Here is a 66,880-nt window from a genome sequence, read left to right as displayed (position 1 = left end):
GTACCCTTTGCCAAGGATGGAAGACCTGGTCGACCAACTTCGAGGAGCCGGAGTGTTTTCTAAGATGGATCTAAAGTCCGGATACCACCAGCTGAAAGTGCGAAAGGAGGATATACCTAAGACCGCATTCCATACTAGATATGGTCACTATGAGTTCGTCGTGATGCCGTTTGGACTGACCAACGCCCCAGCCGTATTTATGGACTTGATGAACCGAGTTTTCCACCCGTACCTAGATACGTTCGTCCTAGTGTTCATAGATGACATCTTAGTCTACTCGAAGGACGAGAAGGAGCACGCGGAGCACCTACGAATCACGCTGGAGACGCTAAGGAAGAAAAAGCTGACCACCGTACCAGTGTTAGTTGTGCCAGAGCTTGAAGTGAACTACGTAGTTTACACCGACGCCTCGAAGGTCGGATTAGGATGCGTGTGAATGCAGAACAACAAGGTGATCGCCTACGCGTCACGACAATTGAAACCGCACGAGTTGAACTACCCCACCCACGATTTAGAGTTAGCCGCGGTAGTGCATGTCCTAAAGATTTGGAGGCACCATCTCTACGGAGTTAGGTGTGAAATCTTTACGGACCATAAGAGTTTGAAGTACTTTTCCGAGCAGAAGGACCTGAACATGCGACAACGGAGATGGCTCGATCTAGTGAAGGACTACGATTGTGGCATCAACTATCACCCCGGCAAGGCAAACGTAGTGGCAGGTGCTTTAAGCCGTAGAGACCATCCGCAACTCGCTACTTTTCTGACGGAAGAAGAAAGCTTAGTACGTGAGTTGAGTAAGTTGCGAATAGAAGTATTAGGGACACCCGAAATCGTGAAAGGCCAAATCGCCGCGTTAGTAGTAGAACCTGATCTAAGAACGAGGATCGTTGCAGCACAACGACTAGATGTGAGATTAGAGGAGATTCGAGTCGAAGTGAGAACTGGTGAATCCGGAAATTTTAGCGAGGCTTCCGACAACGCTCTCACCTTTGGAGGGAGACTGTGTGTGCCGAACGACGAGGGACTTAGGAACGAGATCATGAGCGAAGCCCACGAAACCCCATACACTGCTCACCCCGGGAGCACAAAGATGTACCAGGATCTGGAGAAGTCCTTTTGGTGGAACGGCATGAAGAGAGATGTCGCAACTTTCGTGGAGCGCTGCTTAGCCTGCCAACAGGTGAAAGCCTTACACCAACGACCGTACGGGAAGCTACAACCGCTTGCGATACCCGAGTGGAAATGAGAGCACGTCGCTATGGATTTCGTGACGGCATTGCCGAAGACCCTCAAAGGGAACACCGCGATCTGGGTGATCATAGACCGACTTACCAAGAGTGCGCATTTCATACCAATCCCCATAACCCATGGATCGGATAGACTAGCTCGGATCTACATTCAAGAGATCGTGCGATTACATTGAGTCCCGGTAACGATTACGTCTGATCGTGTCCAGAAGTTTACCTCGAAATTTTGGATTAGTTTACAGCGCGAGCTTGGAACACGCTTAAACTTTAGCACCGCTTTTCACCCCCAGTCCGATGGACAATCCGAAAGAATGATACAAACTCTCGAGGATATGCTGAGAGCCGTGGTGCTCGACCGAGGCGGAAGTTGGGAGACCGCACTCCCACTGATCGAGTTCGCTTACAACAACAACTTTCAGGAAACGATCAACATGGCGCCGTACGAAGCACTATATGACAGAAAGTGTAGATCACCGCTATACTAGGATGAGGTTGGCGAACGAAGGGTACTCGGACCCGATGCCATTGAAGAGATGGTCGAAATCGTTCGACAAATCCGCGCGAAAATGAAGGAAGCCCAGGACAGACAAAAGTCATACGCCGACGTCCGACGGACCGACTTACAATTTCAAACCGATGATAAAGTTTTTCTCAAGGTATCCCCGTCGAAAGGGATAATACGTTTCGGTGTTAAGGGAAAGTTGAAGCCACGATTTATCGAACCTTACGAAATCTTAGAAAGAGTAGGACCCGTTGCGTACCGATTGGCGCTACCCCCAAGCCTTGGGAGCATGCACAACGTTTTCCATGTGTCGCAGTTGCGGAAGTACGTGTTCGACCCGAAGTACGTGATTCACTTTAAAGAAATTGCGTTGAACCCGGACTTGAGCTACGAGGAGAGACCCCAGATGATCCTAAACCACAAGGTTCAAACCCTAAGATACAAATCTGCCTTCGTGAAAATTCAATGGAGAAACCACGGGCCCGAGGAAGCCACGTGGGAGCGTGAGGATGAAATGATAGATCTGTACCCGGAACTCTTTCCATAAAGGTACCAAATTTCGGGACGAAATTTCTTTTAAGTGTGGTAGGATGTAACACCCCGAATTTTAGAACCCTAATTTTTAGAGCCCTAGAATTAATTATTGATGACGTGGAAGATGTGAATTATTTGATAAGTGAATTTATTGCATGAGTTTCTTTGACCGGGAAGTTTGAAAAGTCAAATTTGTTGACTATGTGATGTGGCATGTGATTTATTAAATTATGAGATGAATTAATTGTTTAAGGGTGAGTGAGAATATTACAGAAAAATTCCATAAATACTAGCCACTATATTCTTGAGATTTTCGACCCCCTTGACTTTTGAAGAAGGAATTCTATTTTTCCGGATTTAATTTAATTCTTGAGATATTTATCCAAATTAAATCCAAGACCCAATTTATTCCTTATTTTTATTGAGAAAAATCGAGCCCTATTATCTCTAAGGTGATTTTCGAAAATCACATAATGTTGGGAAGGAAGAATTTATTTTATTCTAATTGATCCCTTATTTGATTTCCTTCCATACCTAGAATTTAAATATTCTACCAAATCTTTCCATACCTCAAGAGATCTTGCCTTATCTTAATTTACTTAATATTCAAATATATTCTTTATGGGAGAACCCCAAAATACACGCCTAATTCATCTTCCAAGGGGAGACTTTTATTATTTTATCCTTATTTTTATTTTGCTCCGTGATATTTTATTATACTCCGTAAAATATATTCAACACAAAATCTTGGCTAAATAAATAGCCTAATTTTCGAAACCTATGGGATTTGCCCTAGGATCTATTTTTGTTAATTTTTCTTCCCTACTTCACAATATTTATTTATTTTATTGTGGAGAATAAAATCTTACCAAATATTTTATTCTATTTACCTAAAGATCTTATTGAGCACTATAAATAAGAGGAACCCCTAACCCTAGCCCCATAATTTTCGCCTCCCTCCCTTCTTCACTCTCTCCAAATTTTTCTTCTTCCATTCTCCATTATTTTGTCATCTTTTGAAGAAGAATTGAAGTTTGATCCAAGAATCTTGAAGAACCAAGCCTAATACTTAATTTCTACCGTTCATTTTTTCTCATAAGGTATTTTTATATCCATCTTCTTGTTTCCACTTGATTCCTCTTCTCTCTAACCGATTAATCGGTCTTCTTGAACCCTCATGCATCTTGGTTGAGTGAAAGTTGGATATAAAGGGATGTGGGAATATGTGTCATGTGTGTGTGTGTGTGTGTCGTGTGTGAGTGTGTGTGTGTCATGTGTGTGTTGTGTTTGTGTAGAGTGTATTTGATGGCTAAATATTATGGTACGATAGACATGATTTTTATTGATTAGTAATGATAAGATAAATTGGGAAGAGGGAAAAACATCGAGACATGCATAAGTAAGAGTGGTGTTGAACCTAATTTGTGATATGTGTGCCTATGTGATTAAAAAGGTGAAACCTCAGTTGCGAAGCCGGATAACAAAGGAAAGAACATACTTGAAACCTAAGCAGTCGAGGTGGGCTTTATTCTTAAACTCTTTTACTTCTTGCAAAAATATCTATTGGTGTTATAAGGGTGGTTTAACTGTTATGCCATGCTTATGTTTGTTTTGTTGTGATATTGTGCGCCTGATGCCTAGTTTGTGAGTTCACTCCATTGGGCTAGGGCTGTGGATATGTTATACGAATTCGGGTCTGAGTACGGGCCGCAAACCCTACCAGGCTGTGTACACGAGGGGATCGGGAGCCGTCCTTGCTAGTCGGCCGGACTCGTGGGCGAAAAGTGTGGCCACACTTTCGTCGCACTATGGAAAGATTGTGATTTATGAATTGATGAGAAAATGGGGAGTTGTTTGATTGGCCAATCTATCTTAAATATTTTTGTGATACTCGTGAAATTCTCTTTAAATTGCTTAAAACTCGAGTTCACTTGGTAAGGGTGGCATAACTTATAAAATGTTTTGGCAACGAGTTCACTGAGTATTTCAAAATACTCAGCCCTGCATGTGTTTTCCTTATGTGCAGGTTGAACGATGACGAGCGGTGGCGGGTGTTGAGCATGATAATTAATTAAGATGGATATTTGAAACTTCAAGCGTAGTTGTGTCTTCATACATAGCTATTCTTTCTCTTGGTCGTTTTCCGCTGAGTTTTGATACACTTATGTTATTTCGAATATTTCGCACTCTCCTTTCGAGTTAGAGGCTTTAGACTATCTTGTGGTTTTTATCTTGGAAAACTATGCCATACTCTTGACATTGTTGAACGTCATTTATTACACCTTCGTTTTTCTTATTCGAGTTTCGAGGTTAAGTTATTGCTTTAAACACTCTGATAGTTTCTTTCTAATCTTTTGGTCAACACTCTTTAATTGAATCCCTAGCCTTCGTTCATTTCTTTGAATCCGTTTTGGTAGCAGTCGCCGCATTTATTGTACCCTAGGAGGGCGGGCTGTTACATAGACTGTTAGACACACCTATATGCATATATCAATGGGTTCAATATGTACATTTTAGTGTTTCCAGAATAATGTTTTCAATATACATACATTTTCTCTGTAAAAATCTGTAACTTTGAAAAAGTTTAATTTATATCTTCTTGATAAAATATGGTTATAGAATGATGAGTCGGGTTTGCAAATAAGCATTGTATACCATATTAGAAATGAGTCACTCACCCCTTAAAAGGCCTCATAAGGGGGAGGGTTATCCACACTTATATAGAGAAGCTAGGATCATCACCAAGCCAATGTGGGACAAAGATTTGGAGAATTTAACATTCCTCGTATAGTCGAGGCGCTTTTGCTTTGTCGAATATCGTGAAAAATTGAACAACCACTACAATTGTGAGACGCCGATGAACTGACTCATCGGATCATGTCTTGGTTATGTTAACCCTACATTTAACTATACAATCTCAATTCTTACCAATTAATATGTGAGTAGACATATATCCATGCAATAGCTCATTTCAAAAAATTTGAGCCGTACGTGTAACCAATTAAAACTTTGAGCAATTCTTGCAGGATGCAGGTTCATGTTTCTTCACGTGGGAAAAAGGATATCTTGTCTGACTTTTGTGCCCATTGTTTTGAATAATAATAATAATAATAATAATAATAATAATAATAATAATAATAATAATAATAATAATAATAATAATAATAATAATAATAATAATAATAATAATAATAATAGAATTTCTCCTAGACATAACAGTTTTCTGAGCTAGTAATAATACTAATGAAACAAAATATATATCCAGTTTAGTAGTAAACTACATATATCTACAGTTAGTTTTTCCTACCTTCTTAAAAGCTAAGATCATTTTAAAAGTTCCATCCCTTCCTGCGACATAAATCTTTGAAATTTTCATTATTCCAATTGTCGATATGTGTTCTCCACTTTCTACATCTTCAGATTGATGTGCTTCATGGAAAAAGTCATGCAAGTAGGAAAATTTTGACGCCGTAGGTTACATTTACGATCCAAATTATAGTGAACTTTCCGTAGTATGTATTCATTCTTAATATACACATGTTGTAGGATCATGATGATCTCCTAAAAATAAGAACTAAGAATTAATATTATCCATTAGATTTTATAATCTACTAATTGTAATCATTCATGTAGCAGAATGATTTTTAATTATTTTAATGCAAAAAGAATATAGGTATCCACTAAATTAAATATAGTTATGGTATACCTTAAAATTATAGAATAAAATTGTCAAGTAAGTATATAATACTGATATTGTATGTGACATAAGCAGATATTATACATGTGCCGTTTCTTCAATTTGGGAGATTAATTAGATTTTCTGATTGAAAATATTCGGTTCATATGATTGAAATTCACAACATAACATTAGATGAATAATGACATGATAAGGAATCAGCCTGCCTATCTCTACAAAATTAATCGAGCTTGAGATTAATGTTTCGTACATTTTTATCGTTTATTTTTCAAAAGAATTAAAGCTCTTCACATTGAAGAGTTGTAAAGATTAGAGTATTTAAGTAAATCAGTTAAGTATGTGTAATGTACCCAATCTGTCATTCCAATCAAATAAATACTTTTGCCATGATTCAATATTTACTTATTTCACATATTGTATCTCCCTATAAAATTGTCAAAACAACCTAATGACGCTATATAAAACCTACTCCATATAATGATGTACTACTATATGTTGTGTGACACATAAACATTACAACAAAAAAACTAGTTAAGGAAGTTTTTAATGCAATTAAAGATATTAATTTGTGTTTCTAAATATACCACCAATACTTCAAAAATTGTCCTTAATGTTAGTGTCTCAATTAAAATTAGAGAATGCAAATGTAAGCGTCTAAAAAAAAACAAAAGATTAAGGTAATATATCCTTAATTTAATTAGAAACACTTTCTTTTTCCTCCTAAATTGTTGTTATTTTTTTAAAAAAAATTAACGCAAATAATTGCATTCCGATTTTTGTATCCTTAAAAGTTATGTAAGTTTTTTTAAGTGAAAGTTGCTATATATGGCGTATACGGAGACATTGTGTGTGGTATAGACTGATATTATACGTGTATAAAACAGTATACATAGATATGTTGGTATTTATTGATTTTTTAAAAATGTCAAATTTTTTTTTTCTGAACACAAAAATCAAAACCGAATATCGTTAGATTTATTATAAAATTACCTTTTATTTGTCATATAAGCTCTGAAGTTATTAATTAGTCACCCTTTTTTTCTAAAGGTTTATACCATTCCACGTATTTAAGATTATGAATTTTTTTAAGGAGACTGGTTCTTTGAATCATTCCACAATCTTATCGTTCTTTGATTAAAATTATTTTCTAGATTAGACATGACTTCTCTTTTAATATATGTTTCTCCGTTTGTCGGAAAAAGAGATCAAGGTAAATTAATATTGTAGTTAAATTTAATCCATCGTAAAATAGATAATTAATCCTTCTATATCGTCAAATAATCCTACGATCTCGCCTCATACATAATGCATATATACAACTCCTACACTAGCTAGTACAATCGTTAATTGTAAGAAAAAGGTGACATATTAGTGGATGCGTTTGTTTTCGGTGTGATTTAAGAAAAATTGTGTGAAGTGAGTTAAGTAAAGGAAGAGTAAAGTATGAAATGAAATATGAATAGAGAATAAAGTAAAAGAGATTAAAATAAGTGAGAATAAATATTTTGACTTTTACTACAACGAGAAATTACTTCACTACTATGGAACGTACCAAAATGACAAAATGACTCTACTACTATGGAACAGAGATAGTATAAGATTAAAACTGAAACACATAATACACCATATACACACTTTAGTAATTACCAAAGCATAGTCAATTTTTTGCATACATATAGTTGATGTATCATTTCATCATATACACAACACACTTTAGTAATTACCAAAGCATAGTCAATTCTTTACATGCATATATGCATTTTCATATACACACATAGTGATAGTATACTAGTTGCCTCCATCATTCTTGACCTTTCCCAGTCCAATAATCCGTACTATTCGGGTCAGGATAACCCGACCCGCTTCCTCTCAGATCATCCGCAGGGGCTCCGGCTCCGCTAGCGAAGCGCATGATGTCAGCATTGGTGGCGTCGAGCTCTCTCTGAAGGGTGAAAACCTGGCGCTGGAGAATGGTGATGGCGCCCACGCAGCCGTACACGGGGTCTTTCAGCCGAGCCTCGGCTTCGTAAGTCAGCGAGTTGACCGCGTCCTCGCGCTGGTGAGCCGGGATCTCGTTCAGCAGCTTGCTCACGTTGCTGGCGCCGAAGATTTTGTGCACGTTCACGAACTTCGTAGGCTCCTCTGGCGGGAAATATGGCGCGAAGATGCACCCGGAGAGGCATCTCCGCCGCAGGAATTTGCAGCCGGCACACGGAGGGTTTGAGTAGCTGCTGCTAGGAGAAGAAGCCGCCATAACTCTACACCATAAACGGGGAACATTTTTTTTGGTCCACACATTATTTAAATAAAAATAACAACAAACATTATTATATGGTCTTATGAAGCGAACATGATTATAAATTTAAATTTATAAATAAAAAAATTCAAAAATAATAGCATCACGAAGAAATTGAAAACCAATATATTTAATAAAAAAAAGCATGATCCAAACCAATTGTAATAATAACAAATGCATGTGTAATTCAGTGAAATGTGCTAAGTTGATGTTGTATAAACTCGACCAAATTTAATTTCAAGATGATGTTTGTGTATTTATGTTGAGATTTTGTGAAGTGTTAGGTTTTTTTTGAACGAATTCTTTATAAAAAGTAGAATTTGACAGCTTGAATTTTTTATGAAATAAAATTATTTTTTAATTATTTTTTAGAGGAAAAAAAGAAAGTAATAATTCCCCAGCCGCCATACTTTCTTCTATTGGAAAAATAGTAGTGACTGATGAATGCAGTATTTGTTTATGATGCGATCAAATTGTGTGTACATGGCTAAAATATTCAGAATATAAATATTTATTGATCGGTTAATTACTATACTTTCTTCCGTTGATTAAGTACATAATTTAACAATACGATTGAAGTAGGATGCGTCTGGCTATAATATATAAGCCCCATATATGTGAATTTTCTTTTAATTATAATTACCAGGAATAATACAGAGAAATAGTTTAGAGCTTTCTGATCAGCATATAAAAAACACTTCAGAAAGGAAAATTTTCAACAAATTTGTATTTGAGAATCTGAAAACTGCAATGAAAGAAAACGTTTTCAAATATATAAAAACTCATCCACGATTCTAATCAGTCTTTGTAATTTAACTTTAATTCTAGTGAAAAAAGTTATTAAGAAAATTATCCAAATGGGATAAACATAAATTGTGTGCATAGGAATTTTCAATGATTTCATCTCATATTTTTCCTAAAATTCCAAAGAAAAATCGAATGATGAGGATTAAGATATCAAACTAAATCTAACCACCAAAATAGAAAGAAATAAATGGATCTAAAAGTAAATTTGAAATTAATTAAGATTAAGCTAGAACCTGCCGGCTGGCTGGTATACACCTCCTTAGTTGGATCTCTCTCTCTTCTGATCTTGAAAAACCTATTCTTTTTTGTGAAAACAGCAGCTAGTTTATGTAGATCTTCGATCACCGAGCTGATATTTCAAATGAATATTCATTCCTAATTAATGTCTCAAATGCAAACTGTGTGCGTGTGCGTTTATGTGAAGGTGAAGAGAAAATATTACAAAGTGGGAAAACCCTAAAGGCGAATTGGAGACATATGGTTAAATATTTAAATATATGTATACCAATTATCTAAAGCTGAGGATCGTGTACATACATATATACATACAGAGAGTGTAAGGTATGAAGGAATCGATGCAAAAGCAAAAGCTTCAAATATTAATAGTAATTAAACAACATAATGTTGAGGCTGACTCAATTCTCTTAATTAATAAATTAAGCCAATGAATAGCTAAATGAATGGGGACAAATTTATAAAAAAAATTAAAAAAAACGGTCGGTGAGTGTGAGATTGTTTAACAAATTTTTGAATCTGAATGGTTATAAAGTAGTAATAATTTTTTTGTATAAAAGTATTCTTGCCATAAAAACAAATTGTGTATACAAAGACTGAAAATAGTTTTATGTTCTCACAATATTAATTTAGAGGGTTTCATTATAACTCGCCCATTATTAACTAGACATTGAAAAGTTAATTAATCACGAGATGTTGTGATGAATTCACCTGATGCAAACTTTTTTTTACTTGGATCTTACATATTGTTAGTAGTATATCTTTTAACTAGCTAGCTTATTTCATTACAAATTGTGAACAGAGATAATATATGATAATTATTCGTAATTTAAAATAATGTTTTGGAATGTATATGCATATTTTCAGATTTAATATTATTTTAAAATAATTCTTTTATTTGAGAGAAAAATGGATTATAGTATATGTTCTTTCTAACTATTTATTTGTCCTTATTAATTTATTTAATATAGTAACATTAGATATAACTATAGTGCATATAGCTCTCTCTATTTCAATTCTGTTTCAACTTTTTATTCTTATCCGTCAGTTGAACACGACAAAATATATGGAAAAATGCATTTTTTAATGTCTGATTAAATTAGATGGGACTTGGGAGCGTCAAAATATGACAAATGGAGTATTAGCTTAGCCCCTCCCTACTCTATGAGGTCACATGGGATTTTCTATTTTTATGTTTTAACCATCCATATATTTGCAATGATAATTTTTAATGTTGCTTATATAAAGCCACACATGTTCGTGATAATAATTCACAGTTGTTTGTGATTACAATTAATGGGTTCATTTTACCAGAACATTAGTGCATAACAAAGACCATTTAATGACGTGCATAATAAAGATCAAGTAACATTCATTAGATTAAAAATAAGTACTAGCAATCACATTTGTTAATAGAAACAATATATAATATCAATATAATGTTTTAATTGCATATAATCAGATAAAAAATTTGATAATTTTTTTTTAATGTTCATAGTATTTTAAAAATTGTTACAATATAAACACATCTATTATATCAGTATCAATATCAATATACTAATAAAAGTCAAATATCAATATAACCATGCATATATAGATTTATATATTATATAAGTGGTTAGGATGGAGTGTAAAAAGTTTGTCAATATATCAATACGTTAATAATGATATAATAATACATACCAAATGATGTATTTATGAATTGGTGCTCTTTGTTGAGATACTGGCACAGTTATATTGATATTGTATAGTACTACTTCTTAATTACCATAAGAATACGTATTTTGGATTAGTCATGAATTATATATAAAATTGATAAAATAAGAGAGAGGTAAAAGAGAAAAAGTAATTAAAGTATTATTAGTGGAGAAAGGGTCTCACCTTATTAAAATAAAAAGAATTTCCAAAATTAGAAAGTACATATTCTTATCAAATGTACTCCCTCCGTCCCATTGAAGATGACACACTTTCCTTTTTGGTTTGTCCCAACTAAGATGACCCATTACTTAAAATAAAAATACCTTTATCTCTACTTTATTCCCTCTTTCTTACTTTACTCTCTCCTCTTAACACACAAAATATAACTGCATAAAATCTCGTGCCGCCCAAGAAAGGAGTCATCTTCCTTGGAATGGAGGGAGTACTAAATAAGAAAGAACGTATATTTTTATGGGACAAAGAGAGTATATGATGATAGATTGACATAGCGTCAGTGTATGGTTATTTGATTGCTCGAGTTTGGTACTATTCTAGATCAAATTGTGAAATCATTTATATGGTTTATGCATCAGTCGACACCACTGCAACAAAAACATTAGACTTAAAATACTTTTTAATGTTATTAAGGATGCTAATTTGTGTATTTAACTATACCACCAACGCTTTATAAAGTGTCTTTATTGTTAGTGTCTCAATTAAAATTAAGGGACATAAATAGAGCGTCCTAAAATGATAAAAGATTAAGACAATTTGCTCTCAATTTCAGAATGTTTTGTTTTGCATCATAAATTATGATTGTTCTTAAAAAAATTCAAACGCTAATAATTGCGTCTCAATTTTTGGGTCTCTAAAAGATACATAGTACTATATGTATAAATACATCTATCATATTATGTTAGTACAATTCGTGTACCGATAGAATTATAAACATGCATTCATAGGGATTTGATCTATGCAAAACTAGATCTTAATGTCAAAACACAAAACAAAATCATACGAAGGGTTTTGATATAAATATGCATATATATCAGTTGATCACGCAAAACATCAACAACACGGACGTATATATCATCTTAAATCTTTATAAAATGTACAAATGATAATTCATCTAGGATTAAACAGTGAAATTATTTTAGTTGGAGGGAGTGATTATGACTAATTATTACATGATTATTCATCTAAAATTAAATCGTAGAATTCAATCTTACAAACCAAATATAATTCATATCAATCATAAAGTATAATCTTGCAAACCGAACGAGTCCTTAGTATAACAAAGATAAAAAAATGATTGATTGGAACAAAATTTGAGTGGTCAAGAGTATATCATTGTGCATGCCATTATATTCTGCAATTCATAAGATTAAATGGTAAAGTAGTTATGGTGTAAATAGTATCAATGATTGTATTTGAAAAGGCCAAAAAAATATGAATGCTAGCATCGAATTAAATTTTTTCCTTATCAGTTATTTTACAAGTTTAAAAATACATTTCATCATAAAATTAAATTTAAATCAGCATAGCATTGAATTTATTTCATCATAACAATGAATGCATTTCATCATATTACAAGTATATTAACTCTGATAATCAAGGTAGAGTGATAACTCTCATTTGCACTATTACAAAATTCGAGAATATATTTTATCTTAACATTAATTTTATATCATTATAATGACATTTGAAATAAATACTTACATACTTTGGTTTTTTATGGGACGTGTTAAGATCGTCGACTACAACATTAGTTTGATATTGTCAGCTTTGGGTCAAGTCCGCACGAATTTGATTTTGGGTCATTCCCAAAAGGTCTCAAACTAATTGGGATTGGACAAGAATTATATACCCCTTTCAACTTTCCTCACTCATCCGATGTGAAATGGGTTTGTAAAACAAGGACTATGGAGATCGATTAACATTAAATGTGTACGGAAATTATGTTAATTTGGCTAAAACTTGCAATTGAAAAACGAATTATCATAAGATTCATAACTTGTTATATTAATTGATAAAATTATCCTTAAACGTTATAATTAATGAAATTGGATTGTCATGAATCAATTGCAACCGTATAATATCAAATTCTAAAATTGATATTTATTATTTATAAGACGTAGTTTGATTTTAATTATAATTCTCTCTGTATATATCATACTCTACTGTGAACGTAACGTTATAATTAATTAAATTGGATTGTCGTGTGGAACCAATTACAGCCGTTTGGTATAACGCAATTCTAAAATTGATATTTAGTCTTCTTTATAAGATGCAATTTTGATTATAATTCTCTCTGTATATATCATAACGCAATATGAACATAATGGTAACAACTTTTTCATTTAGCAAAAAGTGAAGAGAATGTCGGCAGCATGGGGTTTAGATAAGGTAGTTAAGGGTATAGTATAAATTATGGTCAAAAGTCATGCATTTTCATCAATGTTATTTTTGGCCCATCTGATTGTATGCATGCATCTGAAATTGAAACCATACAGTACTATTTTGTCCAAATATTGATCACTTTAATTTTCATCATATGTACTTCTTAATTTACTTTTATTTATTTTTTTACTTTTGCCGACATGTACCTAGAAAGAAAAGAACGTTCACCAATATCCAGATACATAGCATTACTGTACTCCATGATACTCCCTCTATCCCCGATTAAGAATCACACTTTGACCAGACACGAGTTTTAAGAAATATAAATAAAAGTTGGTTGAAAAAGTTAGTGGAATGTGAGATCCATTTTTTTATATTAGTTTTATAATAAAATGTGAGTGAATTGAGTTAGTGGAATGTGAGACTTACTTACTATTTATGGTAAAAATGAAGTGTGACTCTTAATTGGGGACGGACCGAAATGGAAAAGTGTGACTCTTAATCGGAGACGGAAGAAGTATAACGACACACCCTAAGTGATGAGAGGCTTAACCTCATGTCCATTGGGGAACTAGGTGGGGCCAGGGGCCCAAGGGTCCCTCAACCATTCGACTATTACCTACTTTTTCTGTCTGACATTAGAAGTCTCATTTATGGACGACACGAGTTTTAAGAAATGTTAAGAAATGTGGGTGGAAAAAAGTTAGTGGAATAGGGGTTCACTTGTATATATTAGTTTTAAATGAAATGCGAGTGAAATGAGTTAGTGGAAGGTGGAACCCTCTTACCATTTATGATAAAAGAGAACCGAGACTCCTATTTATAGACGGACTAAAATAAAAAATGGGACTTCTATTTGCAGACAGAGGGAGTATATATCACTCCACATGACCGCAACATTTTGCGTATGTTTTGGTAGCGTAGTTGGTATAGATATTGATTTTGGAAACCATTGATCCCGGGTTTACGCCCCGGCATCCCCATTATGTTTGTATTTGTTCATGTCTCCTTAGGTTTCATTTAAATATTTTATCTTCTACTTACTAATTACATTTTACTAGTTAGATTTTTTAATGTTAGTAATTTTGTTTATTTTCTCTAGTAATTTTATATAATCTTATAGCTACTAATATTGTATAAATAATTTTATTTTGTATTTACAGGGAATAATATTATTACTCCCATAGATGTAAAAATATGTCATAGTATAATACTCCCTCCGTCCCGTATTACTCGCAATTTTCATTTTAGATCACTAATTGGAGATTGATTTTTTAATGTAATTAAATTAATATTTTAAGTATAATGAGAGATCACTTATTAATGAAATACTTAATTAACTCTAATGTATTAATTAAATATCCTAATTCATAATTCTTAAAATATAAATAGTATAAGTAGTTTGGGACGAGTTAAAATAGAAAAGTGCGAGTAACATGTTACACAAGGAGTATTATTTAAATCAATTTCACTCTATTATTCATGTCGGGTTCTTTCTGTGTTATAGACATCAAAACAACTCAACAAATTTTAACAGTAATTTAGGGCCCACGATTAGAATCCCGGCTCTGCTAATGCTCCTATCACATAATTTTGTATTCATTCTTTCTCTTGTTATTTTGGTTCAAATTAGCCGAAATGAGAGGCTTAACCTCCTATCAAATAACTTTGTATACATTCTTTCTCTTGTTATTTTGGTTCAAATTATCCGAAATCAATTCTAATCCTCTGGGACTTAACCTCCTATCACATAATTTTGTTCATTCCTTCTCTTGTTATTTTGGTTCAAACTATTCGAAATCATTTCTAATCCTCTGGGACTGTTCAATTTGCAAAATTGTGTTTCGGGATTAAATATGTAGTGTGTTTAGTTCATGAGATTGAATCTCGTAACTCAATACTAGATGGATAATCATATAATAATTAGTCATAGTCAACCCCCTTCAAATAAAATAATCTCACAACTCAATCGTAGATGCTACTATTTTATCTGGTAAACCGAACACCATCCTACTAAATTAACATAAATCAAGCCTAATGTTAGAGATTGAATACCTACTAAGACTTGAAATTAGAAAAATATTAGATGAAAATTTTGGGAAAAAAAATTAGTTTGAGGAAAAAAGAAGAAGAAAATGTCAAATTGATAAATTAAATAGAAAGTATAAGAAAAAGTTTAAAAATAGTCTCACATAAACATAATTTAAATTAAATTAATGTACTGTACAAATTCTAAAATATAGTATTATTTCATTCTCTTGTAGTTGAGTTATTTTTCATTTTGAGAAGTTTCCTCATAGTTGAGTCATTTTCATATATAGTACTATAATTAACATTTTTCCTCACTCTTATTTTACTCTCTCTTGATTTATTCTATCTACTTTATTCACTTTCTATTCTATTTTCTATACTTTTTCTTATCACGTACTTTTTTTTATCTATCTACTTAACATACGAAATATCTTTTTCTAAAATTTCATGCCGAAAAGTTTTACCTAAGCTATGAGAGAACGAAGAACGTACTAAATACATTATTATCACGACCACACTTTGCTAAGAATAACAAAATCCAGAAAACCACAACTAGGACAAGAACATAAAAAGAAGAAAATAGAAATAGGAGTTTGCAAGAATCAAACATTCATTTATACGATAACAAAACAGAATTCATAATAATTATACTTAGTACTCTCATTGTCCCTGAAAATTTGTCACTTATTTTCATTTTCGTCCGTTTCTAAAAATTTGTCACCTTTCACTTTTTCCATTTTTGGTAGTGGATCTCTCATTCTACTGACTTATTTTCACTCATATTTTATTATAAAACTAATATATAAAAGTAGAACCCATATTCCACTAACTTTTTCACATTTCTTAAAACCCGTGTTGGGTCAAATGGAGACAAATTATAACGGATGGAGGGAGTAACAAGGATCTGAATAGAACATTTGAAGCATCGATTTTCTAAAGACTCATCAAAGTACGGAACAGAATAAATGTTAAACACAGTGACATGTTTAAAGACATGCACCTACGAGAATCTTACTTTAAACAATGATCAACTGGCAAAACTCCGCTCAACTCCTTTCCCATTACAACTCAATCTGCACATTTAGAAATACTAGTGTTAACAACCGTGCTATGCACAGGCCAAATGATTTTCGAAAAATAATGTTGAATAATAAGGAAAATAAAATAAAAATTAAGAGAATAACCGTGGTGTTTATTCTTACTGTATCGAAATACACCTTGAAGAGTAGTAACATTATCACTTATAATTATGAGACATTGAATAGATCCACCAACGTCAACTACACAAAGAAAATTTATAATTAGTAGAATCAAAGAAAATTAAACATATTAATTTTATAAATTAATAAAACCTTAATAAACTTTCGCGATTTAGGAAGAAATTATAAAATTTGCACAACTATTATAAAAATGCGAAAACAATAGAATTTACAATTATAATGGTAGAGAGAATCCTATCAACTATAATTTATAATTATAATAGTAGAGAGAATTTACGATAATAATGATCCAAATTAAAAATTGATCCTCTAGGCCCAACCTAATCAAATTCTTCAGGATAGCCCACACAAAAAACAAATAACAACCCAATTCCTTGTATCTGAAAAGGGCCCAATACAAAGACTGATTTTTCTTTAAAAGCCCAATTTCGAAAAAAGGAAGGAGCCCAATCAATATTCATTAAACTTATCCACTTAACAATAACTACAATTAATCAATATAATTAATAAACATTATGATTTAATAACATATTATAATGAAAATATAAATAGCATTTTTCATTCTCAGCGCCGACATTACAAACCCGAGAAGATCATCCTCCTCGCCGACTTCGAAGTTAACCGCGACAAACGTCACCGGCCAAGGTACGAAATTCTCTATATATGCTCTAATGAGTGCAGATTAATTAATGTACCTACTTGTAAACGTTGCTATCCTCAATCATGGAATTAGAGACTTGAAGATGAATGAAGTGTTAATCAAGTCTGTCATGAATGAAAGTCCTTTCAGCTACACCAAGGAAGGAACAAATAAGAAATAATCTGGGAGCATTTAACTATGACTTTATTCCAGTCAGTTACATCTTTTGATCTTCTCTTTGTTCTAGATCATTCTCTCTTTCCTATATATGTAATAGCTTTTGCACGAACTGTGTGATATCAAAAAGTTGTCCTACAATCTTTATCAAATACTGCAGTTATCTTATTTCATTAGCCATGCCTTCAATGGCTTCCACTTTAGCTCTCTGTTTCATTATCTATCATGGTATCAGAGCCTAGGTTTCGTACCAAGGCTTTGACCTCTTTTCCCTTTCTTTTTTTTTAAACCCATAAAATGACAGAAAGCGATAGTTCGAGTTTCACGCAACTCACACCTGAAAATCAGATTCCTTCTATTCCGATTTTGCCTCAAAACCACCCTATTTCCACAAAATTATCTGAAGAAAACTATTTAATATGGAGGCAGCAAATTTTAGCTACTGTTCGAGGATACGGTCTGGAGCCGTACCTCATGGGTGAACAAGAAGTTCCACCGCAGATGATTGCTGTTACCGGATCAACAACAATGGTACCCAATCCCAGCTTTCTCGATTGGTATCGTCAAGACCAACGCTTAGCGGCGTGGCTACAGTCATCCCTCGCTGATAGTGCAATGGTTATAGTGGTTGGATTAACTACAAGCAGAGAGATATGGTCAGCTCTTGAGACAAACTTTGCAAGCCAGTCCAAGGCGAAAATCATGAACTACAAGCTTCAACTCCAGACAGCGAAAAAGGATTCCCTTACTATGAGCGAATACTTGAATAAAATCAAAACTCTATGTGACATGCTTGGTTCAGCAGGATGTCGAGTCATGGAAGTTGATCACATTCTTCACATCTTGAGTGGTCTTGGTGCCGAATACAACCCAGTCATGGTGGTCATAACTTCTAAAGGTGAAACTTGGTCTGTTCAGGAAGTTGCAGCTCTTCTTCTGAACTTCGAATCGAGACTCGAGGCTACCAAAAGTTCCATCATCAACATGGATGGCTCTCAGCCATCTGCCCATCTCTCTCATGCTCCAGCTGAGAAATAGGAAATTCATCCCAACCGTAATGGAAGCAACTACAATCGAGGGGAAGGTAGCAGAGGAGGTGGCCATTTTCGAGGTCGTGGTGGCCGTGGAGGATACAAAGGTCGTGGAAATAGAGTGACCTGCCAGCTCTGTCAGAAACCTGGTCACATGGCGAATAAATGCTGGTACAGGTACCAACAAAACTTTTCGCCGGCTATTTCGCAGCCTCATCAGCCAAACTTTAATGCTCACTATGGAAACTCCTCTGCAACTCCTTCGGCAAATATGGCACAAAGTCGAGGCAATCAGAACATTTATTCTCAGTCTAACTATGGTGCATTTAATATTGTTGAAAAGGCTTTGCTAAGTTGTAACATTCCCTACTTGCCAATAAAATCAAATTCTCTTTTTCATCCTTGTTGTGTTGCTAAGAGTCATCGTCTTCCTTATATTTCTTCATCCTCTCCTGCACCCTTATGCTCAAGGAATGGTTTCAAATACTATGTTAATTTCATTGATCAGTTCAGTCAATACACATGGCTTTATCTCCTAAAATCAAAATCTGATGTTATTACTGCATTCAAACATTTCATGGCTTTAGCAGAAAATCAATTCAATACCAAAATAAAAGGCCTCCAAACTGAAGGGGGAGGTGAGTACAAGGGGCTAGTCCCTCTCCTTCAGTCTTGTGGAATCCAACATCGTGTCTCCTGCCCATACACTCCCCAACAAAACGGAATGGCCGAACGTAAGCATCGCCATATCACCGAAATGGGCTAAACCCTTCTTGCTCAGTCCGGACTTTCGACATCCTTTTGGGATGATGCTTTCTCCACTGCCGTCCATATAATCAACCGCCTACCCTCATCCACTCTAAATTTCCTTTCCCCTTATGAGAAAATTCATCGCAAGAAACCTGACTACACGTCTCTTAAAGCCTTCGGTTGCCTGTGTTACCCGCACATCCGTCCCACCAATCACCACAAGCTTGAATTTCGCTCAGAAGCTGCTATCTTTCTTGGTTACAGCCCATTCCACAAAGGCTATAAAGCTCTTCTTCCAAGTGGGAAAGTAGTCATCACCAGAGACATTCTCTTTGACGAAAACACTTTTCCCCGTAAGCTCTCCAGTTCATACTCAAGTTCCTCTTCATTTCCTTCCCTAGTGCCCAATCTATCATCCTCACCCATTATTTCATCATCACCTCCACCTTTTCCTTCTCTGCCACCTGCTCCTCAGCTCTCACCCATCCCAACATGTTCTTCCTATCCGAGTACTCCTTCTCCAGAAGATCTCTCCCCTACCGATGCTCACGTCGATCCCACTCCTGCTGCAGATACTTCCTCATCCACTCCTACTGCAGATACTTCCCTGCCATCTTCATCTCATTCTCCAAATTCTCAGCCATCTACTACTGATCTATCATCTGACCCTCCTCCCCTCGTAGCAAAGTCAACTTCTTCTCATCACATGGTGACTAGATCTAAGGCGGGAGTTTTCAAACCAAAAACCCTCTACCTCGTCGCACTTGACCCCTCATCCACCGTTCCTCGCTCAATATCTATAGCCCTCACAATCCCTGTTTGGAAAGCTGCCATGACTACGGAATTTTTGGCTCTCCTCCGCAATAAGACTTGGATACTCACTCTATTACCTCCCGGCAAAAACCTTATTGGGTGTACTTGGATTTTTCGAATTAAACAACATGTCTCTGGATTGATTGCCCATCACAAGGCTCGCCTAGTGGCCCAGGGATTTTCTCAAGAACCTGGCTTTGATTTCACCGACACCTTCAGCCCCGTGGTCAAACCAAGCACCATCCGCCTTATTCTTAGCATTGCTGTGTCATCGGGCTGGTCTATCACTCACCTTGATGTGAACAATGCTTTTCTAAATGGGTCCATGGAGGAGGAGATCTATATGCGCCAACCTCCTGGCTTCGAGCAAGGTGGTCCCAACATGGTTTGTAAGCTCAATAAAGCCTTATATGGCTTGAAGCAAGCTTCTCGAGCTTGGTTTCTCACCATACAGTCAGTGCTTATGGGTCTTGGCTTCTCACAGTCGAAGGCAGACACTTCTCTATTTTTTCGCAAGAAGGGAGCGGAGGTCATTTACCTTCTTCTTTATGTCGACGATATGTTAATAACAGGGTCTTCTCTCTCTACAGTACAGCTTGTTATCAAACAACTGAACAGTAAGTTCTCACTGAAAGATCTCGGAGAAGTTTCACATTTTTTAGGTGTCGAGGTTTCCAAAACCACTCATGGGATTCATCTCTGTCAGGCTGCCTATATAAAAGAATTATTGCTTAAAGTCAAGATGGATGGCGCCAAAGCTTCCCCCACACCTATGATCTCTGATTTGAAATTGAGCAAAGATGAGGGTGATCCTACCATTGATGGAAAACTTTACAGAAGTGTGGTTGGAGCTTTGCAATATGCAACGATCACACGGCCGGAAATCAGTTTTTCAGTGAACAAGGTTAGTCAGTTTATGGCATGCCCTCTCGATCAACACTGGAAGGCCGTAAAAAGGATTCTTCGTTATCTTGCTGGTACTATTGATTATGGGATTCATATTCGTGCTTCAAATTCTGAGCTCACTGGATTTTCTGACTCGGATTGGGCATCGGATCCTGATGATCGTCGTTCTGTTTCTGGTTATTGCACTTATTTTGGGGGCAATCTTATTTCTTGGTGCTCCAAAAAGCAGAAAGTTGTATCTCGTTCTAGTACTGAAGCAGAATATCGAAGTCTTTCCCTCGTTGTTTCTGAGATAACTTGGCTAAGCTCACTTCTTGCTGAATTAGGCTTGAAACCTTCACATTGTCCCACAGTCTGGGTGGACAACCTCAGCACTATAGCTCTTGCATCAAACCCAGTGCTCCATGCTCGATCCAAGCACATCGAGCTCGACATTCATTTCGTCAGAGATAAGATTGCTGAGAAGAAGATTGATCTCCGACATGTTCCCACAGCTGACCAGACAGCAGACATCTTCACCAAACCTCTTAGCCAACAATTCTTCTCTCGTCTACGGAACAAGCTCGGAGTATGTTCACGATCCTCGATCGAATTGAGGGGAAGTGTAAACGTTGTTATCCTCAATCATGGAATTAGAGACTTGAAGATGAATGAAGTGTTAATCAAGTCTGTCATGAATGAAAGTCCTTTCAGCTACACCAAGGAAGGAACAAATAAGAAATAATCTGGGAGCATTTAACTATGACTTTATTCCAGTCGGTTACATCTTTTGATCTTCTCTTTGTTCTAGATCATTCTCTCTTTCCTATATATGTAATAGCTTTTGCACGAACTGTGTGATATCAAAAAGTTGTCCTACAATCTTTATCAAATACTGCAGTTATCTTATTTCATTAGCCATGCCTTCAATGGCTTCCACTTTAGCTCTCTGTTTCATTATCTATCACTACTAAGATTTCTATCATCTATTTCCTGAATTTTCAAACAATAGATCTCAGAAACTTGCTACCAATGCTCCAATCTATATCTATAATTTTCAAAACTTTCTTTAATTAGTTAGTATCTGATACTTTTAAAAATTAGTCATTCTATCATAGGTTTCAAATTTTATGTAATAGGTGTACATTGATTACTACACCTGCTATCATTTCTATCATAAATGTGTTTATTTTGCATAACCTATTTCTGCACACAGTAAGCATAATGTACATTACAAATAATGAGAACTGCTTTGAAGATGTTAAGCTTATCATATTTATAATGATTCACACATTCTGCAATTATATGTACAGCAAAAAATTATACAATTATTTTTTCACATTCTTTTAAATTTAAAATAGCTAGATTTCAATTAATTACTGTCCTCTTTCTCTATTTTCTTTAGAGAAGCGAATTTTAGGGTTCAGTATGGTGTCCCCTTTCTGTCACTTTCTGCATCTGAATATTATGTTCACACATCTTGACTATATACATATGTTTTTTCAGGGACAAATTGCAAAGTATGTAAATAATGGATCACAACGAGTATTATTTCAAAACTGCATTATTATATTTAATTTTCCGTAAAAAACATGAATTGCATATATATTTATAAGTTGATATTTATGAAAGGTTTTAAATATGTATTTAACATATGAAATACTATTTCTTTTTCAGAGACAAAATGCATTGGAAACTGGAGTGAATCAGACAACTTTGGGAGAATGGAATAAATAGATACTATATTGTAAGGGTGTGTCTGGTAGGCTTGAAACACCTTGGAACACCACTGTTCACACCCATTTTCCACCGTTTGGTAGCTCATATACAAATCGCACGACCCGGTAAAATCAGTCGAGTTTCCGATGTGTACATACTACTATCAGCGGTTTCATGTTAACTCAATCTCGGCAGTGAGCAAGTATTAGAGATCAGGTTTTCAGGATTTGGCTGAAACGGTGGTGTATACCCATTTTTACCCTCCGAATTTCTCCAATCGAAGCAACCATCACCCCCTTCCGTGCACAATTGAACTGGTAAAGTGCACTTATCCGACAGACGCAATTTCAGAGCGGCTGCGTTGTGGAATCCAAATCCGACTCAGGTGTGTTTTGAATGTTCAATCTGTGGAGTTTTACCTCGATAAGGGTCCGATCTGTTTGGGATTACTCCGTCGGGGTGGACGATGTCTTCGGATTTGATGAGTTTGGCGGTGCTCATGGTTTTGTCGCCGTTGAGCGGAATCTTCTAGCGGCAGAGGATGGTGTGGTTGGAGGGCTTGGCGGGGGGATTTTCTGGTAATGCGGAGGCTAGGGTGAGAAGGAAGACGATGCCATAGATCTGACAATCCATGGCGTCCGGTGAATTTTGGGCTCTGTTGAGAAGAAAGAAGGAGGGTAGTATAGGCATGACATAATTATTTTCAAGGGTTCTCAAGTTGAACCAAACGACTGAATTGGGCTTAATAATATGGGTGGACTGAACCAAACAGATGATAATTGTGCCCATCAACTCTGGAAAAGTCCATTTCCAACAAATCCCTGAAAATAATTGTGGGAGCTACCATCCGAGCCCTAATAGAATAATGGTATTTTTTTTTATAAAGCCTATGCAAAGCTAACATGAATAGGTTGCAGCCATACCCTTAAATTCTCGGTCCATACAAACTAATCAGACATAAGATCAATATTAAACAAACTGCAGTTTACAATAAGATAATAAAATTTAAGATAAGACGGTGCCCAAATTTCATAATGTTTCCCGCCCAAATGTGGGCCCAGTGGCACTTTTGTAACTTTTCCAAACAAGTCTCCCTTTATATGAGTATAGATATATGTATGAATTAGTACTTAACACTTGCCAAAACATACATACGTGGATTTTTCTTAAAAACCCAAGCTTACTAAATTTATTTACATGAATTTCATCTGATCAAACTAAGTTTATTCCATCATTCCGCCATATCTGAACACGTCTTTTGTGCCACGCAGTTGACCACCTTCCGCATACACTTGACCGACCAATCCTCTCCATAACACTCGGTTCATTCCTTTATGTACACTAACTCGAATAATATTTGCAGTCCTATCGGAGGCCGAATTCGTTTCATCCAATCATCTATGGCGTAACGAACAGATAGACCTCACATAAAACAAATTATTTATGACAACATAATAACTTGAAAAAAATCATAAATGCGAGTTCAAAAAAAAACACATGGAAATGATACTCCATCCGTCCCAAAGAGTATGAATTATTTCCTTTTTCGTCTGCCCCTAAAGAGTTTGAACTTTCTTCAAATAACATACTACCCCTACACATCATTTTATTTACAACTTATACCATTATCATTAACACTTACATCATTATAATAATGTAGACCTCATTTTCCACTAACATTATTTCCATTACTCTCTCTCTCTCTTACTTTTTCCCTTATTTATTAAAACTCATGCTGAACTTCAAGTTCATACTCTTTGGGGACGGAGAGAGTTCAATTTTTTTGTAATTTATACTCCCTCCGTCCCCCCAAAATTCGTCACTATTTGATCCAATCGGATTTTAAGAAATGTAATAGAAAGTGGGTTTAAAAAGTTAGTGGCACGTGTGTTCTACTTTTATATATTAGTTTTAAAATAAAATGTGAGTGAGAATGAGTTAGTGGAATGTAAGGGTGTCTCCGGTGGCGCCCCTCCCACTCGCCCCTCCCTCTAGCCCTTCCCATGCCACGTCAGCACTAGCCCTTCCCATTCCACTGCCACATCACTAGCCCTTCCCACTGCACTAGCCCTTCCCACTCGCCCCTCCCACTAGCCCTTCCCACAATTAAATTAAAATTCACGGAATTAAAATTCGACACAAATACGAACGGGAAATACGAATATTTCAATAAGAAAAAAACATACATCATTCGAAAAAAAAAATTACATAGTAGATAGAAAAAAAAAACAACCACATCAGTGTCCACCCCTCCGCATCCAAACCTCTTCGATGATATCCTCCTGAAGTCGAATATGGGCATTTCTTTGCCGCATGTCGGCAAATGCGCGCAACCGCTCAACCTCTCCATGAGGTACCCCCATGTTCACATTCGCGGTGGCCACGCCGTGGCTTGGACCGGCACCCGTGTCATCTTCGCTGGTCCACTGAGTCAGTTCGTCCCCTTCACTTTCGACAATCATGTTGTGCAAAATGATACACGCGTACATGATGTCGCCGATGTTGGGAATATACCACTGCCGTGCCGGACCCCTCACCATCGCCCATCGACTCTGGAGCACACCAAATGCGCGCTGCCTCCTGTCGGGTCTCAAAGTAGGACTTCTTTGGCCCGATCGCATGCTTGATCGTCTTCACAAAGACGGGCCAGTTTGGGTATATCCCATCCGCCAAATAGTATCTCATGTTGTGCTGGTTGCCGTTGGCGACGAAACTGATGGTGGGACCAACGCCATTGCACTGATCGTTGAACAGGGGCGACGACTGGAGGACGTTGATGTCGTTGTTCGACCCGGCCACTCCAAAATAAGCATGCCATATCCATAGCCGGTAGTCAGCTACAGCTTCAAGGATCAACGTGGGATGCTTGGCTTTGAAGCCGGAAGTGTGTATCCCCTTCCAGGCGGCGAGGCAGTTCCTCCACTCCCAATGCATACAATCGATGCTGCCCAACATCCCAGGGAACCCGTGCACCGACCCGTGCATATTAATCAGCCGCTGGCAGTCTTCGGGGCTCGGACGCCGAAGATACTGATCCCCGAATATCGCTCTAACGCCCGCGCAAAACTCCAACGGACACTCGACGGCTGAAGACTCCCCAATGTGGAGGTACTCGTCGAACATGTCGGCCGGGCCTCCGTACGCCAGTTGCCTGATTGCGGCCGTACACTTCTGTAATGGCGTGTGTCCGGGTTTGCCAGCCGCATCCTCCCTGATTCTGAAAAACTCGTACCTTCTCTCTAATGCACCAACGATAGGCATAAACAGAGGACGATGCATCCTAAAACGTCGGCGGAATAAGGCATCCCCAAAACACGGCTCTGGAGCAAAGTAGTCCTCATACAACCGCTGATGTGCAGCAATGTGGTCCCGGGGTACATGCCGTCGGCGATGGATCGGCCGAGGCACGGCCGCCGCCGCTGCTGCCGCGCGCTGCTGCCTCTGCGCGATCCGTCGATCAATCGCCGCTTGCACAGCGAGATCCAATTCATCATCACTAAAGCCATCACTATCACTAGCGCCTATGCCACTACCACCCGCACGACTACTCGCCGTTATAGATAATTGAAAAAAGAGGTTAGAGAGAGAAACTTGTCAACACAAGTGGTGTGAATGAAATGATGTTGGAGGAGCCCTATTTATAAAGTTTTTTTTTTTTTTTAAAAAAATTAAAAATTCCGGACGTCCGACCTTCGCCACAGTGGCGGACGTCCGGTCGGACGTCGACGCGAGGGGCGAGCCCTTCGCAGGGGCACTCGGGATGGGCGTGGACGTCGACGGGCGAACGGGAGGGGCGCCGTTGGAGACACCCTAAGGTCCACTACTAAAAATGGTAAAAGTGAAAGGTGACAAATTTTTATGGATAAGCGAAAAAGGAAATAAGTATGGAGGAAGCAATATATTCACACTGACCGTGTATGATATATAAAGCACACCTGGTATGCTTTCCAACTTCAGATATAATCTCCACCTTTGAGTTTAATTTCCTCGTGATCGCCCTTTTCGAAGAAAAAAGTAGCACGCTATTTAGCTTCAAGAAGGAATCTAAAGTAAGATAATATGCGTCTATCCTATTGATGATATGCATTCTATACTTCGTCTCAATTAGAAATACTTTAGATTTTTTCTTCTCGCAGACTATAGTTCTCTCTTTAATTAACACGACAAGTTCAATTTATGGATTAATTTATCTGGAAGTTAGTTACATTAGAGTATTAATTAAATTCAATGATCTACTTATTTTGATCATCCTGAATCGAAAAATTAAATCAAAAAATTGTATTACTCCAATTAATTAAATTTAAAATAAATTAGTTTACTTAAAAGAGCCCGGAACTAAATTTTATACTCAGCCTAAACAAACTTATTTAGCCCACATTTTAATTAAGATCCATGCAACAAATATACTAACCCATGCCCAATACCTTAATTTAATCGGTCCATACATAGATAATAGTAAAACAATTTTCCCTCCCTCGCATTTTATGAAATAAAATAAGGGCCCAGTCTATATACCATCTAGCGTCGGTCTCACTCTTCCTCCATTTCACGCACTACTCAATAGGGGTGAGCAAAATAATCGAAAACTGAATATCCGAACTGAACCAAATCGAAATTTTGAAATTCGGTTCGGTTTTTTCGGTTTTTCGTTTCGGTTCGGTTTTAAAAATACAAAAGTTTCGGTTTTTCGGTTCGGTTCGGTTTGGGCGAAAAAAAAGCCGAAAAACCGAAAAACCGAATTATATTTTAAATATATTATTATATATTTTTATCCTATTAATTTAGTATATTATATCATATATATAATATATATTCTTCTAATATATTTTTATATAATAAATATTATATATATTATATTAATTTTATATTATATATATTTATATTCTGTTAGTATATATAAAATAAAATAAATTAGATATATGTATTTTTTTCGGTTTTTTGGTCTTTGTTTTGAAATTTCGGTTTTTTCGATTTGGTTCGATTTTTTAAGTTCGGTTTTCGATTTTTCAATTTTTCGATTTTTTGGTTTTTCGGTTCGGTTCGGTTTCAATTTTAGCCTAAATTCGGTTTTTCGGGTTTGGTTCGGTTTGGGCGAAAAACCGAACCGAAACCCAAATGCACCCTACTACTCAAGGATCCGTCGCCGCCCTGCCCCGTAAATGCCTTTGAAAAAGTAATAATCCTTTTGTTCATAAAAAATATTTCTAATAATAGACGATACGATAGAATAGAAAAAAATTGTAAAAGTATTGTTAATTAAAATAAAACTACTTTTTCATATACAGATAGAATATGAGGAGTGATCAATTGCTAACCCATCATTTAATTGCTAACTACAACTAATTTAAGATTATAGGATTTTGAAAAACGTGTGGTTTATAATTTGCCACGTGTAAATTTTGTTTTTATTAATTAAATCGAAAAAGATAAAAAAAAACTCCAAATTAGGGTTTTGGATGAAAATGTCAATATAGTGTTTCGAAAATATAAACACAATGCTTTGAGAATGTAAGCACAATGCTTTAAGAATGTTAACCCATTGTTTATATTTACATTCTACATGTATTATATTGACATATTTTATATAGTATGTTGACATATGCATGTAGGATATCATTGAAATCTTTGTAAAATTATCTTTAATTTGATATATGTTTATGAATTTAAAGTTTTGGGATTTCTTTTAAAAGCTAGTTATAACTAATTTTGTAGTTAATTGATATTAATACCCCTATTGATAATTTTTGTGCATGATATTAATACTCAAGAGTTGAATGGTCTTCACCTTCAATTTAAAAATCTAATACCTATCATTTAGTTGTAGTTAACAATTTAAGGATGAGTTAGCAATATAACACACCCCATAGAGTATATAATATAAAATCACCATCATAACCATTATATTTAGAGTTAGAAACTTCTCGAAAATATGTTACTAATATTAAGTTTATCAATAACAAACATAATAAGTACTAAAATTTAAATGAAATAAATTCGAATAGCACCTCAAACTCAAAAGTCAAATCCGCGTAGCCTTATATTTTTTCACATTTTTACCTTTAATTTTTCATAATAAAATAAAGATAACTGAAGCCAACCACCTACAGTGTTAATTTAGATATTTTTATTTAAAGAAGAATCAATTTTAAAAATACGTTCATTATTTCTTAAACAAACTAGAATAAATAAGTACTCCGTCCGTCCCATTTAAAATGGTCACCTTTTCTTTTTTGTTTGTCTTAATTAAGATGACCACTTTCCAATTTTAGCAATAACCCCCTCTCTTATCTCTCCTCATTAAAATATTCAACTAAATTTTTTCTCTCTACTTTATTCCACCTAACAACACTTCCTAAAATCCCGTACCATTCAAGAACGTGGCCATCTTGAATGGGACGGAAGGACTACTAGGAGTACTATAATAAAATTCAGAGAGAAAAAAGTGGTTTACTAATTGCGTTCGTTTGCATCTACAAAAGGCAGGACCGTAACTCAGGTGATGGCACTTAACTACCAACAACTCAAACGTTACTCCATCCGTCTCCGATTATATATTTTACTCCATCCCATATTAATATGTTTTATATTTGGTCCAAGGGATCACTATAGTAACACCAAAGTTAAAATAATAACCAGGCAATTAGTCTATAGTATATAGACAAACAATTTGTGATACATAGACAAACAATTCTCAACATATGGTTCCAAGCAATCTGTGATACGAAATCAAAAATAATCAAACAATCTGCGACACATACACAAACAAATTTACCACATAGCAAACTAAAGTTGAATCTGATCCTAAATCTAAGACTTTTGATATGGTAAATTGTCATTTTAATTTGGATTGGCAATTTAGTATAAGTCTCGTATTAATATGTCCCATATTGGAGCTAGAGTTGAGCCCGTATGCTCACACAAAATTTGAATTTTGCTACAAATCTTAAAAACATATTCCCTCCGTCCCATTAAAATATAGGTAATGTGTATGACACAAAGATTAAGACAAAGTTGGTAATGTAAGAGATATGAGAAAAATGGTATGGTAAAATAAGATAGAGGATGAGAATGGTAGTTAAAGTAGTGAAAGTGGATACATTATTAAATTAATACTCTCTCCGTTCACAAAAAATAGAACACAATTACCATTTTTGGCCGTCCACTAAAAGTAGAGCACATTCATTTATGTAAAGTTTTCAACAAATAATAACCCTACCCATCATTCCACTAACACTACTTCTCATTCACTTTTTTTCTCTTACTTTTTTTCGCTCTCTCTTACTTTATCAATTCTACATTAAAAACCTGTGTCATACACAAATTGTTCTTATTTTTTTTAGACGGAGGGAGTATAATTTTCCAAAATTGGAACGCACATATTTTTGTATTTTTATTGAACGAATGGAAATGGAAAGTGCACGTATTTTTATGGGACAATAATTTTTCATTACAAAATTTTATGGGAAAGTGCACGTAATTTTATGGAAATGGAAACTATAAATTTTAATGCAAAATTGGAATAAATTGTTAGTGGGATGAGTTCACTATTGTAGTGTTCAAGTTCTTCGATCAGAAGATGAGCAGTTGAGGATTTTTCTGCGTGAATTTGTAAGAGGAGATCGACAACCAGACGTGATACGAATCCGGGTAGCGCTAAACCAAGGAAAGTGAAGAGAAGAGGTGACAAAGAGCCAAGCCGCAACTGGGGTCAAATTCGAGCAAATATTCGCCTATCCATATGATGTCCAAATGCTTGTCAAAGACCACCATTGTCTTCTCCATCGAAAGAGCTTCGCGTGAGTACCTTGCACGCCTCAATCGGAGCTCGGATTAGAAAGTTATGGTCGTTTTACAAAAACTACGCAGTCCAACAAGCAAAACGCCCGACGACAGTGAAAACGCCCGGGCAAGGCCCCAAAACGCCCGACCGAGCGTTTTGTGTCCGAGAAGACTTCAAAAAGGCGGGATTTTGAATTATTTTGAGTGCATTTTCATATTCCAACCCTAGTTTGAGTGACTTTTCATCTCCCAATCTCCCACATTTATAAATAGGGCCTTATGTATCTTTTGTAATAGATTAGAGATTAGATTGAGAATTTAGATAAAAAGAGTGTCTCCTTTGTGGGAGTCCTTCCCCATGTTGGGTGAGATGAATGTTTGGAAAAATCCATAGCCGGGCTATGGTTACTTTGTGGTTAGCCCGGGGTTAGCCACTTGGTAAATTCACAACTAGCACCATGTAACTAGTGGCGGAGCTTGAGTGAGAGTATACCCTAGGGGCGGAGCTCGAAAGAGTATACCTCTAGTGGCGGAGCTTGAACGAAAGTATACCCTAGTGTCGTGTAGCTAGCGAGTGAGTCGATATAAATGGTTACTTGGATGAAAGTTACCAAGGGTTGCCATCATCTTTTTGGTGGAGGTCCTTCGGTCTTCAAAAGGTCATATGTTCACTCCTCATTTTCTTCCATTTCGATCCCCTTCGTCCATTTTATTTTTGTTCTATCTTTTTGCAATCCGGATCACCTAATGCATTTCCTAATTCATCTCCTACCCCACCCCTCACAAACATATTATATTATAGTGGGGTCCATTCTCATGTTTGTGAGGGGTGGGTGAGGGGTGGGGTAGGTGATGAATAAGGGAATGCATTAGGTGATTCGGAGCGATCTTTTTGTGGGATGGAACACCTATCATTTTTAGTGTAATATTTATTTAAGTTTCAATGTAATGCGTTTTTATGTTTTTGTTTTTACAAGAACAAGTCTTGGGCTAATTTTGGAGTTTCTCATCAAGACGCCTCTAACCGATCACGCTAACAGCCTGCAGGTATTCAGTAAGTCTCAATTATAGTTGTTTCTTTTTTAAAATTTTTGACCGTTTTATGCCAATATTATTATTTTGCATTTATGCTTCTCAATTCGTCCAAATTGGGTGCGTGGAATTCAGATTTTACTGGTATGATATGATTGTTGCATTGAAGGAGCATCCTTGAATCAAGCTGCTCTAGTCATCAACAAAAAAGTTCTCTCATTGAGTCAGCATTGCACTCAATGATTTTTGATAATGGTTCCTTGTTGCTCTATCCATCATCTCTGTTGGTTGAATTTCGTTCTGATTTTGAGATATAAATGAGTCCATGCCTGCCAGTTGCTCGACTAAATGTGCCACTATTATTGTTATACTCCTGACATCTAAGCTAATACTAACTCATCAATAAAAAAATATTATTGGTAGTGGACGTCATGAGTTTTAACAAATTGGTAAAGTAAGAAAGAGAGAGTGAGGAAAATTAGTTAAAGTATTGTTATTGGAAAATGAGATCCGCATCAATAAAGAGAGATAACTTACTATAAATAGATAGAGACTAATTTTGGTGGATGTTCCAAAATAGAAAACCAGAACTATTTTTATATGGACAGAGGTAGTGTCACAAATGCTGAGAGAGATCATTAGAATGTCATGTAATGTGTCAGCTTACATGGTTGGTGAAATGACACTAGACAGGTATTTTAAGTAGAGAATATACTTTATAGTTATTTAGTTTTCTAGATATGAATATAAGGTAAGTCTCATTTCTATGCTTTGCTGTATCTTGGAGATACTTCGGTGAGATATAGTACTAGTACTTTTACTCTTTTAACATAGCTTCTGTATTTTGCATAAAATAAAGCCACATTAATTTATTTTTCTGTACTTGTCATGGCCATGGAGCGTATCATAAAGAAAAACTTTATTAGCATTACAAAATTCATATGAAGTTCCACAACAATGTACAAACTTACAAAACAAGACACACTGCCAAGCCAAAAAAGTAGAAAATAATGTAATTTTTTTGCAAACACTTGAAAACGAGCCAAATCGAAAAGCTGTAGAAATTATTAAAAATTCAAGCTGTAGTTTAAACTTGTAAAACTTAAAACCATAGTTTAAGTGAAAGCAGAGCTTATTTACTTTCTGGAGTTGTCACTTTTTTTGGAGATTTTCCTGTTATGGCTTTCTTCACCTTGGCAATTGAATGCTTCACTTTTGATCCAACGCCTGAAAGTATGTTGTGAGATTTCTTATGAGCTACTTTCATGTCTGTGTCTCCAGTATCCACCATGACTGGTGCTTCAGAACCTAAGTCTGATTTTGGTTCATGTGATTCATCTTCATCATCTTTCTCCTCATCTGTTTTAACTTGTTCATGCTCAACCTCACCAGTGTTTTCAGCATGCATGTCTTCAGTGTGGTTGGTTGGCTCTTTTTCAGTGGGAGAATGATCTGCCATCTCAGAGGTTCCTCTCGTAGATACCTGAAGAAGGTCTGACAATGAAGGTTTGTCAGTCTCCTCTGATCCAGGCTTCCCTTCTATTTGCTGGTCCTTTCTTTCCTCATTTCCACATTCCTCTCTTTCTTTCTCAACTTTAGATGGTCTCTCTACTTCATGTTCACCTTGGGAATATTCTGTAGATATATTCTTGTCGCCATCTTGGTTCTCAAGAATCAAATACCTGGTATCATCTGCTTCCAGAACGACATGCTTATCTTTCAATGCCTCCAATTCTGTTACATCAGCGTTGGCCAAACCTCCAACATATTGTGGCTCATTCTCAAATGTTTTGATGTCTGAACATTGGGCATGTGGCAAGGCAAGAGGGGAATCAATGTGTTGATTTCCTTCTTTTTTGTCACATTGACCTGTATTCTCTGCAGAACTTTGATGAATGCTTGACTCTGGGACCTTTTCTGTATCTGCAACACAGACACTTTCTAACTGATTAGGGATATTAGATATATGTTTCTCTTCTTCATGGACGTCCGCAGTATCCCTTCCAAGTTTCTGTTCTTCTATTTCTTGCTCTGGAGTCTCGGAGACAGGTGCAGCTTGAATTGGGTTTGCTTCCTTTCCGTCGGTGTCTGTTCTTTCTTCTGATCCAGTTGCTTCTGGGAATGGAACATCAGCCCCCAAATAAATCCCATCTTTTGCTTCTTGCACTTCAGTAGTGATGCATGCACCCTCTGAGAGTTGTTCAGTTAGTGCAGTGTCTTTGGTCTGTTGGTCTTTGGCCTCCAGTGGTGCTCCTTCAGTACTTTCTCCTATCGTTTTTGATGCGGTCATAACGGAAGTTTCATCTGGTGTGGAGGCGTCTGTCATCTCTGTGCATTTATCCTTCAATTCTTCCACCTCTTGTCTTTTTATTACAGTTGCTTCTGGGACTAGAACAGAAACTCCCAAATCAATCCCAGATTTTGCTTCTTGCACTTCAGTAGTGATGGATGCATCCTCTAAGGATTGTTCTGTTAATTTTATGTCTTCACTAGCAGAGGATACTTCACATTCTGTGATTGTTTTAGGATCATCCTCTCCAGAAGACTTTTCTGTTATATATTTTTCATTCTCTTCCGGGGTGTCCTGCCCAACATCACCAATTGCACATTCTGATATGTCTTTGGTTTGAGATGATAAATCAAACTGCTCAGCCTCAACACAGGCTTCTTTATAAGTTTCTTTGGCTTCCTTGCTTTTCCCTTCTGAAAATATCAAATGTTCCTGCAGAGTAGATGTCTAATTAGAAAATGGTGATTACCAATGCATTAATGATGAAATGGGTGTGTTATATTTCTTTCACCTCATCTTTTACCTGCACTTCATCGGAGCTGCACATTTTATCTTCCTTGTTATGTTCCTCACTTTCTCCCCCAGGGATTATTGTTGTTTGGACAGCCTAGACAGCAATTATTATAGGTTATTGAAATTGTACTGAAAGCACTGAAAGTATATATGGCGGACCTGTAATTTCCTATGTATTACAATTTACAAGTGCTACGCTCAAAGCGGTCATCAATGTTGAAAAGTGAACTTTAATGAGTATACCTCTTTATTTAATTCTTGCGTGCCTGTGTTCACACATGCAATGTCTATTTTTGCTGTAGGTTCCTCAATGCTCGTTTCCTGCTCTTCTTGGTGTAGGATTCTCTCAATCACTTCATTTGCAAATATCTTTTCTTTGACCTCTTCTGAAGCCTTTTCATCAGCTTCTTCAGAAACTTTTGGTACCTGCTCAAATATCAATGGCATTTCAACATCACAAGAGTCAGAGCTTTATAAAAAACAGAGTATGTATTTTCTTACTGTTTCTGCATTATTTCCATGTTTTATGAAATCGTATGTTTCTTTGCTGTTTATGTGTTGATCTTTCATAACATCATCTTCTTGGTGACTATCTTTAATTACCTCGACTTCATAAGAACCTTGATGATAATCTTTTATATCTTCGTGTTCTTCCTTGATCTGCATATTGCATCATTTGTTAGGGTTTAATAATGTTCATCTAACAGAAGGAACGAAACAACTTGTAAAAGATGCAGTAGATTAGAAGAATTTACTCTTGGTAATTGTTCTTTCTCCCTTGAAATGTCTTCCTTCATGGTTTCTTTCTTACTCGTAGTTTCTTCTTGTAATATCTCCTCTGTAACAGCTTTGTCAGATTGTAATTCTGCTTCTGCTTTAAGATCTTCTTCCTCTGTTTTTGAAATTATGTCACAATGTTGACCTTGGGAAATAGATTCGAGCCCCGTGTTAGATTCAAGTCCACTTTTGTTTTCCCCAGGAATAAATGCAACTTCATTTGAGTGTGACTCTTCCTTAGTCGAGCTACAAACGTAGTTTTCCTCAACACTTATACTTTCAGCATCTTGACCTGCAGACGAGGGAGTTGTCTCTTTGATTGCTGAAGCTTCTTGCACATTTTTGGTTTCAAGATGTGTAACAGTGTTGTAGGTCGAGTCTTCCTCTAATGCCACATTAGATGTTGAGACTTCCTCCGAAGCCACAGAGATGGGGCTGCTTAAAATCTCTGCACAGTTATTTGAAGCTATTTCTTCTTTGCCATTCACCTCCTTCAATTCTGAGACATTCTCAGATGCAGCATAATCAGGAAGTGTTGTGTCTATATTCTTCTGGTCGTTTTCTGCCTCTCGTTTGAATTCTGCTTCCTTTTCTCCCTTTGGAACTTGGACCTCTGTCTCTGTACATCCTCTTGATTCAATTTCTGCCAAAGTTTCACTTGTTGGTACTGCCAAGGGGCCATCATTTAGCACTTCTATTTTCTCCAAGTCCATTTTGTCACCACAACTATTTGCTTCTCCATCAACTTGATCGCTAATCTTCTCTGAAACCCCAGATCCCATACTGTTACCATCCAACACATGCTCGTTGCTTTGCATAATATTTTCTTCTGGCACTTTCTTGACTGGTGAATCCTGTTGCTTGTCATCGGTAACTTCAGGAATATGGTCAATGATAACTTTATTGACATTCATATCTTCTTTACAGGGGGTCTCTTCGGCTGTTAAGTTTAAGCTCCTTTCCTGTTCCAAAAAGAGTTTTTCAGAACTTCTATATAACAAATTTGATAAATGATTATTTTAAATTATGGATCTTTCTAAAGCTATCAATGTTTACAGGTTTTGAATCAAACATTGTTCTTTTTTTTATTTAAATTACTGCAATGATTTTAGTTTTTCGTAATAGAGTTTAAAGCCTGCTCTTGATCTTTAAGTCGAGATATATGATAAAGTCTAATGTCACAGGATGGTGATCGGTAGTTTAACCTTCTTCGCTAATAGCAATTCTAATATCATAAAATATCATATAGGTTATGTATTCTACATATTCTTACGGACTAATATTTAATACTAGATCCTAAGATCTTACGAATAAAATGTTGTGAACTGTAGCATTCTCTATTCACAGTGTAAGTCAAGTAGTCAACTTTGTTAATCCAAAGATTGTTCAATATAGAATATAATAGTTTGTGTTTTAACATTGTGTGAACTAATTTTGTTATATATACTGAAAGTGTAACTCAACTTTCTTAACAGATTACTTAATTCCAGATAATAAAATAATATTGTTAGTTTCAATATAACAATCTGTTCTTAGTCAATGTGCACTCATAAACTGTGTGTCTGTGCGTATGTATACTGACCTCATTCTTAGGAATTTTATTTTCAAAGATTGTTGGATCAGTTGTTTTCTTCTCTTCATTGTCATTGATGACTACTCCAGGACTTGCACATGGGATTTGTTCTTCTTGAGAATTTGTTTCCCTAATTTTACTTGTACAAGGTTCTATATCCTCAGCTGCAATTCGAGGTGACTCAATAGATAGCTCTTCCTTCATCAACGTAGCTTCAGTATCTTGCTCATTTGGTGAGTCATCTTCCCGTGGAACACTTTTTGCAATATCCTACAATATAAATAGAAGAAGATTACAAACGTTCAATCTGGAAAATGAATTTTTCTTTTATCATATTCTTTAAGCTTGGCTATCTTTTTCATCTACATGATGAAAAAAAACTTAAAAGTAGTAGAGTCCAATTGAATCACCTGAGCCTCTTGAGTTTCCTCGCCTGTTGCATCAGCTGTCTTTTCTGTTATATTGTTACTTAAGATATCTTTCGAATCTGTGATTTTCTCCACAGTGGAACCTAATTCTGTATCTTGACATGGAGAAAATGCCTTGATATCCCCAGTTACTATTTCTGTGCCAATAGGATCGTCAACCTCTGCTACTTCCTTAACTAATGTGCTTTCTGTGATGTTATCTTTTGGAGCATATGAGACTGATGTGCTTTCACTATCCTTTACTGAATGTTCTTCCTGTTCCATTAGTAAGTCATCTACTTGGCTTCGTGAATCTTCTTTAGTGTCCTCATCTGTAGTGGGTGCATAGTTCTGCATCAAGTATAAGTTATTTGTTAAATATTTCTTGTTAACTCATTTCCAGCATAACATATCATAACAGTAATTTTTAATTTTTTTTGCTGATGATAGAGTCAGCTTACGACTATGATTCTGGCCTCATCCTCAAGAGTTTCTTGCTCCAGATCAGTTGAATCAAATGATTTTGCATATCTTTCATCACCCATAGTTTCGTGAGAACCTTTAGTCGAGGCTTGCTCTTCTAAATGGCTTGGTTTTCTATCTTGACTTGAAGAAGTATCTTTAACATCCTCATCTACTACCTGCAATGACTCAATATATACTTCTTCGTTTACATGAGGACATTCTAGTTTTTCCTCATTCTCATTCAAGTTGACTTTTACAGTGTTTTCATTTGCAAATTCAACCTCATGGGTAGTAGTTGGTTCAGCATCATTGATCTTTTCTGCAGGAACTTCTTCAGAAAAAGGTTCTTGTAAGCCACCTACTTCAATGGGTGAGTTATCCTCATTGTCTCCATTTGGAATGCTTATTACAACATCCTGTGAGGATAATTACTTAAGAACGTTATTGAGCTAAAAGAAGAAATATATTATTGAGTTCTCTTTTCAATAAAAACCTAGCTATTAAATATCCTTGCTTGACTTTAAATTAGCAAACAACAATTGATTGTGTATTTTATACTTCTACTTCAGAACTTACATTGTCTTTATTAGCAGCATCAACAGCAATTTCCTGTGTGACATCACATGTCCCTTGTGGATTAACAGTTAGGATTTGCTCCTCCGTAGGTATTTCCATTTTTTCTTCTTCTTGGACTGGAATACGCCCCTCAGCTACTATTCGAGGTAGTTCAATGGATTCATTTTCCTTTATCAATATAGCTTCAGTATTTTGCTCATCTGGTGAGTCATATTCCCGTGGAACACTTTTTGCAATATCCTACAATATGAATAGAAGAAGATTAAAAACCATGTACAATTTGGAATATTAGTTTTTGTTTTTACTATTATTTAAGCTTGCTATCACCTTCATCTACAGGATAAATAAAAATTAAAGTAGTAAAGTCCAATTGAAATTACCTGAGCCTCTTGACTTTCCTTGCCTGTTGCATCAACTGTCTTTTCTGTTATTTTGTTACTTGAGATATCTTTCGAATCTGTGATTTGCTCCACAGTGGAACTTATTTCTATGTCTTGACATGGATCAAATATCTTGATATCCTCTGTTGCTACTTGAGAGGTGTCAATAGCATCCTCAACCTCTGCTACTTCCTTAACCAACATGCTTTCTGTGATGTCAACTTTGGGACCATCTGATAATGATGTGCTTTCACTCTCCTTTTCTGAATGTTCCTCCTGTTCCAGTAGTAAGCCACCTACTTGGTCTCGTGTATCTTCTTTAGTGTCCTCATCTGGATTGGCTGCATAGTTCTGCATCAAGTATAGGATATTTGTTAAATCTGTTTATCTTGCAGATATGCATAATATATTCTTGTGAACTCTTTTCCATCACAACATGAGATAGCAATTAATTTTCAAAATACTGCCCACTAATTTTCTGATAATAGAGTTAGCTTACTGTTATGATTCTGACCTCATCCTCTAGAGTTTCTTGCTTCAGACCAGTTGAATCAAATGTTTTTGCATATCCTTCGTCACCTATGGTTTCATGAGAATCTTCAGTTGAGGCTTGCTCTTCTAAATGTCTTGATTTTCTATCTTGACCTGAAGAAGTATCTGTAACATCCTCATCTGCTACCTGCATTGACTCAGTATATACTTCTTCGTTTACATGAGAACATTCTGGTTTCTTCTCATTTTCAGTCAAGTTGGCTTTTACAGCGTTTTCATTTGCAAATTCAACCCCATGGGCAGTAGTTGGTTCATCATCATTGATCTTTTCTGCAGGAACTTCTTCTGGAAAATGTTCTTGTAAGCCATCCACTTTAATTGATGAGTTATCCTCATTGTCTCCATTTGGAATGCTTATTACAACATCCTGTGATGATAATAACATAAGAACATGATTGCGCTAATGAAGACATGTATTATTGAGCTCTCTTTTCATTAAGAACTTAGCTATAGATTATTCTTGTTTTTTCTAGAAATTAGTAAACAACAATATTTTATTGAGTTTTCTTTTCATTAAGACTTACATTGTTTTCATTAGCAGCATCAACAGTTTTTTCCCGCGTTTCATCAGTCCCTTGTGGATTAGCAGTTAGGATTTGCTCGCCAGTAGGGATTTCCACTTTTTCTTCTTCTTTGACTGGACTACTTTCTGTGCAGGACACTGCTGGAGCTTCCAAAGAAGGTATGTTTTCACTCTCATTTTGCTCCTCTTGTGAGCAATTTACTGATCTGTCACATTGATCTGTGTTCTCGACAGAACTTTCATAATTGCTTGATTCCGGGAGCTTTGCTGTATCTGCACCACAGACACTTTCTAACTGATTAGGGATATTAGATATATTTGTATCTTCTTCATGGACGTCCTCAGTATCCCTTCCCGGTTTTTGTTCTTCTATTTCTTGCTCTAGACTCTCCGAGGCAGGTGCTGCTTGAATTGGGTTTGCTTCCTTTCCTTCACTGGTCTCTGATCTTTCTTCTGGATCTCCCTTCACTGGATTTTGATTGTTTGACATTCCAAATGATTCCTTACAGAATTCCTGGTCCAGGACATCCTCGCCAGTATCTCCGACACTTTGAAGATTCACTGCATCATCTATTCCTGCCATCTTCACTTCAGTATGCCTCATATTTGATTCTTCTGGAAAGTCACGAAGTTTGGCCTGTTGGTCTTTGGCCTCCACTTTGGTTCGTTCTGTACTCTCTCCTATGCTATTCAATGTGGAAATCTCCGAATTTTCCACTGTTGCCGAGGTGTCTGCCATCTTTGTGCATTTATCATATAATTCTTCCACCTCTTGACATTCCGATCCAGTTGCTTCTGGGACTGGAACAGCAGCCCCCAAATAAATCCCATCTTTTTCTTCTTGCACTTCAGCAGTGATAAATGCACCCTCTGAGAGTTGTTCAGTTAGTGCAATATCTGTGGTCGGTTGGTCTTCGGCCTCCAGTGGGGCTCCTTCTGCACTTTCTCCTATATTTTTTGGTGCTGTCACAACGGAAGTTTCATTTGGTGTGGAGGTGTCTGCCATCTCTGTGCATTTATCATTCAATTCTTCCACCTCTTGACTTTCTATTCTAGTTGCTTCTGGGACTGGAACAGCAGCCCCCAAATCAGTCCCAGCTTTTGCTTCTAGAACTTCAGTAGTGATGGATGCATCCTCTGAGGACTGTTCTGTCAATTTAATGTCTTCACTAGCAGAGGATACTTCACATTCTGTGATTTGTTTAGGATCATCCTCTTCATAAGACTTTTCTGCTGCATATTTTTCATTCTCTTCCAGAGTTTCCTGACCAACATCACTAATTGCACATTCTGATATGTCTTTGGTTTGAGATGATAAATCAAACTGCTCAGCCTCAACACAGGCTTCTTTATAGGTTTTGTTGGCTTCCTCCTTGCTTTTCCCTTCTGAAAGTATCAAATGTTCCTGCAGAGTAGTTGTCTAATTATAAATTGGTGATTACAAATGCATTAATAATGAAATGGGTGTGTGCTAAATTTCTTTCACCTCTTCTTTTACCTGCAGTTTGTCTGAGCTGCAAATTTCATCTTCCTTGTTATGTTCCTCATTTTCTCCCTCAGGGATTATTGTTGTTTGGACAACCTAGACAGCAAGTATTATAGGTTATTGAAACTGTACTGAAAGTATGAATGGCGGACCTGTAATTTCCTATGTATTACAAGTGCTACGCTTCAGAGTGGTCATCAATGTTGGAAGTGAACTTAAATGAGCATACCTCTTTACTTGAATCTTGAGTGTCTGTTTCCACACATGCAATGTCTAAGTTGTGAGGATTTTCACAGTCTATTTTAGTTGTAGGCTCCTCAATGCTCGTTTCCAGCTCTTCTTGGTGGAGGATTCTCTCAATTGCTTCATTTGCACATATCTTTTCTTTGACCTCTTCTGGAGCCTTTTCAACAGCTTCTTCAGAAACTTCTGGTACCTGCTCAATGATTGGCTTTTCAACGTCATAAGACGCAGAGCTCTATAAAAAACAGAGTATATATATACCGACCTCATTCTTAAGTGTTTCATTTTTAAAAATTGTTGGATCAATTGTTGTCTTCTCTTTGTTGTCATTGATGACTACTCCAGAACTGGCACATGGTATTTGTTCTTCTTGAGCATTTGCTTCCCTAATTTCACTTGAACAAGGTTCTTTTATATCCTCAGCTACTATTTGAGGTAACTCAATAGATTGGTCTTCCTTCATCAACGTAGGTTCAGTATTTTGCTTATTTGGTGAGTCATCTTCCCGTGGAACACTTTTTGCAATATTCTACAATATAAATAGAAGGAGATTACAAACTGTGTACAATCTGGAAAATGAGTTTTTATTTATCATATTCTTTAAGCTTGCTATTCTTTTCATCTACATGGTAAAAGAATCTTAAATTAGTAGAGTCCAATTGAAATCACCTGAGCCTCTTGACTTTCCTCGCCTGTTGCATCAACTGTCTTTTCCATTATTTTGTTACTTGAGATATCTTTAGAATCTGTGATTTGTTCCACACTGGAACTTGTTTTTGTGTCTTGAGATGGAGCAAATGCCTTGATATCCTCAGTTGCTACTTGAGAGGAGTCAATAGGATCCTCAACCTCTGCTACTTCCGTAGCCAATGTGCTTCCTCTGATGTCATCTTTTGGAGCATCTGATACTGATGTGCTTACACTATCCTTTACTGAATGTTCTTCCCGTTCCATTAGTAAGTAATCTACATGGTTTCGTGAATCTTCTTTAGTGTCCTCATCAGTGGTGGCTGCATAGTTCTGCATCAAATATAAGATATTTTGTTATATGAATTTATCTTGCAGATATATATACATTCTAGTTAACTCTATTCCAGGTTCCAGCATAACATGAGATAGCAGTTAATTTTTCAAAATTTGTTCCCTAATTTTCTGATAATAGAGTCAGCTTGCTAATATAATTCTGACCTCATCTGCAAGAGTTTCTTGCTTCTTCAGATCAGTTGAATCAAATGACTTTGCATATCTTTCATCACCCATGGTTTCATGAGAATCTTTAGTTGAGCCTTGCTCTTCTAAATGGCTTGGTTTTCTATCTTGACCTGAAGAAGTATCTTTAACATCCTTATCTGCTACCTGCAATGACTCAATATGTGCTTCTTCCTTTACCAGAGAACACTCTAGTTTTTCCTCATTTTCATTCAAGTTGGCTTTTGCAGTATTTTCATTTGCAAATTCAACCTCATGGCTAGTAGTTGGTTCATCATCATTGCTCTTTTTTGCTGGAACTTCTTTAGAAAAAGGTTCTTGTAAGCCATCCACTTCAATTGGTGAGTCATCCTCACTGTCTCCATTTGGAACGCTTATTACAAGATCCTGTGATGATATTATGATAATAACTTAGAACGTGATTGAGCTAAAAGAAGAAATATTCTATTATTGATTTCTCTTTTCATTTAGAACCTAGCTTATAATTATCCTTGCTTGACTTGAAATTAGCATACAACAAATGATAGTGCATTTTCTACTTCTACTTCAGAACTTACATTGTTGTTATTAGCAGCATCAACAGTTATTTCTTCTGTTTTATCACATATCCCTTGTGGAGTAGCAGTTAGTGTTTGCTCCTCAGTAGGAATTTCCACCTTTTCTTCTTCTTGGACTGAACTAGTTTCATCACCTACTATTCGAGGTAACCCAATAGATACATCTTCCTTTTTCAATATAGCTTCAGTATTTTGCTCATTTGGTGAGTCATATTCCCGTGGAACACTTTTTGCAATATCCTACAATAGAAATAGGAGATTAAAAACCCTTTACAAATTGGAAAATGAGTTTTTGTTTTTCCTATTCTTTAAGTTTGTCATCACTTCCATCTACATGATAAAAAAAAAACTTTTTAATGTAGTAGTACAATCCAATTTAAATCACCTGAGCCTCTTGAGTGTCCTCGTCGGATGCATCAACTGTCTTTTCTGTTATTTTGTTACTTGAGATATCTTTCGTATCTATGATTTGGTCCACAGTGGAACTTATTTCTGTGACTTGACAAGGAGCAAATGCCTTGATATCCTCGGTTGCTACTTCAGAGGAGTCAATAGGATCCTCAACCTCTGCCACTTCCTTAACCAACGTGCTTCCTGTGATTTCATCTTTTGGAGCATCTGATAATGATGTGCTTTCACTATCCTTTTCTGAATGTTCTTCCTGTTCCAGTACTAAGTTATCTGCTTGGTCTCGTGAATCTTCTTTAGTGTCCTCATCTGGAGTTGCTGCATAGTTCTGCATCATGTATAAGATATTGGTTAAATCTGTTTATCTTGCAGATATACATTCTTGTCAAATTTTGTTAAAGACCCTTGCCTGTCTTGAAATTAGTGCACCACAATTGATAATGCATTTTCTACTCCTAATTATACTTGAGAACTTACATTGTTTATATTAGCAGCATTAACAGTTTTTTCATGTGTTTCATCACATGGAATCATATTGGTATGATACTAAAGTTTTAATGCTAAAATGATGTTCAAACAAGAACATAAAAGTAAATGCAAAATCAGTTTTTATTTTGACTAGTAAGTAGAACTGCGGAGAAGGTTTATACCAAACTGCTGCCAACCAACCCAAATATTAATGAATACTTATGTTTTTTTTTTTCCTTCTAAAAGTTGATTAATAATGGTTCCCCGTTTACCCCTGTGTAATGATGAAGATAATTAATAAGTTTGATTCTCACCTCATGGTTAGTTTCAACCTCCAAAATAGTTTCACTATCAGCTATCTCCTCTGTGTTATCATCCTTGATTCCTTCAAGAGGCCTTTGCTCATTTGGAGAACTTATTTCTCTCTCTTGACCCAAGTGGGTGGTCTCAAGTCTAGCCATCTATTATTAATAGCCTATTCATTAAAAATCGAAAGAGTGATGCCTTAATCCTTTTGTTTAGGATCAAGTCTAGCCATCTATTATTCACTAAGGCTTAAATAAGAAAATGATGATAAGTTAAGTACATTATTCACCTTTGTCTCCACATTTTCCTCATTTGCATGAGTCGCATCAACAGATTTTCCTACCTTGTTAGTTGAAATTTCTTGTGGATCTGAATTTGAGGTTTCTTCCTCGATGGATTCGTTTATATCTGAAACTGAATCATGTTGTTTAACATCATCAGGCTTGACTTGCAAGGAGTCGATAGGCGTCTCCACATCTGATTCTTTCTTCACATAAATACTTTCTGTATTCTCCCCATTTTCCAAATCAGGTTTTATTGACTCTTCGCAAATTTTGCTTTCATCAATATTTTTTGATTCCATGACATCGGTTTCCTCTGCTGGAGCTTCTATCAAAGATGAACTTTGATTGTCCTCTTCCATGCGTTCCTCATGTTTCCCTGCTGAGCTATCCACTTGGGTTACCGCGTTCTCTTCAATGTGCTCATGTGGAGTTTCTGTGGCTACATTCTGCAGCAAGATAATACATAAATTGATAAGATATAAGCTATAGGGAATATATTTCTGTTTATTTATTTTCTTCTTGCAGACACGTATCAATGTTCAAAATTGTATAATTGTAAGAAAAAAAGTCCACATTCTACTTTTGATGCTTAGTCGTACGTACCTCAAGAGTGAGATCATGCTTTTCAGCGGCACTTGCGTCAATTAGTTTGTCGCTTATGATTGTTTGGGAGTTCTCCCCTAAGCTTTGCTCTTCAAGTGAACAAGTTAATTCTCTAGCTGCACTTGAAGTAGATGTTTTATGATCCTGAGGCTGCAAACTCTCTTTCTTTGGTGTAGTGCAGTCTGTACTTTTCTCATCGTTGAGCAATTCAACTTTGCTTGCAAATTCGTCGCTAGGTTTTGGCTCGAGCAGAATAGACTCATTATCACTGGCCTCATCTTTTGAAGTTTCAATTAGTGACAGTGTTTCCAATTCCTCTTCCAAATTTATATCACGTGTCAATTCTGAGTCAGCCACTTTGATCAGCAAGGCCTTGCCACTATCCTCATTTGAGACATTCTGCAACATGGACAAGAAAACTAAATATAATGATGTATCTGCTCAAAGGGAAAAGAATACTCTAGTTCCTTTTTTTTGGAGGGTTCACTATTGACTAGCTGAGTAATGGCATAATTCAGTTCAAAATATGATTTTCACCTGTAATTCTTGAGTATTAGCTGCATCAATTCCTGTTTCATCACTGGGCATTCCTTGTGAATTTTCAGCAGGGATTTGCTCCTCGAGGATACCTGTTACTTCTGTGCATTGATCGAAATCAGATGTTTTTATATCTTCAAGTGCTGCATGTAAGGATTCTACAGCCTTTTTGCTCTGCACTTCTGCCAGCAAAACACTTTCAGTGTTTTCGTTCTTTTCAAACAATTCTTCTCCACTTGGTTCCGCATCCTTTAGAATACAACAAGAAGAATAAGGTCACTTTTTTTAGTACTTTTATATTTATATGATGAAGCTAGTTGTTATAAAATAATAATAGTAATATATATATGACCAGTACCTCAACATTTTCTTCCTTTTCTGCTTCTGCATCAACTGTTCCACCTTCTGATATTTTGTCTACTGAATCAGGTACTTTTGTTAGTTCAGAATCTAGATGCATATCTCCTTCTGTTATAGATTCTGTCTTCGGTGACATACTCTCCACATCCATCTCATCAACACAAAACTCAGCTTTCTTTGGTTCTCCATCCTCAGCACGAGCCTCATGCAACAACGTTGATGCATCACTGACTTCTAGTGCCAAAGGTGTTTCGTCACTTTCCTTTTTCGAGTCATCTTCCTTTTTAGTTTCTGAACCTTCCAGTTCAACCAATGAGTTTCCTTCAGCATCCTCAGTCGAAAACAGATTCTGCAGAATTAATAAGAAATTATTAACTCCATAAGTTTATTGATAATATTACTCTTTTCAAACTGAAGCCATATATCTCTTTGTAGTATAACTCCGATGTTGTACCTCACTAACTTCCTTGTGTTTATCAACCTCGTCAATTATTTTTTTATCCTGATACTCACTAGACACTTCTTGTATGACCTCATTCATGGTTTCCTCTTTGGGAGAACCAGAAACAATTGGCAGAAAACACTGCAACAAGTGAAACGTTAATTTAATAACGGCCGTAAATATATGTATTTTTCTATTAAGAATAAAGCTATGAATCTTTAAGTGTGTCAGTGACTGAGTAAAACAGAACTTGATAAAATTGGTGTATCAACATGAAAGGTTAATTTACTAAGAGAAATGTAAAAGTTATTCTTATTACTACTATCCTTGATTTAGAATGAAGCTACTATTCTTCAAATTTGTCAGTAGAGGAAAAGAAATCAACCTAGTTCTTAGTAGGAATGTTTGCTATTCATACCTCACGACTGTCCTTCTGTTCCTCAGTTGCATCAATTGTTGCTTCCTCTGGCTTAATTGTGCTGTTTTGTTGGCTTATGTTAGAAACTTCAATATTTTCAAGGGGCATATGCAAGGATTCCGTGGTATTTTCTGTTTGCACATCTTCTGTCACCGAAGTACATTTTGTACTTTGCTCATTTTCAGACAATTTAGCTTCTCTGTGGTCTTCATCCTGTTCCTTGACTTCACCTGTGTCTACGTCTGCTGAGACGTTGTCATTGGTGCCCCATGTTGACGCTTCTGTCAATGGCAGCCCCTCGCTTTCCTCTTCTAAATGCTCACTATGATCTATTTGTGAGTCTTCGACTGGGACAGCTGAGATCTCCTCAGACTTTTCTGTAACCTTTGTGCCACTATAATCTGTAGCAGCATCTTCTAAGGTTTTCTGTACGGCCGTTTCCACTTCATTAGGGAGCGATGAGTTTAAGTCACTCTTGCTCCGTAGTTCGTCACTGTTAGAAGTCTCAAGTGCTATGATTGCTTCTCCAGATGTACTATTTTCAACACTTTTATTATTTTCCAATTCCTCCTGTTCCGAGGTCTTCTTATTGACGTCAGATTCCCCTTCCTTAGAGACTTCATTTGTGAGATTACATAAAATATCCTCTTCTGTTGGTTTCTCATCCACAGATTTGTTGTCTGTTGTTATCACTGGGATATTTGACTCCTTATCTTTAGAACCTTCAGAGATGCAAGGTGTATGAGACTCAGTTTTCTGTAATATCTCCTCTTTAAGCGCAGCATCTTCGGTAAAGCAATCATTTGTGCCTTGATGATCGCTACTTGTGTCTTGAGATAGCTGAGTCACCACCTTCGCGGTGCCTATATCAGGATCAACAAGTGTATCTCCCACTTTGATTTCTGAGATCACAACTGTCGAATCCGCACTGCACACCTCTGATACCGCATCTATATTTCCATATTTGTCAGTGTTGTTGGATTCTTCAGTACTCCGTTGGTTTTCTTTCGCAGATATGTCTTCATTTTTGGCCAATTCCACTGGTCGCTCAACTAAAGTATCAAGGCCGTCTTTTGATGTTTCATATGTCTTCTGAAGAAAGAACAAAAACTATCAAGTCCATGAATTTAATGATTAATCATCTATTTTTTTCAGAGAGAAGCTGTATATTTCAGTTCGTAATGTTTAATCTTGTACCTCAAGAACTTCCTTGTGATTGTCAACCTCCTCAATTATTTTTTCATCCGTATGGACATTCGTGTCTTCGTGTAGAACTGCATTCATGCTTGGCCCTTCGGGGGAACTTAAAGCAATTGTTGGGAAAATCTGCAACAAGATGAAAAGTTAATATACTGACTTTAGTACATAAGTTACTATTATTATTATTGCTATCTTATAGTAGTAGTAGTATTTTTTTTTGCAAGTGTGTTATTAAAGCAACCAACTCATTTCTTCATAGGAGTGTTATCCATACCTCAAGACTTTCTTTATGTTGATCATCTGCATTTATTGTTGCTTCATTTGCCTTGATTGTGTCTCCATGTAGAGTTACATTTATGCTTTGCTTCTCCGGAGGAGCGTTTATGCTGTCTTCTTGGCTCAGATCAGACACTTCAATATTTTCAGGGGATTCATGGGAAGATTCCGCAAGATTTTCCGTATGCACGACTTCTTTCACCAAAGTACTGGTATTTTGCTCATCTTCAGAAAGTTCAACTTCTTTGGAGTCTTTGTCCCCGTCTTTCACATTATCCATGGCTTCATGGGCAGCGTTGTCAACTGGCCCCTCGGTTGATACTTCTGTCAATGGCAGCCTCTCACTTTCATCTTCAAAATGCTCATCACGTTCTATTTGTAAGTCTTCAACTTGGACGGGTGGGCTCTCCTCAAACTTCTCAACACGCTTTGGGTCATTATGACCTGTAGCAACATCTTCCGAGGTTTGAGACTGACATTCTACATCTCCATGGTCTTCTGACGCTGTCACAGACTTGTCACCTTTCTGTGCGATCGTTTCTTCTTCATAGAGTGGTGTGTTTAACTCACTCTTGCTCTCTAGCTTGTCGCCATTAGAAGTCTCGAGTGTTGTGATCGTTTCTTGAGGTGAAATTTCTTCATGGCTTTCTTTCTCCGCAGTTGTGTTGAGATCATGTTCAACGCTTCTCTCATTTTCTATTGACTTTGATTGGATATCCATCTTCTCACTTTCGGAGATGCAAGGTGTATGAGACTCGGTTTCTTTGCTCATGAGACTAGATTCCAGTAATATCTCGTTCGCAAGGGCAACATTTTCGGTGCCATGATGGTCGTTGTTCGTCTCTTTAGATACCTGAGTCACCCCTGCTGCATCATCTTTATGATGGGCATCAATTGTATCTCCCACCTTCATTTCTGGGGCGACGGCTACTGATGAAACCATGCTGCATTTTTCTTCTGGTACCACACCTCTGTCTTCTTCGTCATCCTTGTTGTTTGATACTTCAACATTCTGTTGGCTTTCTTCTGCGGACTCAACGACCTTACTGGCATCGGGTGTAACACCATTTGCTTCGGAACGAACCTCATTAGTCAAGGGTGATTTTAAAAAATCCTCACCCTTAATCATAGGAAGTTCATTGTGTTTGTCATCTTGGTCCTGATTTTCTTGGGGGACTTCACTCACAGAGATTTTGACAATAGTATCTACAACATTTACAAGTTGCTCCACTCTCTGCCATGTTGGATAACAATAGCTATTTGTCAAAAATGTGAATAAAAGACTTACATGCTAAAGGAGAAAGTTCTAGTAGTATTTTAAAAGGAGCAACATAACATTTTCTATCATTGTAGACTTAAATTCTGTAAACTATGATATGAATGCCTATCAAAAGTATGTCTCGCTTGCCTGGCTAAGTTACTTTTATTGATCGATTTTTGTATACATATATTCATGGAGTATTTTTAAAGTGAAACCGCAAAACCAATCTTATTCTTTAGATAGTGTAATCCGATGATTTACACATGTCACCTGATATTTAATAAATTATACAGTAATTTTTAATTATTTTAATGAAAAATGGTACACTTATCCATTAAAGCTAAGCTAGTTGTGAAAGTGAAATAAAACTATCTGAGTTGTGTCATAGAAACCTATGGCATAGATTATAATATAATACATGCATAATAATACTATCGCAACTCAAGATTTAATATGTACTATTATGTTTTGTTAGATTATAATACATATTTGATCCTACACATATTAAGTCTGTTAAATCCTAATGCATAACTAGAGATCAAATCGCCACCATTTGATAAAAGATACTCCTTCCGTCCCAAGATAAGTGACCTACTTCTTTTGGGCACGAGATTTAAGGAATGGTATTTAAATAAGTTAAAGTGGAGAGAGTAAAGTATGAGAGAGGGAAAAGTAGAGGAGAGAAGAGAGAATAAAGTAGGTGGAGAATAAAGTAAGAGAGATGACTTTTTGCTAAAAATGGAAATAGGTCACTTATAGTGGGACACCCCAAAAAGGAATACAAGTCACTTATCTTGGGACGGAGGGAGTATTATCCAAAAGAATCGAATCTGAATTATTTGACCTCAATATTAACTATTTTACCAAGAGGTCAACATAAATAATTAAACCTAATTTATGTCTTATATTGATATTATTGCATAGTTCAGGAACTAAATTTAAATTTATAGGGACTAAATTTGTAGTTCTCTTTTTATTTTTCTAATTCTCCAAATTTATATTTTTATTATTTGTAAAATAAATAACTCAAAATTTAATGATTACTTGATTAAAATTCTTAAAATTACTTGATTTAAATTTTTAAGAAATTTAATGTGAATAGTAGTGGAAGGATGAGATAGAGTTTTAAAATTTTAGATGTGGTGTATACGGATGTCAATTTAAGAGTGTTTTGATTCATTCCAATGGTAAAATAGTCATTTAAATTGGCAGCAATGTTTTCCTTTTGAAATGATCTGCACTGTCTACATATGGAAATCGTGTAAATCTGATCTAAAATGGCTACGAAATGACCTAATTATACCCATGTATGGACTTAAATCGGCTATGGAATGACCTTATTCCCATAAATTATACTCCCCTCGTTCCACAATAAGAGTCACATTTTGTCATTTTTTAGTCCATTTCACAATAAGAGTCACACTTTATTTTTACCATAAATGATAAGTAGGTCTCACATTCCACTAGCTCACTTCACTCACATTTTATTATAAATTCAATATAAAAAAAATGGATTTCATATTCCACTAATTTTTCTAACTCACTATTCTTTACAATAAGAGTGACCTTTATTGTGGGACGGAGGAAGTATTACAATAAATTAATAAAATGATTATGTTAACCCTGATATAAAATAAAATAATCTAAACATGACCTCCTTATTTTTAAAATCGGAAAGTTCTGATCATTCCATTTTTATTTAATGATTCATACTTAATCTCTAGTTATGCATATTAAGCTTTACTTATCTATTGATCACACTACCCAGGGCAATGTTATAAAGCCACCATACTTCAGTGCATAACTAAAGACCAAATTTCAATTACTAGGTAAAAAAATTAAAAGAAGAGATCGTGTTTTAAAATTGTCTGATTTCAACCCGGGGCCATTTTAAGGCATTTTTTCTAGTTCATTTCAGAAAATATAAATTTTAAAAACTCGGAGATCATTTTTAGACCGTTTAGTTCATTAAGAAAATTTGGATTTGAAAAATAAGGATGTTATTTTAAGACCATTTTAGTTCATACACACAATTTATTTAAAATGAAGTAAGTAAACTGATCTTAAAATGACTTCCGTGTTTTGGAATGAAACAAAATGCCCTTAAAATGACTTATGCATTTTCAAAATCTGCATAGTCACATCCTTCCATTTTTTGATCTAGTGATTGAGATTTGGTCTCTAGTTATGCATTAAGATGTGGTTATACATTGATCATTATCTTGCATATATATGTATAGGGATGTAATCAAATGCAAACTGCAAAGTATGATCTGGACCATTAGGAAATGTCAACAGATGACAAAATAACATGACAAAAAAGTGTCAACAGAGTGTCGACGGTTGACGCTATGTTAACATCAAAATTTTGAAATTTTAAACTGTGTTTGACACTATGTTGAGGAGTTTGGAATTCGTACAATATATAGAGTTTGCATTTTAACATGACCCTACGTGCATATGTATTAGCTATTGTCTATGGACTCACTAATTCTTGATAACTATATCGTGTGTATATTTTCATCCTATTGATCTGGCGTGTGTGATCCGAGAGTTTCAAAGCTCTAGCATAACTATGAGATATCATACCATATAATTCCAATTAAGTCGTAAAAACAAAGTGAACCACTAAGTTTGAACACAAGGTTTCCTGATTGAGATCTAGCTTTAAATTTTTTGAAACTATACAGCTTTGTTTCTGAGTTACTACTTTTCTCTTCTTTAAGGATTAGCTGACTAATCTATGTTTGGAATTTGCTCATAAAATCCGAACATAGATGAGTTATCTTCCATACCAAACATGCTTATAATCAACCAAGAAACTAACGTTTTGCAAAGATTTTAACATTAGAAGAAGCACAGAGATATGATTCAAGAACTTTAATTTCATATTTCATGAAGGATCATGGCATACTAAATTCATTCTGATCAATGAACAAGTATTGATCAATCCTCTTCCATGAATATGAATATGATCATAGCTTCACTTCACATATAGGCAATATTTTGAAAAAGAACATACTATTAAAATTCCAAGAGATGTTGAGCATTTGGAGTTAGAGATGAAGAACAACTTACTGCTTCACACACCGGTATTGGAATCACGATATCTGCATCGGTTGCCATCTCCGACGACACAAGTTAACTGCGATCGGAGCTCAAAATATACGTGCTAGTTATTTTCTCAAAAAAAAAAAGGTATAAATAGAGGTGTTTTAAAGAAATGATCATGCATTGTAGATTTAAGCCTTTTGTAAAGTTGCAAAAGGTGACAAAAAATGCCACTTCACCTTTGCTATTACTACTATTTTAGTTGGCTAGAGAGTGACAATGGTCCTAGTGAATGTGATATTTCACTCCCAACTTGGTTTGATGAAAAAAATAAATTGAAATTACTCATTCTGAAATAGGATCAATTATTTTGGATGCTCACTTATTGCTGATGCTGGAAACAATAACAAAAGGCCATGTTCTGATTACTATTATCAATTTATCATTGTGGGACAATATTTCATACGGTTTTTGGACGTTATTTATAAAAAGCTGCACAATATTCCTTTAGTTTCAAGATCAAATAATTCCCTTGTGATTTTGGGAGAATGACTGTCAAAATAGGGTATCAGTCTTTAAAACTATTTAACTTTGGCCAAAATTTGGTATTTAATACGAACTTTAAAATTAAAATTGGTCTAAAATATTACAAACTTTACATTTTATTTGTTATTCCCACGGCATGTCAATCATTATATCCGACCAACTTACATCCATTTTTTATCCTACTTGACACTATAAAATCAACATGATTTTCTACGTGTCTTTTTTTCCTACTTGCACGAACTTAAGAATTAATTGGTCTAAAATATCATAAACATTGCACGGTTATCCACATAGAATAAGTTTTTTGGACTGAGTTGAAAAATAACAAACAAAATATAAAGTTTGTTATATTTTAGACAAATTTCAAAATTAGTGAGAAATATTAAAATTTAGTCAAAATTCATGGTTTTAGAAACCAGTATCCCATAAGAATATACTAGCATAGACAGTTTTTTTTACGTAATTAAAGTAAGATGGATAGTACATTCAAACATATTTGGAGATCAAGTAATTTTTCCTTGTGATTTGAGGAGAAGGTTATTTTGTTTATGATTTAAGTACACATGGTTAGTCCAGCTAATTCTAGATGGAGCCAAAGGTTATATTCTAGGGATGATGATGGTTAACACTTTTTAATTAAATAGACACGTCAAATGAATTGTAAAGGAATCTTACTTTTTAATGAAATCAAGAGGCAAGAACAATGTGTGGTCAGATTGGTGTGCTATGCCCCCTTTTTATTGATTTTTTTAGTGACTAATTATTGGTGGTAGAATAAATAGGAGGATTTAATATTATTTATACTTTTTCACATGCTCACTTTGCTTAGTCTCTGTGATCTCCTCTTTTTGACATAACGTTCATTTTGTACCCATTTAATTATTTCATAAAGTTGATTGTAGATATATACTTTTATAGTGAATCATTAATGGTATTGCATAGTATTTAGTGTACTTAATTAATCACTTAATACTAAAATGACATTGGTAAGATCAGCAGCTTTTGTATTTCTGCAGTTATAATATTCTTTATGAGTTGCAATTCAATGAATTTTAAATCATAATAGTATTTTATAAAAATTAAAGTTCTAAAAGTTAATACTATAAAAAAAAGTCTTGTGTGGACAAGTGACTATTTGAGCATAACTCTATAGTTTTACTGATTAGACTATAGGCTGCACTACTTTAAAGCCTGAAACCTTAAAAGAGTAATCTTTAATGATAGTGATAAAATAGTGTACAAATTTTGACCAGGTTAGTTCTGTGTCAGGTTGATTATTGTGTTGTTACAAAACTTAAAATTCGACCATACCAATATAAGGTCTAATAAATGCTATGCTAGTATTATCAATGATTTGTACTAAAACAGGTAACAAAATAATCAATCACGAAACTATGTTCACACAAATCTTTTTAGTAAATATTACTGGTTTGTTCTGTTTTAATAATTTACAATTTGAAAACCACATCCTCACAAACTTTTTTGAAATATTAATTGAGAATTAAGTAGGCATGGTCGCGCATGCCTTAATGTGTACACATCAGATATTGATTTGAATCAATACTAAACCATTTGCAATTTTTATTGATGTTGATTTGAATGAATACTAAACCATTTGCAATTCTATTTGTTCATTATCAGCTATCAGTAAGGAAAATGTCTATTTTCCGTGACATGGATTATTTACAAAACTGGCCCGTATTTATTTATTTTATTTTATACTCCTAATTTTCACTTAAAATGTGTGATTCACGTCTAGGAGTGCTTAAACGGTTCTCCAGTTCTCGGTTAACCGGAATCGGCCGGTTAATTGAGGAATCGGAACCGGATTTTTCGGTTCTGGTACCGGTTCTAACTTTTTAAATAAAGCAGGTTCTGGTTCGAAACCGGAACCGGATTATAATTCAATTTTATTTTTTTATAATTTAATATACTAATAAATCTAATTTAATTGAATTAACTTTTAATTAAAGTAAAATAATTTGAAACATTGAATGGTTTTAGATTTAAATAGTGTTAGATTTGCGAGCACTGTTATTGAAGTATTTCAAATGTTTAAACCGTGATACTTTGAATCAATAATTATTTTCTCAATCCATTTTTTATGAACTAACTACAATGAGTAGGACATCATAAGTTTGTTTTTAATATCCAAAAGAACTTATACAGATACAATATCATTTCATATGATAGAAATTTAACTTTATAACAAATTTATGTAACAATTCATTTAACATCGATTTTAACCTGTTTGTGAATAATTTATTAACTTTTCCGTTATAAACCAAAAAGTCACAACAAGATCAATTAGTATTAGAAATTCCATTGAATATTTGTTTAGCCAAAAAAGGGAAAATGAAATTCAATTTTAAAACTTATTTTTTTTAAAAGAGTAAAGGCTAAAATTGGTCCTGAACATATGTCTATTTTATCATTTTGGTCCTAAACTTTATCTTTTGAATTTTTTGGTCCTGAACATATGGAAATTTGTTCATTTTGGTCATCCGTCAACATTTCCATTAATATTTAACGGTCAACCATTTTAATCACAATTTTGACAACTTAAGCAATTTTTAATTATTTAATAACTCTTAATCATAACTTTAATTATTTTAAGGATATATTATTTAAAATAAAAAAATACAAGAGTTTTAAAAAAAGAAAATAAAGAGGAAGGCGATTCACTCTATCGCCCTCTCTCACATCGACGGCGCCGGCGAGCGGCGAGCGGCGGCTAGTTTCTCGGCAGATGGAGAAGGAGAAGGAGAAGGAGAAGGGGGAGGGGAAGGGGAAGAGCACCTAATTTATGATCGCCGCTTCATTCGGCCAACAAAACCCGCCGCACTGGAGAAATTCCCGCCACCGAATATTCCGATGAGATCGCGAGAGAAGCTTCTGGACTCTCTCACTGCTCACATCTCTCTATACCACTCCAAAACCGTTGGAGGCAGCCCCAATTCGAGGGTTACCGGAAAATGACGGTTCCCGCCGCAAATTGACGGTTCTGCCCTCCCCACGCTGTGTTACCGGAAATTCGAGGGTTTGTTGTTGCGATCCTCTGACTCCAACGGCGCGGAGCGTGAGATTCACGGCTGATATACTATTTATTAACACTAAAAATACCTGCAAGCATACAGGGTAGATCTAGTATAGCTAAAGGTCAGTACCGGGATATCGAACACAGAGAATAAGATTGCAACTGACTACCATATACTAAGCATCACATACTATCTAGAGTCACGGAGTTTTTGGTTTTGGATTAATTAAACTAGACAGAAAATAAATCAACAAATAACAAAAAGCATAAAAACAATGATACAAGGCAGGCGTAAGAAAGTAGAATTTAAGGATTCAAAACACAATTGACTTCCTTAAATTACGGTCTCTAGATAGTATGTGATGCTTAGTATATGGTAGTCAGTTGCAATCTTATTCTTTGTGTTCTGTATGCTTGCAGGTATTTTTAGTGTTAATAAATAGTACATCAAGTTTTTGGCGCCGTTGCCGGGGAATATTATTGCTTTAAGCTGATATTGTAGAACGGTTGATAATACTAATTTAGAGTGTAATATTTTGTATAGTTTTATTTTGAATTTTTTTTTTATTTGTTTTGCAAGGAGCACAAAGCACAACAATGGATTACTCTCCGCTCCTATGGAAGATGCAATTATCTGCTACAACATTTGATATACTCCGTAGAGGTTGGGTACGAAAGGCATCCAAAAGGAAGTCCCGAGAATGGGGGATAACTTGAGCTTCAAGGAACGTCAAGCTAAAGACGTTAACCAAGCGCTTGTTGGGAGGCAACCCAACATTAGTATTTTTTTTTCCTTAGTTTACTCACGTCTCCACCGACTTTTCAAACTTATTCTTAACATAGTTTTGAATAAGCTTGGGGGATGAAGTGGTGGACCGTGAGTTTAGTTGTTTTTGTTAGTTTATTTTTATTTTTTTTTAATAAACCCGAGGTGAATCTTGTCATGAACATAACAAAGAAAACTTAGAAATACTCATGTTTAGGGACATCAGACCGAGTTGCCTATGATAAAAAGCTCGTTTATGTGTTGGTTGAGTTGACTTGATGCATTGATTTGAAGGTTTAGTGAAAGGTGCATAATTAATGAATTGCTTGTTTACCTTGAATCATGCTAATACCCTTGAATCATGCTTATACCATGTGAGACTTGAGCTATTAATTTCTTTCTTGTGTGATTTATCTGCAGCCATGTACTTGTTTCTAGAACTTGATCCTAGTCTGCCTAAGTCTACATAGTGTTTAAATGATAAAAGAAGACGTTAGGCCATCCTTCTTAGCTACTTTATATATCCAAATTTATGACCTTATTCAAAATATTTTTCCCTGGCTAGCCACTTTGAGCCTTTAAAGCCTTTTTCTTTGGAAGCTAAATAAAGGGAAATATCCATACACTCTTGGTGAATTTTAGTTTATATTTTGTGAAAAGAGTTGGAGAGATAAGGTAGAAAAAAAGTAGTGTGCTTACTTTTGAAAAGTGCATAGACATTTGTGGTTTGAATGAGATATTTGGTTGTGCATAAAGAAAGAAAGAAAGGATGTACAAAAGAAAAAAAAAATGAAAACAAAAGAAAAAGAAAAAGAAAAAGAAAAATCAAAGGAATTTGGGAAGTGAGAAGAAATTTAGACAAAGTCTAGAATTTACTGAGATTTGAATTGTTGGTGGGGTGCTATATTTGATGTAGTAGAAATTGATCATGTTTGCTATGTTTGGGTTTAGTCACTTTTTAGCCATATTTCCTCACCTTACCAAAGAGCCTACATTATAACCTAAAATAAAGACCTTTCGAATTTTTTATTTTAATCACATCAAGTAGAGGAGGGATTAGACTTTGAGCAAGCCTATGGTAACTTTGCATGTTGCATGATCTGAGAGCATACACTTTTCCCAACATACACTTTGAGAGTGAGTGATAAACACACTTCTAAACACTTGTGAGCGCATGTATTTCAAGGTGATCAACGAGCTAGTAATGAAAATGCACTAATAATCTTTGCCTGATTTGATTTGTATTCTTTGTCAAACTCTTTATTTTTATTGTAATTTTTGAGGCAACTATGAAGTCTAGTTCTTAACATTCGTGTTTCTTAATTTGTTTTTCTCTTGTTTTGTTTGAGGACAAACAGATAATTAAATTTGGGGGAGTTGACAAACACAGATTTTGCATGTTTTTAAGGGCTAGATTTGACTCGTTTTAAATGTCAATCATGCAAATTATGTTCTTAAATTTCATATGTTATACATTTGGTATTTTTGATGTGTTTGTTGATAAATGATAGAAAAAGAGAGAAAAAAAAGTGCAAAAATGGCCAAGGTGCAGCAGCCTCTGTTCGAGCCCATCTTCCAACGAGTTTGAAGTCCAATCAGTTCTTAATACATACCATTCTCTTCGTCTTCGAAAGATCTTCCCGTGGATATCTCACACGTCTCAATCGGAGTTCTGTGGAGAAAGTTATGACTATTCTACGAACGTTGCGCAATGCAGTTAAAGCTGGCGGTAATTTAGGCGGAAATTCACGGAAGAAAATAAATTATTATATTATAAAGTCAAATCTCTCCTATTTCTTGAAGGCCACGAAAATTATTAAAAATAAACCTTTTTCCATCGTATAAATACCTCTAACTTAATTCATAATCATGATCTCAGAGACTCCAATCCTTCCCCCCTCTACACAATCATCCATTCCATATTCCACACATATTCCTCCATCTTCCATTGGAGCGGAGCTCTGCAGATCCAGGCAAGAGAAGACTAAAGATTGAATATTCAACCTTGGGTTTTATCAATTTCTTTCATGTCTTGTACTTTAATTGGTGTATTTACTTGTCTATGAGTAGAACATATTTTGTGGATTTTTTGGTGAAGATATTCAATTGATTTTCCGTGTTAACTCTTGCAGTTATTTGATTTATCCTTGTGCCTTCTTTATTCAATTGATTAGCTATCTTTTGAATACATGTTAGAGTTGATTAGAGTACTCGGGAGACGAAATAGTTGACTTGGAAAAGGGATAATTCACACTTTAATGCAATAGAACTCGGGAGAGTTGAGGTTTCACGTGAGGTCATTGGTCTTAACGATCTTTTTGGAGTTAGGTCTAAGAATTAGAAAGGGGCTTCAATTATTACACCTAATTTACGGATTTCTCACCTTGGAGGGGGTTTAATCTAGCTAAGTACCGACTTAATAACTCTAGGGACCGTAATTCAAGGAAGTCAATTGTGTTTTGAATCCTTAAATTCTACTTTCTTACGCCTGCCTTGTATCATTGTTTTTATGTTTTTTGTTATTTGTTTATTTATTTTCTGTCTAGTTTAATTAATTCAAAACCAAAAACTCTGTGACTCTAGATAGTATGTGATGCTTAGTATATGGTAGTCGGTTGCAATCTTATTCTACGTGTTCAATATCCCGGTACTAACCTTTAGCTATACTAGATCTACCCTGTATGCTTGCAGGTATTTTTAGTGTTAATAAACAGTACATCACTAGTATAGCTAAAGGTCAGTACCGGGATATCGAACACAGAGAATAAGATTGCAACTGACTACCATATACTAAGCATCACATACTATCTAGAGTCACGGAGTTTTTGGTTTTGGATTAATTAAACTAGACAGAAAATAAATAAACAAATAACAAAAAGCATAAAAACAATGATACAAGGCAGGCGTAAGAAAGTAGAATTTAAGGATTCAAAACACAATTGACTTCCTTGAATTACGGTCTCTAGAGTTATTAAGTCGGTCACTTAGCTAGATTAAACCCCCTCCAAGGTGAGAAATCCGTAGATTAGGTGTAATAATTGAAGTCCCTTTCTAATTCTTAGACCTAACTCCAAAAAGATCGTTAAGACCAATGACCTCACGTGAAACCTCAACTCTCCCGAGTTCTATTGCATTAAAGTGTGAATTATCTCTTTTCCAAGTCAACTATTTCGTCTCCCGAGTACTCTAATCAACTCTAACATGTATTCAAAAGATAGCTAATCAATTGAATAAAGAAGGCACAAGGATAAATCAAATAACTGCAAGAGCTAACACGGAAAATCAATTGAATATCTTCACCAAAAAATCCACAAAATATGTTCTACTCATAGACAAGTAAATACACCAATTAAAGTACAAGACATGAAAGAAATTGATAAAACCCAAGGTTGAATATTCAATCTTTAGTCTTCTCTTGCCTGGATCTGCAGAGCTCCGCTCCAATGGAAGATGGAGGAATATGTGTGGAATATGGAATGGATGATTGTGTAGAGGGGGGAAGGATTGAAGTCTCTGAGATCATGATTATGAATTAAGTTAGAGGTATTTATACGATGGAAAAAGGTTTATTTTTAATAATTTTCGTGGCCTTCAAGAAATAGGAGAGATTTGGCTTCATAATATAATAATTTATTTTCTTCTGTGTATTTCCGCCTAAATTCCCGTCAGCTTTAACTGCACTGTGCAACGTTCGTAGAATAGTCGTAACTTTCTCCACAGAACTCCGATTGAGACATGTCAGATATCCACGCGAAGATCTTTTGAAGACGAAGAGAATGATATGTATTAAGAACTGATTGGACTTCAAACTCGTTGGCAGATGGGCTCGAACAGAGGCTGCTGCACCTTGGCCATTTTTGCACTTTTTTTCTCTCTTTTTCTATCATTTATCAACAAACACATCAAAAATACCAAATGTATAACATATGAAATTTAAGAACATAATTTGCATGATTGACATTTAAAACGAGTCAAATCTAGCCCTTAAAAACATGCAAAATCCGTGTTTGTCAACGGCTCGCTGGAGCTGTTCAGCTCGAGGGAGGGCGCTCGCCGCTTGCCGGCACCATCGAAGTGAGAGATGGCGAAAGAGTGAATCGCCTTCCTCTTTATTTCATTTTTAAAACTCTTGTATTTTTATTTTAAATGATATATTCTTAAGATAATTAAAGTTATGATTAAGAGTTATTAAATAATTAAAAATTGCTTAAGTTGGTCTAAATTGTGATTAAAATGGTTGACCGTTAAATATTAACGGAAATGTTGACAGAGGACCAAAATGATCAAATTTCCATATGTTCAGGACCAAAATGTCCAAAAGATAAAGTTTATGACCAAAATGATAAAATGAGCATATATTCAGGACCAATTTTAGTCTTTATTCTTTTTTTAAATTATAAATAAATTCATATTAAAATTACACACATCGGTTCCGGTTCGGAACCGAAATCGACCGGTTCTTAACCGGCTGGTTCCAAACCGAATCGATCGGTTCCGGTTCTAGGATTTATAAAAATTTTAAACCGATTAACCGGTCAATCGGTCAATTAGAACCGGAACCGGACGAATAAGCAGGCCTAATCACGCCTATGTTAATCTTTATTTAGTGTGATTTAGTTTCAGTTGACATTTATTTTTCAAAATTAATTAAATAAGAAATGAATGCTTATGTTAAGGATGTATACTAATTTAAATGATAAAATATGGCATTAATATCTCACTCTCTGGGGAGGTTATTAGCTCAATTTTCACGGACGTGTGAGTTGTTTTTTTGTATGTTTGGATATTTGGTCTAATTTACATTAAAATTATGGTTATGAATGTGCAGAGCTTAATTAAGATATACCCCTCATTTCTTACCGCACAAGTTTTAAGAAAAGGTCGGAGTTTTGAAAAAAAAAATCTCTATCCAATAATAATGCTAAAACTATTTAAGTTTGTGGACAATAGTATGACTCACAAATTTAATCCTAATAAATACTCCAATAATTATATAAGATCGTAAGTCAGGATTTTGTACAAATAAAACAATCTGCATCAAAAACCGACCAAACAAAAATAAATTGTCATCCTCTGCCGCCCCCTGATGGCCTGATGTGGATAATTGCCAACCTATTCTTATGTCCTTTTAATACTTTTTGGTAGGAGTATAATTAACTATGCATTATTATATTCTTTAATGACATAGCTACTCTTGTACTGCTAAAATAGAAGTAAATGCGTGTCATAATATTAATTCTACTCATCTTTTGGTTTATAATCATACTCCTAATTTTTCATTTAGTGTGGATTATGAAATGGATTGTAATTGGATGAAATTAAAACTGGTTTGGTTATGAAAAAAATAAGCTATCGAGAATTTGTATAATTGACAGTTTATATAATGATGTCGTCTAGGGTGGTCAGTCATGTTTAATTTCACTAACTTTAACTGGTGTTGTAAAATGCACAAATTATTAGAATTATATTTTGTGTTAAGATTTAAAATTTGTATTGTAGCACAAAATATGAGTAAATTATATGCAATTGATGGGGTAGACCGGTAATGGAGTGAGATTAGTATCCAATATACGTTCAAATCATACGGCGGTTTCAAATACGATGCGCATTCGCTACTCATACGCTGGCGAGTGGGCGTCACCGCGCATCCAGATCATGCCAAGTGGCGAGGGCATGTATCCTGCTAGATCCGGATGAGATCTCCACGGCAGGGATTCACAAATTTCTTCTTTTAATACCGTTGTGCTATTTTACCATAGTCAAGGTAGGGTCAAATATATGTAAATCCTAATCCGAAATTCCTTTCATGAAAAAGACCAAAAGAAGTGTCACAATCTTGAGGACATGACCATACACTAAAAAGAGAGAGAAAAATATTTAATTTTTTGATGAGTATTTAAACTTAGGGTAATATTTAATTGCCAAAAAATTTCATGATTTGTTTTAGAGCCAAGAATCCTCCTGAACGACAGATGAGATTCATGTTCCAACTTCCAAGTCTATGAAAAATGAAAGAGTAGAAAAATGAAAGAGTGTTTGAGGATATGATTTTTTTGAAGGTTCCTACTGAATTAAATGTCTACAAATGTTTTTTTAAGTTGAAAAGATGTGGCTTTTGAAAAGATGATAGAAATAATGTCCCTAAACAATTTAGAAAAAAAATGTTTTTAACGATAAAAGAGGGAATATCTTTTTTGTCTATAAACTTTGCCAAAGTATCATTTTAGGTCCGTGAACTTTGAAAATATCATTTGAGGTCTGCCAACTATGAATTAATATCAATTGAAGTACTTTTTTACTATTTCCAAATTTTTCTAGATGAAAATACTCTCAATATTTTAAGGGTATATATTTATAATAAAATTATCATATACTCATATTTTTTATAAATATCTTTACTATATATTTTTGATGAATTTTCTAAATATAATTTGACCTTCAATATTATCATTTAATTTTGTGACATGCAAGAGAAGATCCTTATTCAATTTTTTATTATTAAAGAAAATTTCTTTATTCAATTTTAAAATTCTTTAATATAAAAAATTGAAGAAGCAATTTAACTTGCCTGTCACAAAATTAAGTGATAATATTGAAGGCCAAATTATGTTTAGAAAATTCGTCAAAAATATATTGTAAATATATTTATAAAAAATATGAGTATATAATAAGTTTATTAAAAATATATACCCTTTAATGTATTGAGGATATTTTCATCTAAATTTTTTTTGAAAATAGTAAAAAAGTACTTCAAACAATATTAACACATAGTTAATGGATCTCAAATGATATTTTTAAAGTTCAAAAATCTAAAATATACATTGTCTGTGGACCAAAAATGATTGTTCCCAATAAAATTTGTGGCCAACAATAACATCATTTTCAACAAATAAAATGAAGAATGTATTGAAAGTAAATGTAGGGTGGAGCATAGATGGCCCACGACGTAATAAAGTGGGCTTAGGTTCGTAGAATAGAGTCCAATAATGACAAGTAGGCTTATGTATGAAATTGTAGGCGGTGGCCGCCGCCCGTCGGCCCCACCACTTCCTCTGCAGTATTCTCCCCATATCTGAAAATCAGTTTCTATTTCGCAAAATAATTTTAGTAATAAACAATTTATTTTATAAAAAAATCATTGAATAAATGTTAATCATAAGAAAAGGTGACTGATAAAAATGGTGCAATTAGAACCAAAGGTGGTTTTGTTCCACTGTCAAGAACTTAATGCAACAAGTTAAACAGAATGTATAAATGTTTAAACTTATTGGATTTTATAGGCTGTTTCTGACTAATTATTAATTAATTGTTTTTCTACCTAACTAATTTCTCAAGGAGGACTACCTTGCTATATTTAGACCTTAAGATCGAGTTCGTACGTGTGATATGTTCAAATTTATTTTATGTTTATGGATTCAAAATTTGCAAATGGATTTGGCACATAGTTTTATGTGAAAGTTGTTTGGATTTGAGCGTCCAAACTTTGATGGACTGCTTCATGTTGACATGCGCTCTTCCTGTCTATTTATAATCGAATAAATCATACTCACTTTGTCCTTCAAAAACAGATAAAATTAATGATACAAATTTTAATATGCACTTGAAAAACAGATAAAATTAATGATGCAAATTTTAGTATGCCCTTGATAAAGTAAGACTGATGGTAAAAAATACTCACTCCGTCTCGCTTTAGCAGTCCTTTGATTTTTCTGTCATCCTTTTGTAGTAAAGATGATAAAAATAGTTAAAGAGGAAAAATGGTAAATTAAGAGAGAGAATAATATAGAGAAGAGTTTTATCTACATTATTGTCTCTCTTATTTTACAATTTCTCCACTTTAACTATTTTTTATCATTTTTACAAAAAGAGGGTAAAAAAGTCAATGAGACTGCTAAAGCGGGACGGCAGGAGTAATAAAAAAGAGAAAATAGTGAAAGTAGTACTCTCTTCGTTCCATAGTAATGGAGACATTTCTTTTCGACACGAAAATTAAGAAAAATTGTGTTAGGTGAGTTAAATAAAGGGAGAATAAAATGAAAAAGGTAGATAGATGAAGTGAGGAAAAATTACGAGAGAGTAAAGTAGGTGTGGAAAAATATTTTGACTTTTACTAAAAAGAGAAATGACTTACTATAGAACGCACCAAAATGACAAAATGATTCTATTACTATGGACGTGTGAGAGTATTAATAGAGTATAAAGTCCACATTATTAGTGGAATGTACTCCATCCGTCCGTGAATAGGAGTCCTGTTTTTCTATTTTAGTCCGTCCACGAATAGGAGTCCTGGTTCACTTTTACCATAAATGGTACTAAGTTCCACCTTCCACTAACTCATTTCACTCACATTTTATTTAAAACTAATATATACAAGTGGGACCCTTATTCCACTAACTTTTTTCCACCCACTTTTCTTAATATTTCTTGAAACCCGTGTCGCCAAGAAATGAGACTCCTAATAACGGGTGGAGGGAGTAATTGATTAAAACCTTTCCATATTTAAAATTAGTCTAATTTTAGCAAACAACCAAAAATGGTAAAATTAGTCAAATGTTTTAGGTCGAAGGGAGTACTATAAAAAGTGGAAAATTTTGTTGCCATTTCGTAATGATAGCAAAAAATAGTACTGCCACTCGTCCCAAGAATATGCATTTTTGGTAAAGTAAGAGAGATGTCAAAAGAAAAAGTAATTAAAATATTATTGATTTCATCTCATTAAAGGAAAAAGAAGTCTCTAAAATTAGAAAGTACATATTTTATAGAATAGCCTAAAAAAGAAAGAATATATTATATTCTTGTGGAAGGAAGAGAGTAATAAATATTTGAAGATATTTAAAATAAACAGTAGACAAAAGAAGGCCCTTCACCAAGCCCAGTAGTCCTAAAGAATTAGCCGGCCCAAAAATCCATAACCACCAATGCGCTCGGAACGACACCGTTTCGAAACAAAACCGAGTCAAGTGTCAATCAAGTAAATAAAACACATCGCAGGGGCAAATTGGGAAACGAGCGTGGCGGGAAGAAGAGCCGTTGCTCTCCAAAACACCAAAATGGCGCCAAAATGTCCACACCCCAAAATATTTCATACATTTATTAGGTTTTACTGTTACCTCTCTCTCTATAAAATCCCTCTCACAAACCACACTCTCTCTTCTTCAATTTTGCCGCTCACTCCTTCTCTTCAAAACTTCTCAAACACAAATCAAAGAGCCAAAAAAAAACCTCTTTTCTCTTTTAGCTTATTCTTCAATTTCCCCAAAAACAACTCCTTTTCCCCCTAAAAAAAATCAAATCCTGAGCTCGAGAATTATTCCACATGGGATTTCAAATCGAATTTGCAATTAGGGCTCCATTAAAGCCCATCTCCACAAAGCCCCGAGACGACAGCGACGACGACGAAGGAAGTGCAACTCCGACGGCGCGTGAGTCGAGAATACCGGAGAAGCTGCCCTGCCCGCGGCCGCCGAGGAAGCGCCGCCCCGTCTCCACCTGCCATTTCAACGGGCCCAGGGAGTTCTTCAATCCACCGGAGCTTGAATCCATATTCATGTGCCACGCTGGCAGAGCCAATTGAGTTTGGATTTTTAAGGCTTTTAATTTTTCTGGTTTTTAATTTTTCATGTGTTTTCAGTTTGTAGCTTGTTTGGGAGCAGCTTAGTTTGGTTAGGCTTTGATTATAGTAGTAATAATGTATAAATACAATAGCTTTTTGGGATGAATCTGTTTTACCTTGACAAACAAAAGGAGAAAGATTTTGAGATAGATTCTTGTGTGCTGAGCTCACCAATCTTACTTTGTCACAATTTTTTTTCTCTTTTTTCTATGGTAGTACAAATTTGAGGCTTAAGCTGGTTTGGGCTAAGCCTTGGATCAT

The 66,880-nt window shown here is 35.3% G+C and overlaps 3 protein-coding genes across 8 annotated transcripts; all 3 read right to left on the bottom strand.

Annotated features, from left to right (window-relative positions):
* Positions 1 to 7,580: 7,580 nt before the first annotated feature.
* Positions 7,581 to 9,622, bottom strand: LOC125193391 (LOB domain-containing protein 25-like). The gene is made up of 2 exons (XM_048091172.1): positions 9,317 to 9,622; positions 7,581 to 8,238 (listed from the first exon to the last, which is right to left on the bottom strand). The coding sequence occupies exon 2, from the start codon at positions 8,232 to 8,234 to the stop codon at positions 7,782 to 7,784; it is 453 nt and encodes a 150-aa protein (XP_047947129.1). The 5' UTR covers positions 8,235 to 8,238; positions 9,317 to 9,622; the 3' UTR covers positions 7,581 to 7,781.
* Positions 9,623 to 21,948: 12,326 nt separating this feature from the next.
* LOC125194860 lies at positions 21,949 to 25,960 on the bottom strand. Its single transcript, XM_048093076.1, has 2 exons — positions 25,497 to 25,960; positions 21,949 to 21,955 (listed from the first exon to the last, which is right to left on the bottom strand). The coding sequence occupies exons 1-2, from the start codon at positions 25,958 to 25,960 to the stop codon at positions 21,949 to 21,951; spliced, it is 471 nt and encodes a 156-aa protein (XP_047949033.1).
* A 6,434-nt stretch (positions 25,961 to 32,394) lies between these two features.
* On the bottom strand, positions 32,395 to 52,810 carry LOC125194027 (titin-like). Of its 6 annotated transcripts, none has more exons than XM_048092022.1 (29): positions 52,685 to 52,810; positions 48,344 to 49,579; positions 48,067 to 48,195; positions 46,870 to 47,961; positions 46,464 to 46,592; positions 46,008 to 46,358; positions 45,650 to 45,898; positions 45,113 to 45,511; positions 44,506 to 44,955; positions 44,234 to 44,380; positions 43,429 to 43,779; positions 43,044 to 43,283; positions 42,466 to 42,873; positions 41,947 to 42,297; positions 41,543 to 41,806; positions 41,264 to 41,470; positions 41,047 to 41,130; positions 39,550 to 40,953; positions 38,973 to 39,392; positions 38,474 to 38,824; positions 38,094 to 38,333; positions 37,514 to 37,933; positions 37,056 to 37,403; positions 36,655 to 36,915; positions 35,051 to 36,034; positions 34,797 to 34,955; positions 34,539 to 34,721; positions 34,294 to 34,389; positions 32,395 to 34,214 (listed from the first exon to the last, which is right to left on the bottom strand). In XM_048092022.1, exons 1-29 carry the CDS (start codon positions 52,730 to 52,732, stop codon positions 32,625 to 32,627), a joined length of 12,591 nt encoding a protein of 4,196 aa, XP_047947979.1. In that variant the 5' UTR covers positions 52,733 to 52,810; the 3' UTR covers positions 32,395 to 32,624. The 6 variants fall into 6 exon arrangements, with proteins under 6 accessions (XP_047947979.1, XP_047947982.1, XP_047947984.1 ...); XM_048092025.1 differs by having other exon boundaries at positions 34,306 to 34,389; XM_048092027.1 differs by having other exon boundaries at positions 34,899 to 34,955.
* Positions 52,811 to 66,880: the final 14,070 nt, after the last annotated feature.

This window comes from Salvia hispanica, chromosome 6 (assembly GCF_023119035.1).
Source record: "Salvia hispanica cultivar TCC Black 2014 chromosome 6, UniMelb_Shisp_WGS_1.0, whole genome shotgun sequence".
In the NCBI taxonomy this organism is placed as follows: Eukaryota; Viridiplantae; Streptophyta; class Magnoliopsida; order Lamiales; family Lamiaceae; genus Salvia; species Salvia hispanica.
This window is presented reverse-complemented; position numbering and strand designations above follow the sequence as displayed.

Bases quoted from the DNA above. Each gene is read 5' to 3' on its own strand.
- LOC125193391 (XM_048091172.1), bottom strand. From the start codon at position 8,234: ATGGCGGCTTCTTCTCCTAGCAGCAGCTACTCAAACCCTCCGTGTGCC.
- LOC125194860 (XM_048093076.1), bottom strand. From the start codon at position 25,960: ATGCATCGTCCTCTGTTTATGCCTATCGTTGGTGCATTAGAGAGAAGG.
- LOC125194027 (XM_048092022.1), bottom strand. From the start codon at position 52,732: ATGGCAACCGATGCAGATATCGTGATTCCAATACCGGTGTGTGAAGCA. The intron at 36,916-37,055 runs GTGATTCAATTG...TTTATATTGTAG, and splicing joins AGGAAACTCAAGAGGCTCAG to GATATTGCAAAAAGTGTTCC. The intron at 34,722-34,796 runs GTAAGAAAATAC...ATATTTGAGCAG, and splicing joins ATGGAAATAATGCAGAAACA to GTACCAAAAGTTTCTGAAGA.